The 72089-nt window shown below is 40.7% G+C and overlaps 1 non-coding gene and 1 pseudogene across 1 annotated transcript; one reads left to right on the top strand and one right to left on the bottom strand.

Moving 5' to 3' along the window:
• Positions 1-45870: 45870 nt before the first annotated feature.
• LOC150058736 (large ribosomal subunit protein uL23 pseudogene) lies at positions 45871-46372 on the bottom strand (annotated as a pseudogene).
• A 15032-nt stretch (positions 46373-61404) lies between these two features.
• LOC150058735 (U6 spliceosomal RNA) lies at positions 61405-61511 on the top strand. The gene has a single exon (XR_016536742.1). It is a non-coding gene; the product is annotated as a U6 spliceosomal RNA (small nuclear RNA).
• The last annotated feature ends 10578 nt before the right edge of the window (positions 61512-72089 follow it).

Below are 72089 nucleotides of genomic sequence, written 5' to 3'. Positions count from 1 at the left end.
AAATGGTGCTGAGGCTCAAGTGGTAGAGCTCTAGCCTTGAGAAAGTCCAAGGACAGTGCTCAGGCCCTGAGCTCAAGCCCAGGACTGGCAAAAAAAAATCCTTTACCCTGTCAGTCTATGAGGCCAATCTGAGGTTGACATTTCTCCATCCTCCATCAGTGTTTAAAACTGGTCTTCCAAGGCCATCACAGGTTCTGAGCTGATCTACCTCCAGTCTTTCCTGTACCCTCACAGGACCACCTCAGCCTGCTGCTGTCCCAGAACTTCTCTTCTAGAATGTCTACATCCAGTCAACTTCCTTCTGCTCCTTTCCCTACTGCAGCCACACCTTCTAACCACGTGGAAATCACTGGTGACCCCAGACACATCATATGTTTCCTAGCTGGCTTCCTGCAGCTTCCAGTCACTGACACCCTGGTATCAGTTCCCATGAGCCTATGTGTTGTCCTCTGCTCTTTCATTTAACAAGTCAGATGCTGCACTGAGGAATCAGAAAAGCAAAAGAATCAACTTGCTGTCACTAGAAAAAAATAAACCATAAGGTTATGGTTGAGTTATTGCTTCAAAAGAACCAACCAGTGAAAAAGCAAATTCATATAAGTCCTGGTATATCAACAAGCAAAGCCATCCTTAACCAAGTAGGGTTCTATACAAGCAAGGTTATTTTAGGCATGTTCTGAACAGCAAGAAAGCCCCAATTTCTTCAAGATTCCCTGGAATTTTTTTTTTTATGATCTTGTGTTTATGTATGTATTTATTTTGTCAATCTTGGGGCTTGAATTCAGTGTCTAGGTACTGTCCCCAAGCTCTTTTGTACCACTTTTATCCACAGTGCCACTTTCAGATTTTGAGTTGGTCAGCTGGAGAGAAAAATCTCATGGGAGTCATCTGCTCAGGCTGGTTTCCAATCACAATCGTTAGATCTCAGCTTCTTGAGTAGCAAGGATTACAAGCATGACCCAGGGCCTAGGTACTGTCTTTGAACACTTTTTGTGGCTCCATCACAAAGTGGTAGGCTAGTACTGCTCTACTACTTGAGCCACAGCTGCTCTGACTGAAAAGTAATGGCTCAAAATGCATCGATCCACTTTGGTAGTCAGATAATCCTAGGTTTGCCTCTCGACCTGTGCTGTGTGATCCTGTTACTTACTGAACCTTCCTAAGTTGGTTTTTCCAGTTCTTATATTAACAATCCAGTTTCTTATTTCTCAACTGTTTAAAAAAAAGTATTTCATGAGCATTTTCTTTCTATTAGTAAAAGCTTCTCATTCTAGCCTTTATCTCTGAAAATAGTCTTACCACGCATCCATTTGTTTATGCCACAAACCTCAGGCTATTTTTTTATTTTATTTCTTTTTCATTCACTCTCAAATCTAATCAGTCTTCTCAAGTATGCCTTGAATCTTTGCAAAAGCTATGACCATTCTGGACCCCATATCCCCTTGTCATTTTTTACTGCAGTGGCTTTCTTCTGTCTTTTCTGTTGATTCTTCACCACATAGTCAGAAGGATTGCTTTAAAAAGAAGAGGAGGCCAGGAGTTTGGCCTAGTGTTAGAGTGCTGGCCTAGCATGCATAAATCCCTGGGTTCGATTCCCAGTACCACATACATAGAAAAAGCCAGAAGTGGTGCTGTGGCTCAAGTGGCAGAGTGCTAGCCTTGAGCAAAATAAAGTCCAAGGACAGTGCCCAGGCCCTGAGTTCAAGTCCCAGGACTGGCAAAAAATAAAAAAGGTAAAAAGAAGAGGAATGGGTTGGAAATATATATTAGTAGTAGAGTGCTTACCTGGTATGCAAAAAGCCCTGGGTTCAAGTCCTTGGTACCACATATACAGAAAAGGCCAGAAGTGGTGCTGTGGCTCAAGCGGTAGAACACTAGCCTACCACTTTGTGGTAGAGACACAAAAAGTGTCCAAAGACAGTTCCCAGGCCCTGAGTTCAAGCCCAAGGTCTGGTAAGAAATAATTTGGGGGGGGGCAGTCATGGGGCTTGAACTCAGCCTTGGCGCTGTCCCTGAGCCTCTTCAGATCAAGGCTACCGCCCTACCCTTGAGCCAAGCCCCACTTCCCATTTTCTAGAGGTTAACTGGAAATAAGAGTCTCAGGTCCAGGCTGGCTTTGAACCTTGATCCTCAGATCTCAGCTTCCTGAGTAGCTAGGATTACAGGCATGAGCCACCATGCCTGGCTGAAGAAATAAAAAGGTTAAAAAGGAAAAGAAAAGGAATCATGTACATCTCTGGTTAAAAACTATATAGTGGCTTCAGACTAAATAATTTTAAACTTTACTTCATACCTATTAGGATGGATAATTTTAAAAACCCAAAGGGTGGAAAACTGAATGTTAGTAAAGGCCTCTGGAGCCCTTCCTGTCGCTGGAGGGAATACAAAGCCCACAGCCATTGCAGAAAACAGTCCAGCAGTTCCTCAGAAAATGGAACTAAAGTACCACATGATCCAGGAATTCCACCCCAAAGAATGTTATATAAATCAAAATATGGGAACAACACCAAAATCCACCAACTGAAGACTAGATAGCCCAAATATGCATGTGCATATATAGATATTATTCAGTTTCAAAACAATGAAATTTGTCTAGAGCTGGTAGCGCATGCTGGAAGCTGAGATCTAAGGATCAAACTAGCTGGGAGGAAAATCTGTGAGATCCTTCTTGCCCATTAACTGCCAAAAAGCCTGAAGCAGAGCTGTGGCTCAAGTGGTAGAGAGTAGCCTCAAGTGAAAAAGTCAACTGAGAGCATGAAGCCTTAAACTCAAACCCCAGTACTGGCATTACAAAGAGAGAGAGAGAGAGAGAGAGGGCCGGGAGTTTGGCCTAGTAGTTAAGGTGCTTGCCTAGCATGCATGAGGACCCGGGTTCGATTCCTCGGTACCACATACATAGAAAAAAACCGGAAGTGGTGCTGAGGCTCAAGTGGTAGAGCTCTAGCCTTGAGAAAGTCCAAGGACAGTGCTCAGGCCCTGAGCTCAAGCCCAGCACTGGCAAAAAAAAAAAAAAAAAAAAAAGAGAGAGAGAGAGAGAGAAGAAAAGAAAATTATAAATTTTTCCCCATGCTACAATGTGAGTGGAGCTGCAGGACATTGCACTGATCGAAATAAGTCAGTCACACACACACAAAAATCAGATGGTGCTTAGTGCCAGAGTCCTTGTTTCTGAGTTACCTGGAGAGGCTCTGCTTTCACGGGAACCAGGAAGAGAATTAGGTGGGTATTTAATGAGACTAGAAGTTGATCCAAGGAAGATGAAAGGTGCTGTCTGTTTATACTGTCTACCACTGTCTAGTGGTAATGGTACAATGATTTGAGTGTACGAAATATCACCCAACTCTACACTGAAAAAATGGTAAATAACGGGGGCTGGGAGTTGGCCGAGTGGTAGAGTGCTTACTTAGCATGCATGAAGCCCTGAGTTTGATTCCTTGGTACCACATACATAGAAAAAAAGCCAGAAGTGGTGCTGTGGCTCAAGTGGTAGAGCTCTAGTCTTGAGAAAGTCTAAGGACAGTGTTCAAACCCTGAGTACAAGCCCTAGGACTGGTGAAAAAAAAAAGTCAATAAGCAGGGAGCCAGTGGCTCATGCCTAGAATCTTAGCTACTAAGGAGGCTGAGATCTGAGGATTGTGGTTCAAAACCAAACTGGGCAGGAAAGTCCATGGGACTCTTATCTCATAAACTCCCTCAAAAGCTAAAAATGGAGTTGTGGCTCAAGTGGTAGAACACTAGCCTTGAGCAAAAGAAGCTCCAGAAGCAGCTGCGCAAAAAAAAAAAAAAGGTAAGTGTATATTTACTACCATCAGAATAAACATTTCAAACTCCTACCATGCTTACCAGATCCTATGTGATCTAGCTTCACCTTCCTCCCCAGCTTGCCTGGCTCATTCTCTCCCTTCCTACACCCCACTCGCCACACTCTGGCTGTCTGTCTTGTCCTTTTGATTTACAGTCTATTCTCCTTCTGACATAAGCTCCCCCTTTCACTCCACCTGCTGGATGCTTCTCCTCCATCAGCCTCAAAAAATGGGACTTCCATGAAAGATTTCCCACATAGATCAATCTAAATCCTCTTCCCTCTTCATCCTCTTCTCCTTCACAATTGTTCTGAAGAAAGTCCACATTATACTTAGTCACTAAGCTGCCTTGTTCTTAGGCATCAGCAAAAGCCATGTCATATTCCCCCTCCTCAAGGCCCACAGGACTTCCTCGAGTGATTGAAGTTAAGTTCCCTTGGAAATAACTCAGGATAGTTGTGTAGCTTTAACAAGAATTGTGGAGTCTGCATCATTTGTTTAACTTACCCATCCTGACAAAAAAAAGAGACTTCAAAATATTTTCCCTGACTGTCCTTAGTAGTTTCCACAAGAGGAAAAAAATAATAAGAAAAAACTGCGCAACTTTCAGGCTAAAAAATAAATATATTTCAAAAGGCTTCCTCCATCCCCTGCCTTCCATCGTGGGAGTTGGTTCTACAAGGGGGAATTCCTCTGAAATAAAATCGGGAATGGCGCCAACAAAATTCATGTTTCCAATATTAAGTCTTCTGACTTCTGAGGAGCTGGCCCCACCCACTCTTTAATCATATCTGAGGAAATTCCCCTGGCCTGGGTAAAAGATCATAATACTTAAGAAGGCTGATGAGCTCATGAAAGGCGATTCAATTTAGAAAGCCAAGACACTCCCAGAAACCTCCTTGAAGCTACAAAAATTTTCCTTGTCATTAACCCTCGAATTCTGTAGATCAGTACCATACCAACTTTTAAATTCCTTTCAAAATAGCTTTTATTAAATACATTGCAAAACAGAGCGCAGTCCTTGCTCTGTTTCGTTGAGACTCATTTAGTTGCACTGCTTCATGAATATTGAAGAGTTAGGGGTAGGTGGGAACAAGATTAAAAAAAAATTCCAGTGAGCTCTGTCTGATCTTTAACAGGTTTTGGCATTTAAAATCTTAATTTTCAGTGTGCGGATTATCCAATGTCTACCTGGTGATTTTATAGAGATAGAAAAGTCGCATAGCTAATCTCAGAGGATGAAAAGCAATAATGCCTTTTGTATTACTAAGATACTTCAGATGTGCAAAGTAATCCAGAAATGCTGGTACTAAAAGTGTTACTCACATAACAGTATTTTAATTCCTCCATCCTCCCACCTTCAAGGCAGGCTGTAACCAAGTGAAGGAAATGGCACATGCTGGGCATTCATGCTTGTAATTCTAGCCATTCAGGAGGTTGAGATTTGAGGATCACAACTAAGTCCTTAAGACTCTTATCTCCAATTAACTTAAAAATAAATAAATAAAAAGCTTGAAGTAGAGCTGTGGCTCAAATAGTACAATACCAGCCTTGAGCCCAAAACCTAATAGATAGCACCCAGACCCAGAATTTAAGCCACAGTACTGGAACAATTTTTTTTTAATATATAATTCACATGTGTAGGAAGCCTTTCCTCAAATCAGCTGCTGTAAACACATTGACTTCTATCTCTTCTTTCTAATGAATACTTATACAGGTGCCTTGTTTATTATTTGCCTTCTTAGCTTATAAAACAGATTAAACCTTCACGTGGAATTAGGAGTGGGAGAGAGAGAGAGATCCTGCTTTTATCTGAATCTTAAAGTGTGAATCTGGGAATAAACCAAACATTCGGTAAATGACAGTTGTTTGTAAATGTAGAAAGCAAAAGATTTCCAATTATGGACCACAACTGCATTCCAGTACAGTGTCAAGTTTTGTGCTGCGATAAGACCAGAGCAGGAAGCAGAGCGAGGCCAGGAAGGAAGTCCTATCAAGCTCAGGGCGGGCAGGGTCGGACTGAGATCTGGGCAGGCTCAGGGCTGCAGTTGTGCAGCTGCTGCCCTATTTTTACAAGATCATCCGTCTGGATTGCACAGAATGAGCACAGTGGCTGCTTCGGCTTCATCCAAAGCACACAGGAGTTCACTTCTCCATTTTGCCAGGATTTAAAGTCTCCCAAAGAAACCACAGAGGGCAGATTGCTTATGATCATTTGATTGTAGCCTGTTATCTAATATCCATGATCAGCTTTGAGGATCTCTTATTATCCTGGCAGACTTCTAGGTATACTCTTTCTAGTCTGCCCTCCATCCACTACTGGTTTCCTTTTCTAGGACAGAAATCCCCATAGCAGTTAAGAGTAGGAAGGTCTCACCTTATCATCGAGTCAATGAGTATTCAGCCCATTGAGCATGCTAGGCTATCTTGATGCTTTTCAGAGTTGGTGTCCAGATTACCAACTGTTATTGGGTGCCCATTGTACACTCAGCATCATATTGGGCTAAGGGGATCCATTGTCTGTCCTGGTCCTAATTCAGCACAATGTCAAGTGCTAAATGTCTACTTTCCTTTAAAATTAAAAACAAAAGTATCAATGCTACTGGGTGCTGGTGGCTCACACCTATGATCGTAGCTACTCAGGAGCTGAAAATCTAATGGTTTCAGTTCCTTTTTATGTTACTGTTGGGGTGATATTCAGAGGGGTTACAGTTACATCCATCAGGTAGTGGGTACATTACTTGAAAACTGTTACCCCGTCCCATGATTTTCTCCCACTTTCCCTCCCCCCACCACCCCCTTCCACTCATTTTACCCTTAACCTTACCGTTTGCAAATACACAAAGAAACGATTTTAGTTCTAAGCTAGCCCAGGGAGAATAAGCCATGAGACTCTTATCTCCAATGAACTTCCAAAGAATCCTTGGAAGTGGAGCTGTGAGCATAAAAGCTAAAAGCCCTGAGTTCAAGCCCCGGTACTGTCACACACACACACACACACAAAAAAAAGATAATAATACTTGTTATATGGACAACGATAAGTATAGAATGGGCCCAAAGGGAAGATTAGGGAGGTGCCCTAACCCAAGTTAAGGGGAATGGGAACCAACAGAGACTTGAGAATACGTGGGAATAGCCCAAAAGAAGTGGCCAGAAAAGCAAAAGAAAGTATACTTGTAGCCAGACTCAAAACATCCTCCATGGTGCTGAAGCTAGCAACAGAACTCAGTGAATCCCAATGCTGCAAAAATAAGAAGACAGAGGCCATTTCCCGATTGCTGTCGAGGGTCCACAACCCCACCCGACAAGAAGAATGGGGAATTACTGAAGGTGTGGGTTTAGGGGCCAGGCCTGCCCCGGAAGTCCACGTCTATGTTATGTCTACAAGACGATTGGTCCTTAAGCTCACACACAGTACCTGGGACTGACACAAAGATATGAAAGAGCAAAATACATGTGATCAATTAAGAAAATAAAGGACAATGTAAAAAATGGACAAAAGGCTCGTACAAGAACTTTACAAAGGGCAAATTCTAATAGCCGAAGAACAGGCACCTGTATCATTTGTAATTAAAGAAAGATAAATCATAACCAACATAGCAACTCAATTCTATGTTTAGCATATTTTTAAGAAAATATTTAGGTTCTCAGAAAAACTAGGTGGGAAGTACAGAGATTTCCCAGGTACCTCCTGCCCCATGTAGGTAAGAATCCTATTGTCAGCATCCTCTATCAGAGTGGTGCATTTGTTAATATGCTTATGCTGACACATAATTACCACTCAGATTTTCTGGCTTACAATAGAATTCACTATTGCTGTTATGCATTCTTTGGATTTGGACCAATGAATTCTATATCATAGTTATCTGATTTATTGAATGCTCATTCACATGAGATTGCAAATTCTGTCAGTACCACATCTTTTGTGTCCACCATTGATTCCTTGGTTCTTTTTTCTTACTGTTCATTTGGTTTCATTTTCATGCAAGTACTGGGGCTTGAACACGGAGCCTCACACTTTCACTCAAATTTGGCCAAGTCTGTAGCTCTGCAAATTGAGCCACACTCCCCCCACCATCCTTAGCTCTTGAGATCAGAATTTACTGAATTACAAAGAAATGCATGTGTTTGACACCTCTCTCTCTCTCCCTCTCTCCATCTCTTCCTTCCTTCCTTTTTCATTTCTCTTTCTCTTTTCCTCTCTCTGTTTCTCCCTTTTCCTTTCTTCCTTTCTCTTCCTTCCTTCCTTTTATTTTATTTTTTTATTTCAATGCACAAAGGGGTTACATTTATAATCACCAGATAAAGGGCACATTAGTTCTCACATATTGATATCCCTTCTTATGTTTTTGTCCCCATTTTCCTTCCTTTCTTCCTTCCTTCTTTTCTTCCTCTCTCTCTCTCCCCCTCTCCTCCCACCATTCTCTCTCTCATTATCTGTCTCTGTTTCTTATTCTTTCTTTCTTTCTCTGCCCAAAGCCTTTTGGGAGAGTCTGTACACAGATGCTAAGCAGTAAAGTGAAATCTTTCAGTCAGCTTGGTTCTGCTGTTCCTGGCCATGCTGTTTCTGAGTTGAGGATGAGCCAAGCTGGACAATTGTGAAGTGTTACCTCTGTCTTTATAAGTCTCTGAAGGTCATTATAGGAACTGTTTTTATATAAGGTATGGATACTAAATAAGACAGGTGGTTTTATTCATTTGGCAGATGAGAGACTAGCACCTTACAGTTTTAGTGGCAAACTTGAGAGACAATATGGGCATAAGAAACAATAGTATCTCCTCTAATCTCTCCAAAGTCTTTCAAATTATCCATCAAGTTTTACAGGAGCCAAGAAAGCTCAAAGTCAGGCACCTAAAGAAGAGACAAGGCAAAGGAGCACCACCAATCACATTCAGTCTGCTTTCCAAATCATGTCCCTAGCAATCCCTTTCCCAAGTCTCTCACAGCTGTTACCATTGCTTGCTTCAGGAAGGAGTATGACACATTTTGGTCAAGAAAACATCTTTTTTTTTTACAAATATTTTTATTGTCATGAATGAGAATACATAAATAGAAAACACTAGCCAGGTGCTGGTGGCTCATGCTTTTAACCCTAAGTACCCAGGAGGCAGAGATTCAGAGGATTAAAGTTTGAAACCAATCCAGCCCCCCCCCCAAAAAAAAAACAAACCTGTAAGACTCCTTCTCCAAAATAAGGAGCAAAAAGCTAAAATGAAGGCATGTTTCAAACCATAGAAAAAAGTAGAGAAAGGAAGCCGAACAAATGTGAGACCCTGAGTTTAGACTCTAGGACTGTCAATAAATAGACAGACAGACAGACAGACAGACAGATAGACAGACAGACAGGCAGGCAGACTAATTTAGGAGGAAAATAATACTATCTATTTATAAAGAAGTGGATGAGAAAACTATATTCTAAATCTGAATCAAAATATAGAAGGCCTTGAAGCAATATGACAACAGAAGAGCAAATTCTCTTCTGATACTGAACTGCACCCCTTTCCCCTGTCCCTTGTCTCCATTTGAAATTATATAATTTATCCAAATTGTATCAAACTTATGTCCTGGCCATCTCATCCTGAACCTGCTTCCAGCACCATACTGTAAATTAGAAATGCAAGGCATTTTCCAGAAATACATTTTGAGTAACTGTCTACTGGACTTACAATTGGAGACCTGCTTTCTCTCTGCCTTCCATAATCTTAATGCCTAGGTTTCAAAGCATAAGTCTGGCAAAATTCCACTCACGGATATGTTGGCACAGAAAATCAAAGTAGATTTCAGATTTCAAAGACCCAAGAGGAATACAGGTCATTGTGGAACACACCACTATTTATTGCTGGACCAACAACATTTAAACTGTCACGTTAGACTTTGATTTTAATATTCCTAGGAGAGGAAAGTACCTCTTTTCGGTAGCAGTATTTCTTTCATCATGTTTCCAGTGATTTGTCCACACCTCTTAATCACACGCCAACAGCAGCACACATTTTTTCATATATTTTTATTGTAATTAATAGAAGGGTTACATTATATTCACCAGATAGAAGGTGCATTACTTCACAAACACTGATACCCTTTCTCATGATATGGTCCCCATTTCCCTCCCCCCTCCCCCTGCTCATCCTGATTTTCCCCCTTCCCTACCCAATTTCAAATAGCCAATTAAGGACATATAAAATATATCAGATAACAAGGTGAAATATTGTAACAATATGAGATAACCACGGGATGGCAAAAGAGATGAGAGGTAACAGTACGTTAAGGACAAGTCACTCATGATATGGCTTTTGTTTCCTTATCCTGGAGGTCCTTACATTTAGTGTCATACTATTTGGCCTTATGTCTCTAGATTTTGTTCTATTGTAAATCTCTGCTAGGAGAGCCCAAGATTTCTACTGATTATGACAAATGAGGGAAACCATTGAGACTATGTTACCTTTGAGTCTGGCTTACTTCACTTAATATGATTTTTTCTAAGTCTTTCCATTTCCTTGCAAAAGGGGCAATGTCATTCTTTCTGACCACAGCATAGAATTCCATTGTGTATAAATACCACATCTTGTTGATCCACTCATCAACTGAGGGGCATCTGGGTTGGTTCCATATCTTTGCTATGGTAAATAGTGCTGCAATGAACACCGTTGTGCTAGTGGATTAAGTATGCCCTTGTTTCTGGATGATTGGGTAAATGCCAAGTAGTGGAATTGCTGGGTCATAGGGGAGCTCTACGTTTAGTCTTTTGAGGAACTGCCATACTGCTTTCCATAGTGGTTGAACAAGTTTACACTCCCACCAACAGTGTAATAGTGATCCCTGATGTCCACATCCCCTCCAGCATCTGTTGTTATTAGTTTTCTTGATCCGGGCCATTCTAATTGGAGTGAGGTAGAATCTTAGAGTTGTTTTGATTTGCATTTCTTTTACGGCCAGAGATATCGAGCATTTCTTCATGTGTCATAGGCCATTCTTATTTCTTCTTCAGAGAAGATTCTCTTTGGCCCATCTTTTAATAAGATGGTTGTTTCTTTGGCGATTAGTTTGGGAGTGATTCAATTTTTTTAGCTGTTGATATATTTTAGATGTGAGCCCTTTGTCTGTTGTATGGTTAATGAAGACCTTCTCCCACTCTGTAGGCTTTCTAGTTAGTTTACTAGCTATGTCCTTTGTCATGCAGAAGCTCTGAAGTTGAATGCAGTCCCACTTATCCAGACTTTCTCTGATTTGCTGTGTTTCTTGGTCCTTATTAAGAAAGTTTTGACCTGTGCCAAGGAGACCTAGTATATCTCCTATTTTTTCCTATAAATTTTTCAGTGTATCTGCTTTTACCTCGAGGTCTTTGATCCATTTGGAGTTAACCCCAGCAGCACACATTTTTAAAGCAAAAGCAATGAAGCATGTGAAGTCAATAATCTTAGTCTTTTTTTCATTTAGTAGCACATGTTTACATGTGCTAGAAAATATGTTTACATATTCACAATTTTCATTTTGCAGCACATTTTCAGTGATTTATGTAGTATTTGTATTGACGTTTCATTTGAAAATTAAAAGAACTAAGCCTGGTGCTCATGGCTCATGCCTATAATCCTAGCTACTCAGGAAACTGAGATCTGAGAATCACAATTGACGCCAGCCTGAGTGGTAAAGCCCCCATGACACTCTTTTCTCTAATTAACCACTCAGGAAACTGGAAGTGGTGCTGTGGCTCAAATGGTAGAGTGCTAGTCTTGAGGACAAGGAGACCTGGACCCACCCATCCCCCAAAATGCAACCTGATAGATTTCAGCTATTTTGTAACTACTCTTTCAAGATACACTACATATCCTCAACCCAAAAAGTTCCATATGTCCCACCTGCCTGTGTAGCTGTATTTTGCCATTTCTAGTATCTTATAGAAATTAAATCAAATACACAGTCTTTCTCTTTAAATTCACATATTTTTCAGATCTTTCCCACATGAAATAATATCAGCATTTCATTCTTATTTCTTGCTGAGTAATATTCAGGAATTTATTCATAGCACAATTTATTCACCTCTGAAAGGACATTTAGTTTTCCTATTCTGACTATAAATAATTCTTTCATCATTATTTGTACAAAAGGTTTTTTTTTCAGTCCTGCAGCTTGAATTCAGGGCCAGTGCACAGTCCCTGAGCTTCTTTTTGCTCAAGGCCAGCACTCTACTATTTGAGCCACAGCACCACTTTCAGCTTTTTCCATTTATGTGGTATGAGGGAATCATACATTCTAGGCAAGTACTCTACCACTTAGCAACATTCCCAGCCCTGTACAAAAGTCTTTCTGCTTTTATTTCCAAATGGAAAGTATATAGGACAGATATTGGTAGGTCATAAGATAAATCCATTAACAAATGTTAAAGGATCTACCATTACAACATTCTGCGAGTCTGTTTTCCTAAGTTACTGAACAATGCTTCTTTCTTTCACCTTAACAATATACAATATGTGTGTGTGTTTGTGTGTATTTATTAGTTCTAAATTTTCCCAACTCTTACCTGACATTGGGAATTGTTTATCATTAAAAAAATATAGGGGCCAGGAGTTTGGCCTAGTGGTAGAGTGGTTGCCTAGCACGCGTGAAGACCTGGGTTCGATTCCTTAGTACCACATACATAGAATAAAAGAAGCTGGAAGTGGTGCTGTGGTTCACGTGGTAGAGTTCTAGCCTTGAGAAAGCCCAAAGACAGTGCTCAGGCCCTGAGTTCAAGCCCCAGGACTGGCAAAAAAAATAGCACCAGGAGCATAGCTTAGTGGTACAGTACTTGCCCAGCATGCATGAAGGCCTGGGCTCAGTTACTCAGTACTACATACTGAGGACAAGCTGGAAGTGGTGCTATGGGTCAAGTGTCAGGGCACAAACCTTGAGCAAAAGGTGTTCAAGGACAGTGCCCAGGTCCTGAGTGCAAGCCCCAGGACGGGCAAAAAAAAAAATCTAGACAGATTCTTACAGCTTTTAACAAGTTTCATTATTCTATTTTCATAATGCACATAATGTACTTTAATTGTATTCAGTCACCTATTACCCTTTTTCACTCTCCCTTTTCCATTACTTCTCCCCAAAACACCATCTTCCATTTTTTAAATATAATTTTATTGTTATTAGGAAGGTGTCATTCAGAGGGGTTACCATTTCATAAGTCAGGTGATAAGTTCATTACTTTTTCTTTGGAGTGGGGAGTTGCCAGTCCTGGACTTGAGTTCAGGGTATGAGCACTGTCCTTGGGTTTTCTCAAGGCTAGAGCTCTACCACTTGAGCCACAGCACCACTTCTGGCTTTTTTCTGTGTATGTGGTACTGGGGATTTGAACCTGGGTCCTCATGTATGCTAGGCAAGCACTCTACCACTAGGCCAAACTCCCAGATGCTCATTACCATTTTTGACAACTCACCCTTCCTTTGCTTCCCCTCTTGTCCCTGTCCACAAGTCACATGGTTCATTTTCCACATAGTATATACTGAATAACATGATTGCATTTGTTCACTATCCTCCATCTCTCCCTTGCTATGCCCTGCCTGACCCCCCAAAAAGTGAAAATACACACCCGCAGCAACAATGTCAACAACAACAAAAATCTTTTTCACTTCCTGGAATTCATTTCAATAAATAGTATTTTAGGGAAGTTATATCTTTGCATTCCTCTCCCAGGGGTATCCTCTTTCAATCTGAATGTTTGTGCATGAATGCCTAGAGTCCTATATAGGTTATCATGCCCAAGTATATGTTACATCTAGATCCCACATATATGAGAGAAAACATGTGCCATTTGTCTTTCTGGGCATTGCTTACCTCATTTAGCATGATTTGTTCCAGGTCTATGTATTTCCTTGCAAATGAAATGATCTCACTCTTTCTGATGAATGAGTATAATGCCATTATAAATATGATTGTATTGATCCACTCATTTGATGCAGGGTATTTGGGCTTTTGTATAGCAATGAACTTAGGTATACAATGCCTTTACCACATCCTGACTTGAAACGATATGGCTAGATGCCCAAAAGTGGTATGGAGCCAGCTCCTCTTTACACTAACATTGTTTTGTATCTGGATTCCACATATGAGACAGAACATGTAATATTTGTCTTTCTTAACCTGACTTATTTTACTTAACAAGTTGATCCCCAATTCCATTCAGTTGCCTGTAAATGACATTTTATTCTCTTTTATAGCTAAAGAATACTTTGCTATATGTAATTCCATATTTTGTTTGTCCACTCACTGATGACTAGGTTTTAGGCTGATTTAATTGCTTGTGAATTTAATCTATTGTGAACCAGGCTACAACAAACATGGCTATACAAATATCTTTCATGTGTGTTTATTTATATTCTTTTGGATATATAGGTTTCAAGATGTTAGAGATAGAGATTATAGAAGTATAGATGACAGAGACAGATAGTAGAGACAGATGATGTAGGTGACGTAGATGATATAAATATGTATGAGAGTTTGAATCATGTCCTCAGTCAAAAATTGTCAGCTCTTCTCTTAGAGGTAACAGCCATCCTTGTATGTAATGAGGTGTATTCTTGTAAGGTACATCACTGGACATTTATATAGCATCTTTGGTGAAGTATATGTTAACCCCTTTTGGTCATTACTAGTTTTCTGGTGCCTAAAAAATTCAGGGATTGCTAGGCAATCCCTCTAGTACCTTGTTTATTTTTGCACTGATTATTTTGAAATAGATTTCCTTTTTTTTTTTTTTTTTTTTTTTTTTTTTTTTTGCCCTGAACCTGTGTCTGGACAGAGGTCTGCCCATTTCCTTTTTAAGTTTCTCATGAAAGCTTGCATGACAAGTAGAGAAAAGAGGAGGAAGGAGAGAAGAACTCAGGCAGGCAAAGGGGGGAGGAGAAGGAGGAGGAGGAGGAGGAGGAGGAGGAGGAGGAGGAGGAGGAGGAGGAGGAGGAGGAGGAGGAGGAGGAGGAAATGAAGAAAAGGAGAAGCAGAAAGAAGAGGAGAAGGAGATGGCTTGGCAAAGAAGGAGAAGAGGAGAAGAAAGGGAGGGGAAAGAGGAAGTACAAGGAGGAAGCCTGAACAATTTAAACGGCCCTCATGCACAAAGCCTGTGAGTCACTAATCAAATCTGGAGAGCTGTTGATTAGTGACTTCAACACATGGTTATATGTGGGCTGTGAGCTGTCCTTTGTGGGACTCAGGAATGAGAAGGAAAGTAGAGACAGTGAGAGAAAACTAATCACTGGCTGAAATCCTGCTAGAATTTCTGAAACTTCTTCAAGCATTTGACATCCCGTTTAATGACAGGAAAAAAAAATACTAATCTCTTTCCCAAGAATGGCACTTAAGACAACTTTTCACCATCTGTGAATGGCAAACTTCACTTTCAGTTCTGTTCCATGGCTACATGGGGAAAACAAGAGCTGAAACTGGGCAGAAATACCAATTGGTGTAAACTGCAAATTGATTAATCTGTGGTCACTATGGAACACAGCCAGGGCTAAGGACCTTAAGAAGGCCGTAGTTTTACCTGCTCTGCCTAGATGACAGGAAGAGCCCAGAGAACCACATTTTCTGCTACCGGAGGGAAAATGAGGGGAGCAGGATATTAGAAAGAATTCTGTATGTTAGCATTGGGTAAGTTCATCCACATTTGGACTTAGTGTTCTGGTACTGAGTCATTGTCCCCAGCCGGAGGGGATAGAAAGTAGAGAAAAGAGGAGTAAAGAGAGAGGAGCAAAGGCAGCCAAAGAGAGCTGAGAAATGTTTTTGGACAGGAGAGGCCAAGTATAGGAGGAGAAGGAAAAGAGGTGGAGAAGGAGGAGAGGAGGAAAAGCAGAGAAGAATAAGAAACAGGAGGAGAAGCAGAAAGAAGAGGAAGAGGAGGATATGGGTTGGAAAAAGGAGGAGGAGAAGAGAAAAAGAAAGGGAGAGGAGGCTGGGAGTTTGGCCTAGTGGTAGAGTGCTTGCCTAGCATGGACAAAGACCCCGGTTCGATTCCTCAGTACCACATACATAGAAAAAGCCAGAATTGGTGCTGTGGCTCAAGTGATAGAGCTCTAGCCTTGAGAAAGCCCGAGGACATTGCTCAGGACCGGCAAAAAATTTTTAAAAAGTAAAAACAAAAACAAAAGAAAGGGGGGGAAAGGGAAGTGCAAGGAGGAAGCCCAAACAATTAAGGATGGCCCCTGTGCACAAAGCCTGTGATGGAAAGTAAGCACACAGTAGCTAATCAATGGGAGCCACAGGTCCATGGGACCAAAAGTGAGAAAGAATTTTACTTGAATATTAAGAATTATTCAAGGGTCGGGGTTTTGGCCTAGTGGTAAAGTCCTTGCCTAGCATGCACGAAGACCTGGTTTCGATTCCTCAGTACCACATACATAGAAAAAAAGCTGGAAGTGGTGCTGAGGCTCAAGTGGTAGAGCTCTAGCCCTGAAAACGTCCAAGGACAGTGCTCAGGCCCTGAGCTCAAGCCCAGGACTGGTAAAAAAAAAAAAAAAAGAATTAGTTCAATAGGTTAACTTTACTTCATTCAGCTGCCAATTCATCTCTGCACTGATGACTCAAATGCATCCACTGTGGTGATTTTTATGTTTTCTCTTCCCGGTTAGATTTATATTCCACATGTGTACATGTGTGTATATGTAGCATCTATCTTAAGTATGTAAAACTATTGGAATGGTGTTACGTGTGCGTGTGTGTGTGTGTGTGTGTGTGTGTGTGTGTGTGTGTTCTTATTATTCATAGCAGCCTTGTTCTATGGAATTATGTTCAACACTGGTTTAGGGGTTAACAAAACATTGTTCCTAGGGGATGAGACAAGACTAGATTCCTCTAAGGATCTAGTCACAATTTTTGTTAACTGATCATGACACAGGTCAGAGTTACGTTTGTTTTTGTTGAAAGATTCCTTATTGAATGTGTCTTGTTGATTTGTTCACAGTGATCTCAGGGCCAACAGCACTTCAACTCTGCCTAAACACAGTGAACCTAGCATACACTCTCTCCCCAGGCCTAGCCAGCCTGCTTGGTGATGCTTCTGTATCACACTTCAAGGCCATTTTAAACAGAAAAATCACCAGCAAAAAAAAAAAAAAAAAAAATATGGAAGAAGGAAGAGGAGGAGAAGGAAGGGGGGGGAAGGGGAGGTGGAGGGGAAGAAGAGAGGGAGAAGAAAAGTCCTTTAGCATATTCAAGACCAGCCAGGGGAAAGTTAGTAAAAATCTACCTTGAAACATGCACAAAAAGGGCTGGGAGTTTGGCCTCGTGGTAGAGTGCTTGCCTAGCATGCACAAAGACCTGGGTTTGATTCCTTTGTATCACATACATGGAAAAAAGCCAGAAGTGGTGCTGTGGCTCAAGTGATAGAGGTCTAGCCTTGAGGAAACCCAAGGACTGAGCCCAAGCCCAGGACTGGCAAAAAAAAAAAATACACAAAAGATCTGGGGATATGACTCAAGTGCTTGAGTTCTGGCCAATCATATAAGGCCTGAGGTTCAATCCTAAGTACTGCAGAAATAAAAACAAAACCCCACATTTGGTGACACACAGTGTGAGAACTACTATAAGAATCAGAGAAATGCCTGATTCAATCTCAGGGTGATAGGCAACTCAAAATGTTCACTTCTTTTTTTTAACGTTCACTTCTTGTGAATTCCCACAAATAACTTCAAAAGCACAGTCTTGGGCTGTCCACATGTTTTAGAAAGTATGAGAATTTAAAATATAGATGTATAAGATGATATTACTGTATATGTGTATTTCTTTCAGCAAGCTTCTTATAGAGAACATTGCTATAAGTGTGTAAATTACATATTCACTTTCCTTGAAGACAGTTGCTATTTAATAGATTACAATGGTCTCCCTTTATCCATTCTTTTGTGTTCTACAGACCAGAATTTTAAATAATCTTCACTTACTCCAGAAACAAACAAACAAAAATAATGCTTTAACTTGCATGCTATCTGGTTTGCTGTCTTGAACTGCTTCATTCACCCAGAATATGACTCCACACTGTACATACTTGTCATTTAGTAGCTGTCTCAGTTATACCATCAACTGTTGTATACAATATTTATGTTCAGGTAACTCTTATTTTGCTTAATAATTAGTCCCAGGATAGGATTTTGTCAATAAAAACATGCTAAAGAATAGCTATAAAGTACTTCTTTTAAATGAGAAGGTAGTTGGGCACTGGAAGCTCATCTCTTATAATCCTAGCTACTCAGGAGTCTGAGTTCTGAGGATCACAGTTTAAAGCCAGAAGTAGAGCTGTGGTTCAAGTGGTAGAACACTAGCCATAGGCATGAAATCTTGATGTATAGAATTGAAACAGCTTTGCATAATAGTTTAAAGATAACCAAAAGAAGTGGGGCACCTGTGAGTAATACTGAAGAGGCTGAGATCTGCAGATCTCAGTTAAAGCCAGACTGAGCAGGAAAGTCCATGAGACTCTTATCATACATCTTACATATATTACATTCTTGTCCTACGTAGTGTAGTATGGATGTAGCAGGCAAAGGCAGTAGATGGGATACAGGATCCACTTCTGTTTCTGCTGAAACTCCAGTACAATGATAGAAACCAATTTTGCTAAGGCAGAAATACAGAAGATCCATGCTACTACACTGTTGGTGAGAATGCAAACTCATTCAACCACTATGAAAAGCAGTGTGGCAGTTCCTCAAAAGACTAAACATAGAACTCCCCTATGACCCAGCAATTCCACTACTTGGCATTTACCCAACCATCCAGAAATAAGGACATACTTAATCCAATAGCACAACGATGTTCATTGCAGCACTATTTACCACAGCAAATATATGGAACCAACCCAGATGCCCCTCAGTGGATGAGTGGATCAACAAGATGTGGTATTTATACACAATGGAATTCTATGCTGCCATCAGAAAGAATGACATTGCCCCATTTGCAAGGAAATGGAAAGACTTAGAAAAAAATCATATTAAGTGAAGTAAGCCAGACCCCAAACAACACAGGATCAATGGTTTCCCCGCACTGGTAATAATTAGTGCACATCTAGGACTCTCCTAGCAGAGGATTACAATAGCTCAATACCTAGATACATAAGGTCATATAGGATGAGGCTAAATGAAAGGATCTCTAGGATATGGAAACAAGAGCTTTATCTTGTGTGATTGTTCTTAATGTACTATGTTATTTCTCTTCTCCTTTGTTGCCCTTTGGTTAATCTCATATTGTTACAGTATCTGACTTTGGTACCTGGTATACTGTATATACATTTATTTGTTTATTTGAAATAGGAGAGGGAAGGGGGGAAAACAAGATGATTGGAAGAGGGTGGGGGGAGAGAAAAGGGGACAAAAACATAAGAAGGTGTATCAGTGTGTGAGAAGTAATGCACCTACCTATCTTGCGAATGTAACTGTAACCCCTCTATACATTACTTCGATAATAAAAATAATTTTTTTAAAAAAAAAGAAATGCAGAAGATCCAGTGGACAAGCAGGAAATAAGAACCAGAACTCTGCATGTTAAACAGCAAAAGTGGGAGTGGCCCTGATCCAGCAGACCAAGCCCACACAATCCTGGGGAAAGAGATGCTAATTTAATGCATGAATACAAATGCTTTACAACTCCTGGATACCACAGCTGGTGCCTCTGGAAATAAGGGCAAAGGGAAACCCCAACACTACGAATGACCAGTTATTTTCATAAACAACTATTAGTAGCTCATCAATTGCCCTCCCCCAACCAGAGCAAAAACTGAAGGCTTATTCTCAGAAGAGCCACCCCTGAAGTTCCCAGATCAGCCATCTCAGGACAAAATCAGAGGTTCACAGGCATACAACAAAAGACCTGGCTTTTATTCTACTCAGCTTCCAAACTCCTGGCCCAACAGGCTTTCCATTCCAGGTCGGAGATGAGAACAGTTTTTCTCTAGAAAATCTAGAAGGAAGAACTTACTTAGAAGACCCTTTTTTAGGTCAACTTTCCCCTCTCATCATCCCAGCATGTAGAAGAAAAATATTTAATCATTGCAAGATATCTCTGTTCTGTATGCAAGCTCCATTTATTTATATTCTAGAAAGCTGGCTTATCTCCACCACAATCGGCCATAACTCCTGTTAATTCTTAAAGGTTAAGATATACCTAAGGGAAATTATTTGCTTCAAGTGTTTTTTCTTTGAAGGGAAAGCACTGGAATTTAACTGTTTGCAAAGAAAAACTTCAAAGTCCTTCCATTTTATTCAGCTTGTGAGACTGTTCCACATTTGAAAGGTGAAAAGATGAAAGCAAGTTAATCCTTAATAAATTCTCCCTGCTGTTACAGCCAGAGTTTCCATACAATACCTCCTTGCTGAGTTGCTCTAACAGTAAAAGATAGGCAGGAGCCAATGATTACCCCAGCTGTAAACTGCTATTGTTTTAGGGGGTGGGAGAGGGCGATCCAGACACACCTTTAACCTCAGGATCCGTGTCTGGCTCAGTCTCCTCCTTATCTCTGGGAAATTTCTATCTATCCTTGAGAGGGCTCCAGAAGATGATGTAAAAATGCAAAGCTTAAATACAACCTCCAATACGAATCTCTCTACTCTGGGAAATTATTGCAAAGCAAAATCTGTTTTCCTTCTCTAAAGATTTAAGGCAATCCTTACAAACAACTCTAAGATTCCACCTCATTCCAGTTAGAATGGCCAGGATCAAGAAATCTAATAACAACAGATGCTAGAGGGGATGTGGACAGGAGGGATCACTACTACACTGTTGGTGGGAGTGCAAACTTGTTCAACCACTATGGAAAGCAGTATGGCAGTTCCTCAAAAGACTAAACATAGAGCTCCCCTATGACCCACCAATTCCACTACTTGGCATTTACCCAACCATCCAAAAACAAGGGCATACTAAATCCACTAGCACAACGATTGTTCATTGCAGCACTATTTACCATAGTAAAGATATGGAACCAACCCAGATGCCCCTCAGTCGATGAGTGGATCAACAAGATGTGGTATTTATACACAATGGAATTCTATGCTGCGGTCAGAAAGAACGACATCGCCCCATTTGTAAGGAAATGGAAAGACTTAGAAAAAATCATATTAAGTGAAGTAAGCCAGACTCAAAGGAACTTAGGCTCAATGGTTTTGCTATCACTTGATGATCTCATATTGTTACAGTACTTTACCTTGTTGTCTGATATATTGTATATATGCTTGATTGGTTATTTGAAGTTGGATAGGGAAGAGGAGAAAACAACATGAGGGGGAGGAGGGAAATGGGGACCAAGACATGAGAAAGGGTATCAATGTATGTGAAGTAATGCACTTCTATCTGGTGAATATAATGTAACCCTTCTATTAATTACAATAAAAATATATGTAGAAAAAGATTTAAGGCATTCCTTAAAAGTATTATGTCATCTATTTTGGCTAAGATTAACCTTATTGATAATTAAGAATGAATAATTCACTTACAAAACACAAAGAACCCCTTAATGTGTGTGTGTGTGTGTGTGCACGCGCGCGTGCGCTCGCTCCCACATGCGCACACATACATGCACACGCATGCACATGCTGGTCCTGGGAGCTCAAACTCAGAGCCTTGTCCTCAAACTCAGAGTGTTGTCTTTAAGGTTTCATGCTCAAGGCTAGTGCTCTACTTCTTGAGCCACAGTTTTACTTCTAGCTCTTTAGCAATTAGTTGAAGATAAGAGTCTCACAAATTTTTCTGCCCCGGCTGGCTTTCAACAAGCCTCAGACCTCAGCCTCCCGAGTAGCTTGGATTATAGTCATGAGCCACTGGTGCACAGCTCCTCTTCTAATCATACTTCAAGATTCCATTCCAAAATCTTAAACATGCTAGATTTATTATATGAAAAATACTTTCAATTGATTGTGGCACAAAAAAGGTTCTGAAGGGCCTCAAAAATCCACAGGTGTTTATCATAGCTCTCCAGTATTTTCTCAAAGCTTCATTTCTTGCTATAAGCACACCATGTTCACAGAAGTTGGCCTGATACAGACTCAGAAGTATTAGAGTCAAAAAAAAAAAAAAAGAAGTATTAGAGTCACTTGTGCCTGTTGCTGGACAATGCCCTGTCCATGGCATCCTAGCCTGTAATCCTAGCTACTCAAGATCTGAGGATCTAAGTTCCAAGCCAGCCCAGGCAGGAAAGCCCTTGAGAGTTTTCTCTCCAATTAACCACCAAAAAGGCAGAAGTAGAGCTGTAGCTCCAGTGGTAGTATGCCAGCCTCAAGCAAAACAGCTCAGGACAGTGCTCTGGCCTTGAGTTCAAGCCCTGGGACTGACTAAAGAAAGAGAGAAAAAAAGCAGTTACAATGGTAAATTTTGTTTTATATGTATTTAACCACCACAAATAATTTCATACACAAATGATACTTTCATGTTTAAAATAAATCAGTCTTAGGAAATAACACAAAAATGTACCTGTTTTTAATTTTATTATTATTTTTTAATTTTATTTTTGGGGTGATGTATAGCGGGAGTACCGCTATATTTGTACCTATTTTTTAAAGGGTAAATTTGCTGTAATAGATATCATATAACTCTAAATCAAAGTTTAGATGTCAGTAAATCTAAATCAATATTTTAGACTTCATAACCTAACATCTAACAGAGAAATTGGACTTCTGTCAATTTGTATGACAGACATAATTTGAAAATGAATACATGAAAAGCATAAATGTTGAAGATAATTTATAATAAAATTATTAGTAGAAGTACATTATTCAGAAAAGACTGAGAGGTCGTAAATTCTAACAATGTTAGGTTTAGTAAGTAAATACCTGTTCCGCCTGGCCACTCTTCCCTTCTAGTTTCTTTTCTGATTCAATGTTTACACTAAATTGGGGCATTTATTTTTTTCTAAATCTTTCTTTTACTTACTATCAGTTCATTCAATTGTTATTTATGGGGAGAGGGCAGTTGGTTATGGCTCATGCCTATGATTCTAGCTTCTTGCAGAAGCTGAGACAGAGAAGATCTAGTTCAAGTTCAGACCAAGTCAAAAAAAAAAAAAAAGTTTGCAAAACTCCCACCTAACCACTTGTTGGACATGATAACATGTGCCCATCATCCTAGCCCCATGGAAAGTACAAATGGGTCAATAGTAGTAGCCCAGATGTACATGCAGGCAGGAAATAGGATCCTATCTCAAAATTAACCAAGGCGGGAAAATGGCTGTAGATACAGTTCAGTGGTAGAATACCTGTCTAGCAAGTGCAAAGACCTACATTCAAATTCAAACTCAAATTCAATATTGGAAGAAAAGAACAAATGGAATATGGGGTGGGGAGTAAGTTTAGAAAATACAGAAAACAGAAAAAGGAAGGAAAGGAGGAAAGAAGGAAGAAAAGAAGGGAAGGAGGGAGAGAAGGAAGGAGAGAAAAATTATGAGGCTCAAAGTTCAAATCATAGGACCACAAAGAAAAAAAAAAAGAAGGAAAAGTAATTTTGGAAAGTCAAAAAAATTAAGCTGTACATAAAGAAGAATGGAATTACGTCATTTTCAGAAAAATGACTAGAAATGCATCAGCATGGTAAGCAAAATAATCTATACTCAGAGAGATGAATATCACACATTTTCTCTCACATATAGAATCTAAATCTAAAATTATATATATATATGTGATATGATATGAAGGTTAATGGAAGACTGTTTGGTGAAAGGACCCTGCAAGGTGATAGAAGATAAATACTACTGAGGTACATTATATACATGAATAGAAATATCACAATGAGAGGCTGGGAATGTGGCTTAGTGGTAGAGTGCTTACCTAGCGTGCATGAAGCCCTGTGTTTGATTCCTCAGTACCACATGAACAGAAAAGGCTGGAAGTGGTACTCTGACTCAAGTGGTAGAGGGCTGGCCTTGAGCAAAAGAAGGTCAGTGCTCAGGCTCTCAGTTCCAAACCCAGGATTAACAACAACAACAAAAAGAAACAAATATCACAATGAAACTTCTTTGCACCAATTAATATATGCTAATTTTTTCATTTGAGCTGCAAATAGCCAGCCCTATTGTTCTAGAATTCATCCATTTTGCCAAGGGTAGACTTCTTAATAAATGTGTAAAATCTATAACACAAAAGGAATTTTTCTTAATTCCTGATTTTTTAATTAGAGGAATGGAATTCTCAAGATTCTCTGTTGGATTTTATTCCTATTTCCCTAGAAACAAGCTTTGTTTCTCAATGATGATGTTATCTTCACTAAATTCTTCCTCTTTCCATTAAATCTGTATATTTTGGAAGAATGCTTTAAGTACTATCAAAAAACACTTCACCCTCAAGTTATTTTTCTTGCATTAATTAACCATTTCTCACAATATTCTGGACTGTAATAAAACAAGACCCAGCACTCTTTAGGTGGGACCTATTCAGGTCTATCAAGTTGTTATTCAGAATGAGACAATCACATATTTAGTCTACATCTGGCTTATCCAATGCCAAGATCTTAATGTCAAGAACAGCATGATTTTATCAACTGTGTGTGAAAACTACTTCACGGCACATAATTGATCTTTCTTTTTTTAAATCTTCTTAGAAATGTTTGCTTCTTGTTTTATCCCCCCACTCCCACTCTACTTGATGAGGAACTTTTTTGTGTATCTTGGGAATAGACCCAAAGGCAACTGGCTGGCAGGTTGATTGGGAAGGTTAAGTAAATACCCACTAGCATCATTAACAGCCCTCTTGCCAGTTTATTGTGCCATGTGAGTGAAAATAGCATTTGCAAAAATATAACTGAAAAGGGAGGAGATCTATGCTAAGGGTGAAAGATGAGTAAAGGGTGCTTGCTCAAGAGTAGGAAAATTCGGCCTGGGAAAGAAAAAAAGAATCCAGAAGGAAATTCTGGGAAATTTCACAAATTCCTTGAAGAGGGTGTTAGCAATCTGTTTCAGGGAGGCCAGAAAATAAGAGGCAAACCACATGGTAGATAGCAGTTGATACAGTCTCAGGGCTGAATGCTCTAATAGTAAAGAAAAAAGGAAGGAAGGGAGGAAGGAAGGAAGGAAGGAAGGAAGGAAGGAAGGAAGGAAGGAAGGAAGGAAGGAAGGAAGGAAGGAAGGAAGGAAGGAAGGAAGGAAGGAAGGAAGGGAGGGAGGGAGGGAGGAAGGGAGGGAGGGAGGGAGGGAGGGAGGGAGGGAGGGACGGAGGGACGGAGGGACGGAGGGACGGAGGGAGGGAGGGACGGACGGAGGGACGGACGGAGGGACCAAAACCTATGTCTGCTACTGGTGGTTTACACCTGTAATCCTAGCTACTTAAGAGACTGAAATCTAAGGAAGCCAGCCAGCCAAGGCAAGAAAGTCTGTGAAACTAATCTCCAATTAACCATTGAAAAGCTGAAAGTGGAGCTGTGGCTCAAGTGGCAGAGTACTAGCTTTGAGCATAATAGCTCAGGGTTAGTGCATAGTTGCACAGTCCCAGAGTTCAAGCCCCAAGACAAGAAGAAGAAAGGAGGAGAAGAGGAAGAAGACGAAGAAAAACCCTGAGAAAACCCCTAGATGCCTTTGTATCATTACAGTGTCAAGCCCATAACATTAGCCTTGGAAAATGGTCTATTCCCACATACATCTGACATCCAAAAGCTTCAGCCAAAAGGATATATGAAAGATTTCCGGGGCCGGGAATTTGGCCTAGTGGTTAAAGTGCTTGCCTAGCATGCATGACGACCCGTGTTCGATTCCTTGGTACCACATGCATAGAAAAAAGCCGGAAGTGGTGCTGAGGCTCAAGTGGTTGAGCTCTAGCCTTGAGAAAGTCCAAGGACAGTGCTCAGGCCCTGAGCTCAAGCCCAGGACTGGCAAAAAAAAAAAAAAAGAAAGAAAGATTTCCTCAGGGAATAAACTTTATGGGGGAGGTGGTCTTTCTATCCTAGCATCCCAAGTGTTCAACAAGGTCCTCCCAAAATCACACTTGTCCTCTGCTTCAGATGGACAGTGTCTTCCTTCAGTCTGGGAACTTACAGCCATCTTTATTCACATGGCTTCATGCCTTGCCCCACCGAAGTAAGCTGCTTCTTTTCTAAATTCCGAATGCAACTTCCTCCCAGCTCCTCTACTACCCAGCCTTGCAAGGCTCTCCTTGCGGGACCTCAGCCTCTGCTAACCCTTTGGTTATTCTCAGCCAAAAGCCTCTCTCACTGCCTTTAGCTGTTATCACCTCTCTCCTAGGAAGGCACAACCCTCCAAGCACTGTGGCACAAGTGGCACTGTTGCTCAATGGGTAGGGTAGTAGTCTTGAGCTGAAGAGCTCAGGGACAACGCCCAGGCCCAGAGTCCAAATTCCATGATCAACCAAAAATATATAAATATATATATACATATATATGTATATACATGTATAAACATACACATTTTAGCTGGGAGTTTGGCCTAGTGGTAGAATGCTCGCCTAGCATGCACAAAGACCTGCATTCAATTCCTCAGTACCATCTACATGGAAAAAAGCTGGAAGTGGTGCTGTGGCTCAAGTCATAGAGCTCTAGCCTGGAAAAAATCCTAAGGACAGTGCTTAGGCCCTGAGTTCTAGCCCCAGGACTGGCAAAAAATATATATACGTATCTATATTACAGTAAGTAGAGGTGTGGCTCAGTGGTAGAGTGCCAGCTTTGCATGGAAAAAGCAAAGCAGGAGTGATGGAGGCCCTGAGTTTAAGTCAAGTACCTGTACATACACACACGCACACACACATACACACACACACACTATATACATGTAACATATATATTATATAAAATTGCTCATTTAACTATTTATGAGTAGTTAAAGGCATTTATACGCATTTACAATGCTATGTGAACGTTATAGTTATTCATTTCCAGAATTTCTATCATTTCAGCTGAAATTCTATTCTAAACCATTGCTCATCTCTCTATCTCCCTTCTGTCTTTGACAATAGCCATTGTACTCTCTGTCTCTAAGATATGGACTCCCTTGGGCACTTTCTATAAGCAGAAATGTACATTTCTCTACTGTAACTGATTCCTTACACTTAACACAATGCCTCTAAGGTTCAGGCATGTCACAGCATCTGACAGAATTTTCTTCCTTTTTAAGACTGAGTAGTATTCCATTGTATAGGTCCATTCTACATTCTGCTTATCTATAGATCACTCAGTGGTAGCTACTGTGAATAATGCTGTTCTGAACAGAGGTATAAAACATTCCTGCTTCCAATGGGGGTGGATCACATACCCAGAAGTGGAATCTGATGGATTGTGTGGTGTCTTATTCTATTTGGGCTGCCATAGAGAGGACAGGAACACAGAATGAGGCAGGCAAGGCCCAATATCTGAAGACTCTCTGTTTACAGACTTCTGTCTTCTCACCATGGCCTCATAGGGACTGGCAGTAGAGGAGTCATCTCTTTTCACGTGAATGTATTCTTTTCAGGAAGGACCTAATTATCTCCCAAGGGCCATACCTACAACCTTCGGTGGCAATTGTCCCCTTTTGGGAGACCCCACACTGCTGTAACTAGAGGAGGCTGGATCCACAAACAACCTCCCCAGATTCTCTCACCAGCTTCCCTCCATTCAGAAGAGACCAAAAAAAATTTTAAAAGAAGGTAAAATGAGAATAGAAGGAAGGCCAGTTGCTGGTGGCGCATGCCTACCTACTCATGAGATTGAGATAGGATGATCACAGTTCAAAGCCAGACCAGTCAAGAAAGTCCTTGAGACTCTTATTTCCAATTAACCACCAGAAAACCAGAAGTGGAGCTGTGGCTCACAGTGGTAGAGCACTAGCCTTGAGCTGAAGGACTCAGGGACAGCTTCCAGGCCCACAGTTCAAGCCCCATGACTGACCGAAATCAAATAGGCAAATAGAGTAAAAGATTTCTTTCTATTTCTTATTCTTTTTTTAATGTCATGCAGCAGGAGAAAACCACCACTCTAATTCTCTTGGCATACCCAGTAGCAGTTTTTCTCTCCTTCTGAGGCACCTCTTTATTACCAAAACTGGCCCCAACAGTGCTGTGGAGACGAAGCCATGGAGATGCTGCAAAGTTCTAGCCCTCTTCTGTTTCCCAAGTCACAGGGTGAAAGGTGCTGGCCACAGCTTCCAACAGACAAGCAACTTATCACCGATGTGCTTTTCCAGCTTAGTTACTGCTGGTAACCAGACCCTTAAATTCAGTTCCTCAGATTGCAATACCTGGCAAGGCTATGTTTCTGTGGCTGGAGTCATCTAATATTTACTTCTTTTATTGTTTAGAAACATGCCCATTGTTTGAGCATGAACAGTCTACTTCAAAATAGTCACACAGCCTACAGAATAAGCCTATCATCTGTGAAGCCTCCCTTTTGCATTTCCAGTTTCCCAATTTAATCGAAGCACTGCCTTCTGTTTTAACTTAAAAGCAATTCATTTCCTCTGAGACTTTTATGTCACCCAGAATCTGTTTGCCTTCCACAGGAAAACAAAAATGTTGCCTTCTGAAAGCGTGTAGAGAAAAGGAAAAGAAAAAACGAAAGGAAATAACGTGTGTGCATGTGTATGTGTGTGTGTGTGTGTGTGTGTGTGTGTGTGTGTGAGAGAGAGAGAGAGAGAGAGAGAGAGAGAGAGAGAGAGAGAGAGAGAGAGAGAGAGAGAGAGAAACAGTTCTGTCTTCAGGGAAGAAGTGTAGAGGACATTACAGATACCAAAATACAGTAGTCACGCCCTTTCTAGAAAATACTGTGATTTTTTTTAACTATAATCATTACTGACAATATCTAATAGTTCAAATTTTATGTAAAAAAGCTGTCATATTCTATTGTTTAGGGCATAATAATGAGAAGGTCCATGTTTATGACATATGTAATTTATTTTTGTCAGTTGTGGGGCTTGAACTCTGGGCCTGGGCCTGAGCTCTTCAGCTCAAGGCTACAACCCTACCTCCTTGAGCCACAGCCCCACTTCCCGTTTTCTAATGATTAATTGGAGATAAGAGTCTCCTGTTCATAAGTGCCCAGACTGGCTTTGAACCTCGATCCTCAGATCTCAGCCTCCCGAGTAGCTAGGATTACAGGCATGAGCCACTGCGCCCGACTGACATATGTAATTTTGACCAGAGCTGGTTGAATACATGGGTGTGAGCCTGGGACAGAGTGGTGATGATAACCCCAAGCACCAACAACAGAGTATGGGTTCTGCCCTCCTCCAGGTTCTCACCTTGACAATCTCTACCCCTCTCTACCTCAGTGATCTCATCCTCCAAGAGCAGGAGTTGAAAAGATCTTTATTCCGAATATATACAGTTGCCATTTCATGCAGACAGAAGACTGTAAAATATCATCAAAATCTTACATGTGGAAACAGAAATCTTTTCTACTTCTCCAAATGTCAATTCCTATGATTTAGACACACAAAGTAATGAGAACACAGGGCACTGGAAAACACCTGTGCTTTTAGGGGGAGACGGTTGGGTGTTAGGAACTATGGGCCCGTAGAAGTCCCCTCAACACCCTACTAAGCACACCTCATCATTGAGAATTGATGAAAACTGATGCTAAACACTCACAAAGTAATTCAGACTCCCTAAAATGTTTGTTAATTTATCAACTAAAGCAGCCTTGGTTGCCAAGACCAATGGAATACATTTCAGAAATATTATTTTTATACACACACACATGCATATGCACTATATATATAAAATTTTTTGCCAGTCCTGAGGACTGAACTCAGGGCCTGAGCACTGTCCTTGGGCTTTTTCAAGACTAGAGCTCTACCACTTGAGCCACGGCACCACTTCCAGCTTTTTCTATGTACATGGTACCAAGGAATCAAACCCAGGTCTTCATGCATGGTAGGCAAGCACTCTACCACTAGGCCAAACTCCTGGCCCTATAATTTATTTTTAATATAAGGTATTACTATGCAGCCCAATCTTGCCTGAAGTTTATCATATAGCTCAGCTTGGCCTTGAACTTGTAACTCTCCTGCCTTAAGCTTGTTTCCATCTGTTTTAATAACAATTTTACTTCATGAAGACATGTGGCTGTGGGCCAGTCTCTTTCCTTTGTGTGTCAGTAATGGGACTTGAACTCAGGGCCTTGCATTCTTACTTCCTTTTCCCTCAAGACTGGTGTTAAAGCACTTGAGTCACATCTCCACTTCTGAACTTTTGGTGGTTAATTGAAGAATTTAATTGGCTTTCCTGCTTACATTGGCCTCAAGCTGTGATCCTCAGATCTCAGCCTCCTGAGTATCTAGAATTGCAAATGTGAATTGAAATGCCACCAGCATCTAGCCATCTCCAGTCTTCACAGAATCCTCCACACATATACCCAAGTGCCCATTCCCTCCATCACGGAACATCTGGAATTTAAGGCTAGTGAACACTTGTAACTGTTCAAGTCTGGTGGAAAAACACTAAGCTTTCTCAAATAACCATACAATTGTCTTGAGTCCAATCTGTAAAATGTTCCTTCTCCCTCTTCCTGTCTTTGCATCTGGCGAGGCTGTGGCATGGATCTCTGCTGATGCAGGCTTTTCCCCCTTGAGGGTGGGATGCTTCCTCATACATTCAGTAGGAGGAAGAGCTAGACAGAAAGTGGAGCCCGGCCCAGAGCAGACAAGGCCCCTCTGGGCTGGAGCTTGTGTGAGCTAAACCTAGAAGTCCCCTGAGGGTAGGCGCTCAGGGGGGAAAGAATGGCAAGGCCTGGGGTGAGGCCTGTGCAGATAAGAATCTTGCCTTCTCCCTCCTTTTCCTTCTTCCTCCTTGCTTGCCCTAGAGCTTGCCCACCCAGTGCCTTTTAACTGTCAGAGAGCCAATGCCAAGACCTAGGCCAAGTCATCGTTGATGACAAGTGACTTGTGTGTGTTCCAAATTGGCCTTCCTGCCTTTCTACAAGAAAAACAAACTTGAGCTGGACCCCAACAAACATGACAGGAAAAATAACAACCCTTGCAAGGCCTGATACTGCTACTGGCTAGTCTCCCCAACCTCCAAGCCAGCCCCTGCTAAGGACTGCAGCCAAAAAAATCTGGGGTCTCCATGACATACACTGTGTGAAGCCTGGGAGGCCAGTCCTTCAGAGGACTGTGGAGGCCATGTTGAATGGCTTTTTCCAGGCCCTACAATGTCACCAAGAAGCACCAAATTCATTCTACCAAAAGCTAGTTTCAAGGTGAGCTTCTCTTATCACAAATGCTTAGGACCAGAAGTGCAGGATTCTTTTTCAGATATTTGCACATACATAATGAGATGTCAGTTTACAGAACCCAGATCTAAACACAAAATTCATTCATGTTTCAGACTTACACACATTGCGTGACAATAATTTTATATCATGTTTTGTATAATTTTGTGCATGAAAGTTTTATGGTATAGAATCTTCTACTTCATATGTCCTATTAAAAAATGTAGATTTTTTTGAAGGACCAGATGAAGTGACCCGTACCTGTAATCTCCGCTATAAGGAGATAGAATCAGGAAGACTGAGGTTCAAGGTCAGCCTGAGCAAAATATTAACAAGACACTATTCAACCAATAAAAAATCTGGGTATAGTGATACACCTGCCATCTCAGCTACATGAAATGTCTTAGGTAGGAAGAGTGCTATTCAAGGTCCGCCTTATGCCTCATGCAAAAAAAGGATGAAGCCCTATTGAAAAGCTGGCTTAAGCACAGAGGCTAAGTTTTTGTTCAAGTGGTAGAAACCTTGCTCAGAAAGCACAAAGTCATGAGTTCAAGACCCAGCACTGCCAAAAGGAAAACAATATTTTAGAGCATTTCAGGTTCTGGGTTTTTCTATTCGCATGACCTCGGGTCATGATATGATTAGGCAATAGAGCCACATTCATTTTCATCATATCCAACATTAGAAAATGATAAAGCCAAGTACTGGTCTCTCATGTCTGCAATCCTAACTACTCGGGAGGATGAGATATGGAGGACTGAGGTATGAAGCTAGCTAGAGTAGAAAAGTCAGTGAGACTGTCTCTAGTATAACCAACTGGCAAAAAGCCAGACAGAAAGTGTGGCTCCAGTGGTAGAGTACAAGCTAAGCAAACAGACTGAGCATGTGGAAGGCTGGGAGTTCAAACCCCAGGACCAACAAACAAGAAAGAAAAACGATGAGAATTCAGAAGAGCATTGTTAACTAGATCCATTTCCAAGATAATCACTTCTGGAAACTTGTTTCCCCAGCTATTAAGACTCTATGAGACATTTTTTTGTGTGTGTGCCAATAAAGAGGCTTGAACTTAGAGCCTAGACGTTGTCCCAAAGCATTTTTGTTCAAGTCTGGCACTCTGGTCATCACAGAAATAGGTAAGAATTTCTTGAACTTTCTTGTCCAATCAAGCTAGTTTTAAACTGAGATCTTCATATCTCAGCCTCCTGAGTAGCGAGGATTACAGATATAATATATCAGTACCTGGCAAAAGATCAAATTTGTAAGCAAAGAACTGATAAACTCAGGATTCAGGTGGACTTCCTACAGTAAAAACAAAAGACACACAGGCTGGGAGACCCACTGTCAGATCTCAGCTGTTTTCAAGATCCTGCCTTTTCTGTCTAAGATGAAGAGTTGGTTTTTACTCACAAGTTCAAAGAAGCAATACTTGGAAAAATTCATAACTGTACCACAAATGCTGAGTATAGGTAGTCTAATCCTGAGTGCCTGAAGTCATTCATTAAAAGCCAAGCCAGGTCCTGTAGCTGGGGCCTATAACCCTAGCTACTCAGGAGGCTGAGATCTGAGGACTACAGTTCAAAGCCAGTCCAAACTGGAAAGTCCATGATACTCTTATTTCTAATTAACCACCAAAAAGTCTTAAATGAAGATGTGGCTCAAGGCTGACGGTAGAGTGACACTGTTTGGCAAAAAGAAACTAAGGACAGCACCCAGACTCTGAGTTCAATCTCTTGTACCAACACACGCACACACACACACACACACACACACACACACACACACACACACACACCAAGTACAATAAATGTAATAATTGTGTTTTTAAGCCCAATGAATTGGATACAAGGTAATATGAATATAAATAGGTATCAAGTTCAATTTAGAAGATCAAACTGGCAACTTAATTGAAAGAATAAAAGAAAGGGAATACTTATTTTTTCTTGCTAGTCCTGGGTTTGAGGTCAGGGCCTGAGCCCTGCCTGCCCTTGGACTTTCTCAAGGCTAGAGCTCTACCACTTGAGCCTCAGCACCACATCCAGCTTTTTTCTATGTATGTGGTACCAAGGAATCAAACCCAGGTCTTTGTGCATATTAGACAAAGCACTCTACCACTAGGCCAAACTCCCGGCCCGAGAAAACATTTTTTAAATAAGATATACTTGGGACTGGGAGTTTGGCCTAGTAATAAGAGTGCTAGCCTAGCATGCACGAAGACCCAGGTTTGATTCATTGGTAGCACATACATAGAAAACGCCCGAAGTGGTGCTTTGGTTCAAGTGGTAGAGCTCCAGCCTTGAGGATAATGCTCAGGCTCTGAGTTCAAGCCCCAGGACTGGCAAAAAAAAAAATTTGCTTTGTTAAGTAGAAACTCATTTGTATAATTTAACAACAATCACATTTTAAAAAAAGGAAACAAAATTATTTATATTCTAATTCTATATTAGTGTGTTGCAGCAACTATAACAATATAACAACAACAAAAAGATCTGAGTTCATGCTCTAGTACCACCCTCCCAAAAAAGAAAAAACTACAGCCTTTTTACTCAATGTCCAGATGTGCCCATATTGCTGAGACACTATTTGTCTCAGCCTTTTCTCCTGTCTGTTGAATGCCTGAGTAATACTAAAATGTCTGATCTCCACACTTCATTTGCTTTACTTAGGTCAACTGATTCATAAGAGTTATTTCCTGACTCATGGATCTTTTATCAAATCTTTCAATATTATTTTTGTTCACATTTTCATTTTAGGAAACTATGTTTAACTTGGACTTCAAACTACAGTCTGGTAGCCTTTTTTTTTTTTTTTTTTTTAGGATGACCTCTCAGCTGGGGTTGCATGAGGAAAAGTGGTAGAAATTGGCTATGGAGTGAAGATAGTCTTAGACCTTGTGACATGAATGAATGACAGAAACCCTGTTGGAGCAAACCCAGGACCTTGCACAAGCTGGGCAGGTACACTGCCCCTGAGCTACACTCACTCAGGCCAGGAGAGGAATTGTACTCGACTCCAGTCACCCTCAAGTCCTGATCAAATCTTGGTATACATTTCAACCAAAGGAACAGGGAACAGAAGTCCCTGAGCAACAACTGTGCCCCAGATGGGCTCAGATAAGTAAGTTTGGGTCTTTCTGGGAGGGGCATCTCCAAGTACAGCTGCTGTGAGCATTGCACTGACAAGGGCCCTTTGCCACATGTACCCCCAGCCGGTCAGGTAAAACTAAAATGTGGTAAATATGAAAAACAATGCAGTCTGTCTCTCACCTGCATAAAATTCCCCCTCTGCTTGAGATGATGGACTGCTACTCAGTCCTATGTAGAAGAGTTTGAATTCATCTTAGCCAGTGCGGGGGGGGGGGGGGGGGGAGGGGGGGTATGCACACATGTGCCAGTACTGAGACTTAAATTTAGAGGCTTTGTGCTTTTGCTTGGCTCTTCTACTCAAGACTAGAGCTTTACAACTTGGGCCAGACTTCCACTTCTGCCTCTTTTTTTACAGGTTGATTGGGAGATGAGAGTCTCATAGACTTTTCTGGCTGGGCTGGCTTTGAACCTTGATCTTCAAATCTCAGCCTCCTGAGTAGTTTCCAGCACCAGGAGTATTGCAAGCATAAAAGCCTCAAGTACTTGCTCTAAAATGTACAGAAGGGTTTCTTTGGTTGTTATTATTGTTTTTGTTTTTGGTGCCAGCACTGGGGCTTGAATTCAGGGCTTCCTGAGCACTGTCTCTCAGCTATTTTGCTCAAAGCTGTTTCTCTACCCCTTGAGCCACAGCCCCACTTCTGCTTTTTTTGGGGGGTGTGTGATTATTTCATAGGTGGCTTTGAACCAAGATCCTCAGATCTTAGCCTCCTGAGAAGCAACAGAGGCATGAGCTGCCTAACAGAAGGTTTTTTTAATAAGTTAATAGCAATGTGCATAACAATTATCAAGTACTTAATGATATAAAGCTTATTTATGAAAGGCTGCATCTAAAGTATGTTTTCCCAAAGTATGAGACAGAAAGGATTTTCCTGCATCATGAGTGCCCCAATTCTGTTCCATTACCACCAAATCTCTTGGTCTTGGTCAAGGTATGCAAGCCTAGAAAATAGCAAGTGTTGGCAAGGATGTGAAGAAACTAGAAGCTTGTGCAATTCTGACGGAATGCAAAATGCTGTGACTGTGCCAGAAAAAAGCAAGGTGATTCTTTTTTAAAAATAATAGCATAAATTTACTGTATGAGCCACAAATTCCACTTGTGAGAAAATTCTTTAAAGAACTGAACTCAAGGACTCTAATAGAATATTTGTTCACCAATGTTCAGAGCAGCCGAAAAGTACAAGCAATACAGGTGGCCAACTGACAAATAAATGGATAAATAAAACATGATAGTTTCATAAAATGGAAAACCATTCAGGCTTCTGAGTAAGCTATTAATACATTATGTAAATATTAGATTGAATGAAATAAGTCAGTCGCTGAAGCACAAAGACAGCTTGGTGCTGGTCATACCTGTAATCCTAGCTACTCAAGAGGCTGAGATCTCAGGATCATGGTTCAAAACCAACCAAGGCAAAAAAGTGTATGAGACTCTTATCTCCAACTAGCCAGCATAAAACTGAAAGTGGAGTTGTGGCTCAAGTGATAGAATACTGGTCTTTAGCCCAAAAAAACAAACAAACAACAACAACAAAAAAAAAACAGGAAGAGCATGAGGCCCTGAGTGCAAGCCCCAGTATGTGCACAAAACAAAACAGATGATTCTACTTTGAGAGGCATCAGGTTTCCTGGGGCTGGAAATAGAGGACTGGGAAGCCATGATGCAGTAGATATGAGTTTTCAGTTTGGTTCTTGATGCATATGGTTCTGGTGGTTGCACAGCAAAATTAATGTACTCAATGCCACTGACTTGTGGCCTGGAAAATAGCAAGTAGTACATTTTATGCTATGCACATTTTACCACAATATTTTTAAAAGGTTAAGTTTAAAAGAAAAAAAAAAGAACTCTCCTAACCAGATCCTAGTAGTTCATGTCTATGATCCTAGCTACTCAGAAGGCAGAGATCTGGAGATCATAGTTTGAACTGAGCCTGGCCAGAAAGGTCTGCAAGGCCAGAAAATAAACTGGACTGGCGGCATGGTTCAAGTGGCAGAGAACTAGTCATGAGAAAAAAAAAATGGATTGGTGTCAGGGTCCTTCTTCCCTGGTCCCTCTCGATCAGCAGGAGGGATAGGGAAAACACGCCCTGACCAGGACAAGCCAAGCGAGGAGAGGGCTCACTGTCCGCCTGCACCAGTCCTCCTTCCCCAGAGGACAAACAGATGCATCAGCCGGGTTTGTCAAGGCAGGAATCGCTCTCCCTCCCCAAAAAACCCCTCCTAAGGAAGTCCCTCCAGCTAACATACCCTCACTCTAGGTCTCAGCAGAGAGTGATAAAGCCATTAACACATCTATAACCAATGGTAATCAAGTCTTGCGCCCTGCCTCTTGTTTTGTCTCAGCAGAAAGTTATTAGACATGGCATTAGTCAGCTCCCAGCAGATTGGGAGTTCAAGACCCTGAACAGGCAGTGAGTTCAAGCCCCAGTACTGGTGCACACACACACCAATAAAATTAAAAAGAAAGGGCCGGGAGTTTGGCCTAGTGGTTAAAGTGCTTGCCTAGCATGCATGAAGACCCGGGTTCGATTCCTCGGTACCACATACATAGAAAAAAGTCAGAAGTGGTGCGGAGGCTCAAGTGGTAGAGCTCTAGCCTTGAGAAAGTCCAAGGACAGTGCTCAGGCCCTGAGCTCAAGCCCAGGACTGGCAAAAAAAAAAAAAAAAAAAAAGAAAAAGAAAGTACCAACTTAGATAGTCATGCTAGAGTCACCCTAATGCCCAAGAGTAAACAGTTCATGCAAAGGTGTTGAATAGTGACTGGGACTAAAATTAATAGCTAAAAGATTTGGTATCACTGGGCGCAATGGCTCACGCCTTTAATCCTAACTACTCAGGAGGCTGAGATCTGAGGATCAAAGTTCAAAGCCAGCCCGGGCATAAAAGGACCTGAGACTTATTTCCAATTAACCTCCAGAAAATGGGAAGTGGGGCTTGGCTTGAGCTGAAGAGCTCAGGGACAGTGCCCAGGCTGAGTTCAGGACCCATGACCCACAAAAAAAAAAAAAAAAGATTTGCTATCCCCTTTATAATTACCATAATCATTATTACTATTAGTTATTTTCACAAAGCAACATGTTTCATAAATTTTGCTATTTCTTGACTTTTGTTCTGCCTTGATTTTGTGTTATTGTTTGTTTTGAGAAGGGTCTCATGATGTAGCCCAGGCTGGCCTCGAACTTTTGCCTCTGCCTTCTGAAAGCTGAGATCCTCTGTCTCTGCTTTCTGAACTCCACTACAGTAGGCTACAGTTTCACTAATTTGCATATAAAAATTTCCTCATGCCAGGAAATGGAAAACGTGGGGGTTTTGTTGTTATTATTGTTTTGTGTGTGGTGGTGGCTTTATTTTTTTTGTGATTGGGGGACAAAGGAAGATATTAAAGGGGAGTTGGAAGGGTGATCAAATGCAGTCATGGTATTCAATATACACTATGTGGAAAATGAACTACACAGCTTGTGGCAGGGGCAGGAGGAAAAAATTGAGGGAAAACAAAGGAAGGGACTACATTTGTCTTAAAAAGAAATAAATGTTTTCCTGATTAATGAAATGATAATCCCTCTGTATAGCATCTTAATAGTAACACTAAAATTACAGTTTAAAATTTTCTGATGCCATGAAATGTAACCTGAAGGACTTGCTATCTCTCACACTTCCCCTTTTCTCCAGAGAAGCCCTATGGAAGTCTCAAAACAGGTTCTTCCCTGTCTGAAGGAGGAAGACTCCAAGGATTTTTTTTTTCAAAGCCTTATAAATGTTGAACCCGAGCCCCCAAACCAAAAGCAAGTTCTGTATCAACTTTCAGTTAGCTCCACATCTCTGGAGCCAAGCCAACTATTTCTTGGAATGAATTATAACAACACACTTCAAAAGATAACAGAAAAGGCAAGTCAAACCAATAAATGATCCTTAATCCCTAAAACATTTATTTAATATCTATAATTCAGCCCTGAGAATAATTCTATAAAAGGACTGTTAGCTTTATTTCTGGTGAGGAAACAAAATCTCACAGCAGAAAGCTCCTGATTTGGTAGAAGACAGTGGGTCCCAAGAGATGATAAATTATCTAGGACTCTAGGCATTCACACACAGAGAGACCAAAGGAGGGTATACTTAGGGGGAAAACTCCAAGGGGCAACGCCTGTGTGCCTCTGATCATACAAAACAGTAGTTATTGAATTCAACTCCATGAAATGGAAACAAGAGGTTTTTTTTCCTTGTTTTGTTGTCACTTCCTTTTGGGTTGCTTGTTTATCTGTCTTTGGTAGGCTAAGGAGGGGACAGAAATAGAGGAATAAAGGGTGAACAATTGCAGCAGTGGTATTCACTAGACAAGCTATGTAGTTTGTGGGTGAGGATGGAAGGGAGAAAGTGAGGGAAGGGGTAAAATTCTTCAAGAGAAATGTACTCATCAACTGATTTAGGAAACGATAACCCGTCTGCACATCACCTTTATAATAACAATAAGAAGTTAAAGTTAAAAAGAAAAAGCCAGGAGCTGGGAATGGTGGCTCACGCCTGTAATCCTAGCTACTCAGGAGGCTGAAATCTGGATCAAGGTTCAAAGCCAGCCCAGGCAAAAAAGGACCTGAGACTCTTATCTCCAATTAACTGGCATGAGGAAATTTTTATATGCAAATTAGTGAAACTGTAGCCTAATGTAGTGGAGTTCAGAAAGCAGAGACAGAGGATCTCAGCTTTCAGAAGGCAGAGGCAAAAGTTCGAGGCCAGCCTGGGCTACATCATGAGACCCTTCTCAAAACAAACAATAACACAAAATCAAGGCAGAACAAAAGTCAAGAAATAGCAAAATTTATGAAACATGTTGCTTTGTGAAAATAACTAATAGTAATAATGATTATGGTAATTATAAAGGGGATAGCAAATCTTTTTTTTTTTTTTTGTGGGGTCATGGGTCCTGAACTCAGCCTGGGCACTGTCCCTGAGCTCTTCAGCTCAAGCCAAGCCCCACTTCCCATTTTCTGGAGGTTAATTGGAAATAAGTCTCAGGTCCTTTTATGCCCGGGCTGGCTTTGAACTTTGATCCTCAGATCTCAGCCTCCTGAGTAGTTAGGGGAGGGTGGGGGGACAAGGATCAACCTTTTGTCTAAGAAAACTAGGGGAAACCTGGAGATTGGAAATCAATGCACTTCAAAAGAATTGTTTCCAAGATAACACTATCCAACTTCAAAGCAACATAAAAGCAACCTGATTTAGAATCCTAAATTGCAAATAAGAGAGAGAAAGAGAAACAGAGGGGTTGGTCACAAGGAACTTGTAGCCCTGGGAAAGGAGCCAACAGGTCAGCCCAAACCAGTAAAGCACTGGAATGAGGAAACCAGGCAGAGTGCCTGAACCACTTTCTTCTCCTTTACAGCCCAACTAAGAGTGCCTACTCACCTAATAATTGCAATACTAATATCAAGAGTCACTTTCTGCCACCCGTTTGTTAGGTTTCAGAGGATGAAACAAAGAGCACGTTGGGGCAGGGGACATCAAACCAAATTTTTATTTGCTTCCCAGAGCAGAAGTCACACACTAAAAAAGAAATTCACCAAGTGAATTTCACCAAGTGAATTCACCCAGTGAAAAGTCAAGGCTTGAAGATCTTGGCAAAGTCGATAGTACGGTCTTGAGAACAAATAAGAATTACTGGAGATAGGGCAGTGTCCTCGAATCTATTGTGCCAAGCTCCACTTGTGGCTCACATGTAGCCATTCAGGGGGGCTGAGATTTAAGGCTCTTATGTCCAGTTAAGTGCCAAAAAGCTGGAAATGGAGCTGTGGCTCAGAGTAGACTATTAGTCTTAGGCAAAAGAAGCTCAGGGACAGCACTCAGGCTCTATGTTCAAGCCTTAGGATCAGACTGCACGTGCACACGTATGTGTACACATGCACACACACACACACACATCCTATTACTCATTTCTAAAGAATAGTCTTCTGGTAGGTCCAGTTAGAGGCTGATGTAGTAAATTCTTTCAAATTCCTGCTGTGTTATTATTATTATCTAACACACTATTGTTGCTTTTTTTTTAACCAGTCATGGGGCTTGAACTCATGGCCTAAGCACTCCACTTCTGGTTTTCTGGTGGTTAATTGGAGATAAGGGTCTCATGGGCTGGGCTCCAATGGCCCACACCTGTAATCCCAGCTACACAGGAAACTGAGGCCTAAGGATTGCGGTTTGATGCCAACCTGGGCAGAAAAGTCCATGAGATTCTTATCTCCAATGAACTACCCAGAAAAAGCCAGAAGTGGAGCTGCAGTTCAAATGGTTGAGCTTGAACACAAAGACACTCAGGGATAGTGCCCAGGCCCCGAGTTCAGACCCCAAGACCAACAAAACACACGCACACACACACACACACAACACATACACATACACACACGGGGGGCAGGGGGAGAGACAGAGAGAGAGACAGAAATAGACAGAGACAGAAACACACAACCTTTCCTGCCCAGACTGGCTTTGAACTTCAATCCTTAGATCTCAGGTTCCTGTGTTGCTAGCATAACAGGAGTAAGCCACTGGCACCCAACTTTTTTTTTTTCCAATCTTTATTTAACAGGTTTGTGGTTACATAAGTCAGGCAGAAAATACATTTCCTTTTGGACATTGTCACCCCTTCCCTCACTTTCTTCCAGTTTTTCCCTCTCCCACCCACAGTTTGTATAGTTCCTGCTGTTTTACTAAGTCTGTTGGTTGGACTCCATTCTAATGAAACACAATAGTGGATTTTTGTATTTCCTAGGTTAACAATGATATATGGGAAATCCTTCCTTATACGTAGATTATAGCAACCAGATGCAATATATGACATCAAAAGCTAGTCATGAAAACATTTATGAACAGTTTGAATGTGGGTTAGGTAGTTCATTATAAGACTATACATTGAACAAAAAATGGTTGATTGACAAAATGGCGCATTCAGTAATGTCATATGGATGATAATATTAATGTACCTACATAAACATGCAGAAAAATATCTAAAAGAATATGCAAAAATGTTACAGGAGGGCTGGGAGTTTGGCCTAGTGGCAGAGTGCTTGCCTATCATGCATGAAGACCTGGGTTCAGTTCCTCAGTACCACATACATAGAAAAAAAGCCAGAATTGGTACTGTGGCTCAGTGGTAGAACGCTAGCCTTGAGGAAAAAGCCCAAGGACAGTGTTCAGGCCTTGAGTTCAAGACCCAGGACTGGCAAAAAGAAAAAAAAGTTATAGTAGTGACTTTAGAATAAAGGAGTATAATATTTTTGTTTTTAATTTGCTCTATTTCTTTAAAAAAAATGAAGAAGCCAGAAGTGGATCTGTGGTTCAAGTGGTAGAATGCTAGCCTTGAGCAAAAGAAGCTCAAGGACAGTGATCAGGCCCTGAGTTCAAGACTTAGAACTGGTAGGTGCCGTCACATGCACACGTGCATACGCGCGTGTGTGCACACACACACACACATTTGAGTTAGTATATATTTGTAATAGGTGGTGTTTTTACCTTAATATTTTCACACATGCACACAGTGAACTTTGAATAAATTCACCCACTGCATCTGGTTCATTTCTCCCCTCCCTCCTCCATTTTTGCTTGACTTTCTAATTCTCTGCAAGTGACCTCTTTGGTGAATAATAACAAGGTTATGTTATGGAAACTCCTTTGTCCCTCCCCTGAGAAGTTAAAGTTGAAAATGTTGTGAGATGGTTCAAAACTGTAAGTTACTGAAAGAAGTCACAACTTGAGCTCTTGTCACCTTAAATCCACAGCCTTTCCCTCACTGCATGACAGCCCAAAATGAATCACACCTCAAGATGGTTATAGAACACTAAGAAAACTTTGGCAATGTTTCCAGTTCTTCACGCCACCCACATGAATACCTGGAAGCTTAGTGTTGCTGTGGCAACCCCCAGGCCACTGCAAGCTGGCCACTGGAATGGAACAGATCTGGCCCTGGCATCCAACAGGAGAAATTAAAGGCCAAGAACAAAGCCATAGGTGACTATCGGGCTTCCTCACCCTTAGGGTCAAAAACTGGATTCCATGACAGAGAGACTCAACTCCCACTGATTTATCTTTCCCTTATCCTGTAACTGTGATTTCAAGAAGTCTATTTCGTGACTAAATATCAGTCCATTGTTGGGTGGAAGTTAAAAAAGAATGCACAGGAATGTCTTCTTGTCTAACCCGAAGTAGACCTGTAATTTACAAATCCCCAAAGAGATCAGCCATAATAGTAAGGGCAAATATTGAGTTTATCAAGAATAAAAAGTACAAAGTTCAGAGACTCAGAAAAGTCAAAATAGGCCACTACCGGATGGAATTAATTTAAATAAACCCCATGTAGAATTAAATAAGTCAGCTGATGTTAAAGGTTACACCATTACTCAATTTCAGTCTTCTAAGACAATGCAAAAATGTGAATAAAATCATCTACCATCATTAATCATTCTTACCCAACCCAGATCTTGGAGAAGATTGAAGAGTGACCTTCTTGTCATTCCCTGCATCCCTTGCTGTGGCAGCAAAGATTAACCTGACTTTGCCACTGAAATTCAGGTCAGAATAAAGGGCCGAACCCAGAAATATCTCACTGGAAGAAATTTCTGTTGAGAAAAAAAATTGGGTCTAAAAATATTTTTAAATCACATGGAAATATCAAGGACTAGAAGCCTCAGGGGTCCCCAGAGAAAATCAGTAAGGAGTAAGATAACCAGGTGCTGATGGGTAATGTTGCTCAGGAAGCTGAGATTCAAAGGATCATGATTGGAAGCCAGTATGAAAGCAGAAAAATCATCGAGACTCCATCTCCCAAATAACCAGCAAAAAGCCAGACTGGAAGTATGGCTCAAGTAGTGGAGTGTCAGCAGTACAAACAAGCCAAGCAAGGGTGAGGACTTGAGATTAAAAACTCAGGTACTAGCCAAAAGACAAAATTTTCTTTTTTACAAGTTTCTTTTGGTTTTTTTTTTCTTTATTTTTTTATTGTAATTAGTAAAAGGGTTACATGATATTTGTCAGATAGAAGGTGCATTAATTCACATACATTGATACCCTTTCACATGTCTTGGTACCCGTTTCCCTCCCCCCCCCACACCCCCCACCCGTCTTGGTTTTCCCCCCTTCCCTATCAAATTTCAAATATCCAAATACAAATAAATTCAATATATCAGATAACAAAGTGAGATACTATACCAATATGAGATAACCAAGGGACAGCAAAGGAGATGAGAGACAACATAGTACATTAAGGACAACAATCATTCATTATATGGCTTTTGTTTCACTATCCTGGAGGTCCTTTCAATTAGCTTCGCATTTTATGTCCTTATGTATCAAGATTTTGCTCTATTGCAAATCTCTGCTAGTAGAGCCCAAGGTTTCCACTGATTATGACGAATGAGGGAAACCATTGAGCCTAAGTTCCTTTGAGTCTGGCTTACTTCACTTAATATGATTTTTTCTAAGTCTTTCCATTTCCTAACAAATGGGGCGAAAGACAAAAAATTTTAAAGGGGAAAAAATAAGATGACATCAGTGTTGAATCCCACAAAAGTCTAGTAACAGACCATGGAGAAGGGTAAGTTTAGCAACAACGAGTTTGTTATGAAATCCTAGAAAAGTTCTAGAGAGAGATACTTTGAATGGGGCACTGATAAAGTAAGGAGAGATGTAACATATGGAGTTGAGTAGGCGGGGCAGGAAAAGATTCTTTGTAGCTGAGGAAGTCTCAATTGTGTTTACCTGCCATTCCATAGGGGGGCAATTAAGATCACAGCAAATGTATAAAACCAAAATCTTATTCTGAATATCAACTTTTCCTTATTATGAACTGAGGACAGAGAACTGTAACAGGGATCCAGAGCCTCTGGTGAGAAAATTGTTTGCATACAGGAAGATATAAAGTAGAGGAAACATTCCTGGGAAAGACATAACATAGAAAGACAGAAGACGCCAGAATTTCAGGACAACAGACTAAGGCAACAGTTCACGCACAGTGCTGAAGCTGTACATTTTTGTCTTCTCTTCCATCACTGTGAATCTGTAACGATACATTTTAAAGCCTATTAACTTCACTGTCGGTGGCTCTGATGACAAGAACATCCTCTACAGCTAACCATGGTGACATATTTTTGTAATCTCAGCACCTGGGGGGTTGAATCACGAGAATTTTGAGTTCAAAATCAGCCTGGACTTAAAAACAAAATGAAAAGCTTTCTGACAAACTGAATTTGGATTTTAAAGGAAAAAAAAACTCAGAAGCAAGAAAACTCTCCAAAAAAATAAATAAAATAAAATGAAGCAAATATGATAATAATGCATTCAAAAGCAAATTAGGTTAGGGACTGATAGCTTGTGTCTATAACCTTTATCTACTCAGGAGGCTGAGATCTGAGGATCCTTGTCAATCTAGGCAAGAAAGTCTATGAGACTTTTATTTCCAATTAAACACCAAAAAGCCAGACATGGAGATGTGGCACAAGTGGTAGAGCACCAGTCTTCAGTGAAAAAGCTAAGGTTCTGTTCCCAAGCCTTGAGTTCAAGCCCAGTAATACCCAAACTAGAATTCTCTTAACATTCACTGTCAGAATTTTTTTCCTATTTTTACTACCATTAAAAAACAAAACAAAACAGAAAGGGAGAGGGGAAAGAAAACAAGAATTATATACAGTGGTCCTGTAGACTATGGATTAAATTGTCATTGTTCAAGTAATCTGAAACAAAAGAACACAGGTTGAAGGCATCCTAATTGAAAAAAACAAGTTTTCTCTTGGGCTTTCTCTGTTTATTTGGAATCAAGACAAACACTATCCTCTTTGGCCAGCCTCTTCCAACCTCTTCCCCTCCCCTCAAACCCTAATCCCTTCATTGTCAAACTCCATTAGCAGGATTTAAAAGGTCTACCACCCTTAATAGGGAGGAGACTGACTTTGGCAATTACCATATATAAAATAAATGCTTCTGAAATATTTGCTCAGGAAAAGCCTGCCACTTGGTATCTCATTAAAGGACCTCTTACCAGGCCTTTATCTCAGCTTGTGGTTGTGAATGAGATATGCCTCCTCCTTGGGGGTTTGGGGGTTCTGTACATACCTCAGCATAGGTGACAGAAGATGCAATGCAAGAAACCCAAGTGTTTGAAATTTGCTCCTCACTTGGGCCCTCTGAGGAAGCACTTTCCCAGTTTGGATGATGGCTTTTGAAACTGGAGGGGAGAGGCTCAGAGCTCTGCCTAGTGAGACAACCTGAGATTAAGTGGCTTCCTTTTATTTTTGAATTTTGGCTTCTAAGTGAATAAGAATAAACTGAGGCAAGGAGAATTCACGAGGCTTCAATCAACAAGGCTCAAAAGTCATGGGCAGGATGGGGCCTCTCTACTTTTCGTACATAATCTCCAAATTGTGAAGTCAAAGGAAAGCTGAAAAGTACTAAGAAAAGAATCATCTCCAACAATGAAGAATTTTGTAAACATTCTAAGAGGTGGTGAAATAAAGTGTTCAGTCCTGGTCCTGGGGCTTGAACTGTCTGAGATGGCTTTGAACTACAATCCGCAAATCTCTTCTGAGAAACTAGTATTACAGGCATGAGGTACTGGTATCTAACATATTGTCACTCTTTATCATGATATTCTGTCTTGAAAATGAGAATTAATAGCTCCTACTCCATATGTTTAATGGAAAGTTAACTAATCTTTAATATTAATATATACTAAGCACTTAGAACCAAGATTGGCATTATACATAGAACAAATTGTTTCCAGAATACCCTATACATATAACATATTCTCAGCACATGATTTTTTTTAGTGGGAAAAACATGTATATTTATAATTAGCCAGCTGGATGCAGTTTAGATGATTCCAATTTTGTTGGCAACATCTAAAGCATCATAGTCAGGAGCCAGTGGAACATATGCCTTCTTCTCTCCATCAGGCCTGATCAGGGTATTGACCTTGGACACATCAATGTCATAGAGCTTCTTCACAGCCCGTTTGATTTGATGCTTGTTGGCTTTGACATCCACAATGAGCACAGCGTGTTGTTGTCTTCTATCTTCTCCATGGCTGACTCAGTGGTCAGGGGGAACTTGATAATCGCTAGTGGTCAAGCTTGTTTCTCCTCGGAGCACTCTTATGTGGATATTTGGGCTGTCTCCAGAGCCGCAGGGTCTTGGGCCGCCAGAAGGTGGGTGAAGTGCGTATCTTCTTTTTGTGGCTGTGGATGCCTTTCGGCACTGCTTTCTTGGCTTTCAAAGCCTTTTCCTTGGCTTCGGCTTTAGGAGGGGCAGGAGCTCCCTTCTTAGCTTTCGGCGCCATCTTGGTGAGAAGGAGCACATGATTTTTTTAACACAATTTTTTTTATTATCAGGGTGATGAATAGAGGGGTTACAGTTATATTTGTAAGGTACTGAGTACATTACTTCTTGAACATTGTTACCTCTTCTCATCTTTTTTGGTACACTTTCCTTCCCTCACCCCCTCCCAAGCTGTAAAGTTCATTTCCAACATATGTTCTTGTGAATATTGCTGTTATACTGATTTATCCTTTGTCCTTTGTTTCATCATCTTTTTACCCTTCCCTTCCCTGATTCAAATAAACAAATAAATATGTATGCGATATAGCAGGTACCAAAGTCACCAAACTCAGGTACAGCAGCAATAGCCATAAGGGGGCGGGGGGGAGTACAGAAGTAAATACATTGTGTGTTAAAAACAACAGACACAAGAATAAATCTCTTGTTTTCCTATCCTGGAGTTCATTTTGCTTAGTTAGCCTCATATGACTATATGCAGATAGCTTTTGAGCTGTTGTGCTCCTCTGCTAGGAAAATCTTAGATGTATACTAATTATCACAAATGAAGGAAACCATGGAGCCTATGTTCCTTTGGGTCTGGCTTACGTCATTTAATTTGATTTTTTTCCCAAGTCTTTCCATTTCTTTATAAATGGGGCAATGACATTGTTTCCGATGGCAGCACAGAATCCATTGTCAGTACATGGTTTCTGAGTGAGCCATCAGTCTAAACAGATACACAATCTCACACCTTGTTGCTCTAGTCTAAGCCAACACAAGATCCACACGAAGACATTTATGTAGCCAGAAATTTGTACCCAATGAATCAAAATAAAATGTATGTTCTTCTCAAGTTCTCCATCAGAAATACATATGGGAGCCAGGCAGCAGTGACTCACACCTGAAATCTCCAATTAGCCACCAATATTAAAAAAGGAAGTGGGGCTGTAGCTCAAATGATAGAACAGTAGCCTTGAGCCAAAGAAGCTCAGAGACAGTGTTTAGGTCCCCATTTCAAGCTCCAGGACCAGCATACAAAAAGAATACATATAGCTTATACATAATTCATAAGTAAAGCTTTATATTATGCTTTGGCCCTGATTCTTTTATTTAAAGTAAACGAAGCTGGGCACCAGTGACTCACACCTGTAATTCTAGCTACTCAAGAGACTGAGAACTACAGGCCCACAGTCTCAAAATAAGCTGAAGCAGAGAAGTCCTTATGACTCCGTTTCGGGGCCGGGAGTTTGGCCTAGTTGGTAGAGTGCTTGCCTATCATGCACAAAAACCCAGGTTCAATTCCTCAGTACTGCATATATACACAAAAAGCTGGAAATGGTGCTGAGGCTCTAGTGGTAGAGCTCTAGCCTTGAGAAAACCCAAGGACAGTGCTCAGGCCCTGAGCTCAAGCCCAGGACTGGAAAAAAAAAAAAAGACTCCATTTCTAAAATAACTACCAAGAAGCCTGATTCTGGTGGTAGAGTACCAGCTGAGCAAATACAAGGCCATAAATTCAAACACAAATGAGAAAAACTTTGTTTTTATTTAAACCTTAGCTTTCACATCTTAGTGGTGATAAAGGCAAGCCAGAAATTAGTTTTGAAAAAAAATTAACAATTACATTAAATTACAGAAGAAAAATACATTTATGAAAGTTTGGTTTTATAGTTTCAATTTTGACAGATATTGTGTAGGTATATGTTAAGTTTGGTCATTCTTGATAAAATCCTAGAAGCTTCAAATTTCTTGTGATATAGTTCTTCTTATATGAAGAATACACTGAATATTTAAAGATTTAGGATCTAGATCCAAATTCTTGTCTCAACTTTATCTCTAACTTAATATGGTAAGACAAAGGATTGGCCATTATATGTCTTAGACTCTACAACTTCTCAATAGGGATAAAATACATAGGCCCAATCAATTCTCAGAATTCAAATGCAGGTTTGAAAAAATCAAATGACACCAGGAGTGGTGGCTCATGCCTATAATCCTGGCCACTCAGGAGACTGAGATCTGAGGATCACAGTTCAAATCCAGCCCTGGCACTAAAGGCTGAGAGACTCTTATTTCCAATTAATCACCAGAAAACCAGGAGTGGTGCTGTGGCTTAAAGGGTAGGGTCGTAGCCTTGAACTGAAGAACTCAGTACCAGCATTCAGACCCAGAGTTCAAGCCGCACCAGCAACAACAACAAAAAAAATCGAATGACTATAAAAATGTGTTATTCTGCACTAACAAAAGAGATTCAGTAATTCTTAAAGCTAATTCCGAGATGGACATGGTGGTGGCACACTCCTAGGATACTAGCACTCAGGAAGTTGAGGCAGGAGGCCCAGGACTTCTAAGCCAGTCTGAGCAACAAAGAAACTGTATCAATAATAAAATAAAATAAAATAAAACATTGATGTCATAGAGAAATAATAGCACCGCTTTTGAAGTGAATTGTGACTGCCCTTCCCCTCCCCCTCTCAACAGCTCTATTAACCATTTCCCGCCATCCTGAAATCTTCCTATCAAATTCAGTACTTGGCTTCTAAAATTAAAACCTAACCCAACAATTAAAAAAAAAGAAGAAAAAAACTAAAGTATTACCCTCTCTGTCCATCATTACTGCCTGGGGGGGGGGGGGAAAGTGCTGTCATGTAACATTTCTTAAAGACTGTAATTATGTCAAGAGTAGGAGGCACCATTGGCTGAGACTGAATCTATGAATGGACCTGAGAACAGGGGTGTATTTGCACACTGGCTCCTGCCTCCCCTCCCCCTACTTCCCACCCCCCTCCCACAGGGGCAGACCCCTCAGGCTCAGAGCCACAGTACTAATGGCAGGTGACAGCTACCTCTTCTCCCAGCCTGCTCCCTAGCCTTTGCTGGAAGTCAGCTGACTCACTCTCCCAGCCTATGATGCGTCCTAGCCAACAGGCTGGCTTGAGTGTGACTTGTGTGGCACTGGGTGTGGGGGTGGGGATGGCATGGGACTGGGAGCCATGGAGACTTTTATCAGCACTGCTCGCTTAGGTCGCTATTGTGTGTGAAGTTTTTTATACCCTTTACTTAACTAACTTTACTGTAAGTTTATTACTTCATGAATTCTTTTCACTTTTGCAATAACACTTAGCTTAAAACATAAACACATTGTGTGGTTGTACCAAAGATGTTCTTTCTTTACATGGTTATTTATTTTTTTATTTTAGAATCTTTGGAGATTGCTTTATTGCAAATTAGGGAGGTATTTAATAAAGAGGGGGTGGATTTGATGAAGGTATATTGTATGTAATATACTTTATATGTGTATGGAAATATCACAATGAAACCCTTTATATACGAACATATCCTTTAAAAAAAATAGTTATTTTTTTTGCCAGTTGTGGGCTTGAGCTCAGGGCCTAGGCACTGTCCTTGGGCTTTCTCAAGGCTAGTGCTCTAACACTTGAGTCACAGCATCACTTCTGGCTTTTTCTGTGTCTGTAGTATGGAGGAATTGAACTCAGGACCTAGTGCATGCTAGGCAAGCACTCTACCACTAGGCCATGATCCCACCCACCCCCCCCAAGTTAATTTTTTAAAAAGAATAAAGAAGAGGGTAGTGGAGCCATGGCTCAAGTTGTAGAGTCCCATATGAGTGAAAGCCTGGAGGGATGGGGAGGACTAATACTCATTACCACAGGATTTACAGGGGCAAGCAACATCCAGATCCAGGTCCTGTGCCTGCAAGGTTTACCCACTGCAAGGTCTTTGGGAGCTCTGTCCCCTTCCACATCTCCTGAAACAACACTGCTTTCCTTCAGAAATCCTTCCTCAAGGCCCTGCCTGAGGCCATCTCCTAGCTTACTTCCCATAATACTAGTAGGAAGAGTACATTCTAAAATAGCAATAGAAAGTGTCACACTGTAAATTCATAAACCAGTAACTGCTGTTTCTCATCATCAAGTCTCATGTACTAGACATAACTACATGTGTTATATTGTTCTGACTCTCACAAGAGCAGATTTGTTTCTGCCAGCACCACCACACAAGCACACACAGTGATAATGCCTTTGGCTAGTGAGGGCTCTTGGTGGTAAGTGTTGTTTTAGCTCCATGATAATCCTACAGGACCACACTGCATAGGCTGGTCAACCATTGTATAGAGTATATTGCATCTTGCTCTCATTTATTTGCTGAATGGCAAGTGCACATCATAATATGCTCTCTGTGATTTTGTGTGTTGTGTGCCTTTTGACTGATGCCCTGTATTCATATTCCTCTGAGGGAGTCATTCAAATGTTCATATATGAGAAACAAGGAAGTACACATTTAGGAATCTATTCTTAGGATGAGCTATTACATTTTCTTACTTTTATTTTTCCAACAATTCTAGCAATCAATCTCAGAACCTTATACATGCTAGATAAGCACTCTGCCACTGAGTTATACTTCCAGCCCTATTATTTTTAGAACTTAAAAAGAATGCCAGAGATTTATCCAATCATCCAGAAACAAGGACATACTAAAGCCACTAGCACAACTATGTTCATTGCAGCACTATTTACCATAGCAAAGATATGGAACCAACCCAGATGCCCCTAAGTTGATGAATGGATCAGCAAGATGTGGTATTTATACACAATGGAATTCTATGCTGTGATCAGAGAGAATGGCATTGCCCCATTTGTAAGGAAATGGAAAGACTTAGAAGAAATCATATTAAGTGAAGTAAGCCAGACTCAAAGGAACCTAGGCTCAATGGTTTCCCTTATTTGTCATAATCAGTAGAAACCTTGGGCTCTCCTAGCAGAGATTTACAACAGAGCAAAACCTAGATACATAAGGCCATATAGTATGATGCTAAATGAAAGGATCTGTAGGATATAGAAACAAAAGCCATATAGTGAGTGATTGTTGTCCTTAATGTACTATAATATCTCTCATCTCTTTTGCCATCCCTTGGTTATCTCATATTGTTACAGTGTTTTACCTTGTTATCTGATATATTGTATATATGCTATTTGGTTATTTGAAATAGGATAGGGAAGGGGGAAAACAAGATGGAAAGGGAGGGAAATGGGGACCAAGACATGAGAAAGGGTATCAATGTTTGTGAAGTAATGTGCCTTCTACCTGGTGAATATAATGTAACCCTTCTAATAATTACAATAAAAATATATGAAAAAAAGAATGCCAGAAGAGTAAATTCACTGAGTTAACTCATGTAACCTGCATAAGGTAACCATGTGTCTAATCCTCAAAAATAATGCAGTACTTAAAAGGGAAAGACAAAATAGCAGAAACAATCAAAGAGAATTATACAGTTTGAATTCCATGTTTAAAACTAACCTCTTTCCTCTGATATTTTCTCTGAATTTGTAAGTAAAGATTAAAGAGGGCACAGGAAATATTGTCCTTGCTTCTAGAGAATACACACACTGGTTACACTGCAGGAAGCTCAGGGTAGAAAGACTTGTGTGAGCATGTAGACAAGTAGAGACTTGTACATACAACACATGGCTGCTGTCATACACAAAGGAGATCACACAGATATTTCCTTGTTTCTTTTCTTTCAATGATTCTTCATAGAAATCCTTTCTAGGTATCCAGTGTATCTCTAATTCTCTTCTTATTCATGGTGCATAATATTTTGTTATATACTCTAATGTAATTAAGCCATCTGTTACCATATTAATCAAAAACTAAGTAACCACAAAGAGGCCCTAATGATTTTTTTTATTTTATTGTTGGGGTAATGTGGAGAGAGAGGGATTACAGTTACATTCGTCAGGTAGTAGGTGCATTACCTCTCACACATTGATACCCCTTCCCATGTTTTTGTCCCCCTTTCCCTTCCCCTACCCCTTTTCAATCATCTTGTTTTCCCCTTTCCCTTCTTTATTTTAAATTAACAAATGAACAAAGTCAAATACAATAACCAGATGAGATTAACCATAAGGGGAAAAAGAGAGAAAAAAAATAACTGCACATAATACACTAAGAACAACAATCACAAAAATAAACCTCTTGTTTCCATATCCTAAAGTTCACTTTGTTTAGTCTCATCCTATATAGCCCTGATAACTTATAGTGAGTTTCTAGACTGAATGAATTATGCTTATATTTTAGTTTAATTAACTGGGTATTGAACATCATTTTTCTAAAAAGCTAATATCTATTATGTGGTGAGGGGAGGGCATTCCCCTAGTCTTCAGCAATAACAGGAAATATTGCTCATTTGATTTTGTTAACTTGGTATATGTACAATGATAACTCATTGTTATTTAATTCTAGTCCCCTAACTGCTCCTGAATTAGAACATGATTTCATATGGTTTAGTACCATCTAGATATGCTTTTCTGCAAATTATCAATTTATGTATCTTTGGAACATTTTCCTTTAGGTAACTTCAACTCTATAATCCAGCCCATAATATTTTTATTGTAATGTATAAAGGGGTTACAGTTATCTTCACCAGGTAGTAAGTACATTACTTCTCACACATTGATACCCCTTCTCATGTTTTTTTCCCCATTTCCCTCCCCCATCTCCCTCCCAATCATCTTGTTTCCCTTCTTCCATTTCCTATTTCAAATAAACAAATAAACGTATATACAATATATCAGATAACAAAGTCAGATATGTAACAATATGAGATTAACCAAAATCCTATAGTATTTTTAAAGTATTCATAGAACACTTCTATTACAAAATGAAGTATCTAAACTATAACTTAAGCTTTCTCTTCAAATTTGTAAGCCACATCAGCTTGCATGGTGCCCTCGAGGATATATGTGAATAGTTTACTGCATATATATTCTCTCTCTCTCTCTTTCTCTCTCTCTCTCTCTATATATATATATATATGCCAAATTTGCATATGGCAGACATATAAAACAAAAGCCCTGTAACTTCTATTCAGGTCAGGAAGGAGATCATTCTCGTACAAGCTCTTTATCCTCTTCATCCAAATCACTAGCTCCTCCTTCCCCAATAATAACCAGCATTTTGACATTGATGATAATAACTTCTAAGCTTTTTCTTTACACTTTTTTTTGTGTGTGGGGGTCATAGGGCTTGAACTCTGGGCCTGCACATTGTCCCTGAACACTTCAGCTCAAGGCTACCGCCCTTTCCCTTTGAGCCACAGCGTCACTTCTGGTTTTCTACTGGTTAATTGGAGATAAGAGTCTCACAGACTTTAGTGCCCAGGCTGGCTTTGAACCACAATCCTCAGATCTCAGCCTCCTGAGTAGCTAGGATTACAGGCATGAGCCACAGCACCCAGCTTTTCTTTATACTTTTACCAGCAAAATATTCAACCCCACATCATGGTGTAGTCACAATCATTGTGAACCTTTATAGAAATGAAGTCTTAGAAGGCGTATGGTTTCGCATGTGATATCTTTCCCTCAGCCTCATGTTTCTTCAAGCCATTGTTGTTCCTGTAGGTAACCCTTCTGTTATCATTACGAGAGTGTATTCCACACTAGGAATATCGCAAAATTTATTCATCCATCCTACTACTAAAGGACATTAAGGTTGTTTCTAGTGTAAGGGTATTATTAAAGTAGGGATACCTCATCTGGGAAATATGCTACTGAATTATTTTGGTTATACATTTAAGAGTAGAATTGCTGAGTCATGAGGAAGGAAGGCACACCCTTGCTTTTATTAATTCCTGCCAAAGAGTCTTCTGAAGTGGTCCTGCATGCCCAGATGCTGCCCAGAATTCTTCCCACAGCTTCTTCTTTTTAGTGTTATTCACCCCTCCTCCTCCTCCTCTTCAACCCCCTTCCACCTCCTCTTTCTTTTCCTCCTCTATCTCCTCCTCCTTCTCCTCCCCAATGTGTTGAATTGGAAATTTCATTTTAAAATGTCTTATGTAAAGTTATTTCTTTTCTCTTTCTTTTTTTCTTTCTCCTTATGGTTTATCTTATGTGTTACCATATATGACTTTGGTACCTGGTATACTGTGTATACATTTGTTTATTTGAAATAGGGAAGGGGAAGGAAAAAATAAGATGATTGGGAGGGGTGGGGAGAGGGAAATTGGGAGAAAAACATGGGAAGGGGTATCAATGTCGAAGAAGTAATGTACCCACTACCTGACCAATGTACTGTAACCCCTCTATACATTACCCTGACAGTAAAATACAATTATTATAAAAAAATAATAAAAAGCCAGTATGAGAAAAAATTAGCTTTTAGAGAAGGCAACATAGTTTGATTTTAATTAAAAATTAGATTTCCTTGGTGTGCGCACACCAAAATAAATGCCAAATGGATAAGAAATAAAAATGCAGAAAATAATACAAAACAAAGACTAGAAGAAATGCTAGTGAATTCCATTATAACTTGGTTGTTAGCTCTGACTCAAAAGTCAAAAGTCACTGGCCATAGGTGACTCATGCCTGTCATCTCAGTTACTCAGAAGGCTGAGATCTGAGAATCATGGTTCAAAGGCAGCCCTAGCAGTAAAGTTTGTGAGACTGTTATCTACAATTAAGCACCAAAAAGAAAGCTAGAAGTAGAGCTGGGCTCAAGGGGTAAAGCACTAACCTTGAGCAATAAAGCTCAGAGACAGCTCCCAAGCCCTGAGTTAAAGCTTACCATACACACACACACACACACATACAGAGTTAAAATTTAACCAGACTTTAATGACTCATATTTGTATTCCTATCTACTCAGAAGGCTAAGATCTAGATCAAGGTTCAAAGCCATGGCAGGAGATTACATCTCTGAGATAACCAACAAAGATAGAGGCCTGGCTCAAGAGATTTAGTACCACTCATGAGCAAGAAATCTGAGTAGGTACAAAGCCCTGAGATCAAACCCCAGTATTGACAAAATAAATAAATAAGTGTTAAAAAGTGTTTCTGTAATAATGATGACAAACCTCCATAAGGAAATCAAAAGACAAGTGAACACATTTTTAGCTTATATCTGCTGCTTTGTAAATCAGAAACTTTTCAACTTATAAGCCTTTAAATGTCAAGAGAACAATTGATACAAATGAAAACTTTATGAGAAAAGATAGAAATAGCACTTCAAAGGAAATGATGAACAAATCACGGTTGTGATTTGACCATATTGAAAGAAGAATAACCTGAAATGCCATATTTAAGCTATCAAATTCTTACAAATTCACTAGAAGTGGTGCTGTGGATCAAATGGCAGAGTGCTAGCCTTGAGCTGAAGAGCTCAGGGACAGTGCCTAGGCCCAGCGTTCAAGCCCCACGACCAACAAACAAAAAAAAAAAACAAGTTTCACATTGCACTTTTTGCAAGTCTGTCAGAAGACAGACATTAAGTTGAAGTAGAATACAAAATGTACAAACCTTAAAACGGGAATAGTTGCCTTTTCTAACAAAACTGTATAGTATCTAACCTACAAAGCCAATTCTACAAATAGATAATTTACCACGTCTGAAAGTGGCTCTGTATAGATAATGTACTCATTAAGGCAAGAGGAAATTGATCTTTACTCTGGATCCCTGGTTGTCTCTTCCACATAGAAAGCTCCAGAAACTTGCCACTGCAGGGCTTAAGATCCCCTCTCTGGTCAACACCACAAGTCGGGAAGAGAAGGAAAAGGCCCCGGGGTTACTGCCTAACCCAGGATTCTGTAGCCGGTATCCTTGCTGCTTGTGGTGTATTTACTTAATTAAACCAAATGATTCAAGCACCTGATGTTGGCTGTGAGCCTTTCTGTGGCATAAATGTACATGTGGAAGTGAATATGCCATACCACGTGGCTCAAGAGAAGGTATGGTAGAGCCTTGGAATCTGTGGGTACCTGGTTTCCAGGAGACCAGCAAGGAAGACAAAGCATGCATTGTCATGATGCATAGAATTCAGTACTGTACTGCAGGTGTTTGATCCATTTCTCCCATAATGCTATCTAACTGCCGTGAAAGACGCAATGCCATGCAATAAGTCTACTATTATTGCTTTATTCCTTCAGTTGAGCACATTCACTTTTACCTTGCTTTGGGTGCATCTTTTGCAGACATTCACAAAATTGGGGGTAAATCACATCATTTAAACACACACGACTGACCAAGAGCTTCTCTGAATCAACTGAGCTACATAATGTATATACAAGAATCCAAAATCTATTACCTATTATCTATCTATCTATCATCTAGCACTTACCTAGCATCTATCTAGCACATTTAGTCAAAATCATGTGTAGTAACTCCACAAATAACTGTACAGCCAATTGTACCCTGTGCTTATGTTTTGAACTGGGAAACTAAAACACCGTCTCACTTCAAAGGTATTGTGAAAACAAGTGGAGAATTTGAAATATGGCCCAAAGATTAGGCTGTTAAATGAATGCTTCTTTTCTTGGATGTAATGATGGCATTAGCAAAAATATCCCAATCCTAGAACATGAATACTTAATTTCTTAGCAGTGGGAGTGTGACAGAGAGGGGGAGGTCAGGAGAATGTTAGGCAGGGGAGAGCACAAATGTACAAGGATGTTCATTCATGAATGTAGGCTCAGAGTACATGAGTGTTCGTGGCATCATTCAGAAAGCTTTTGTGTCCCTTCACAGTTCTCCAAATTAGGGTTTGAAGCTGTTATCCCAATTTTTCATTTACTTCCTTTCACGACACCACCCACTGGCCATTTCTCCTGCTTCCTGTCCATAATGAAAACTGAAATTTTGATAAGGCAGCATTTATATAGTTCAGATTACTTTAAACAGCATTCTTATATAGACATGTATGGTATTAGTCTCTTATAAAGTATTTTTCAGAAATTTCCCATGGTGGGGGGGGGATGGTTTGTTTACTTGCTACAGTTAAGCTTTATTATTGTGAGGTTATTCTGTCTTTATTATGTCTACCACAGAAACTGCTTCATTTACATATTAGAAAAATCTTGAAGCCATTCACCATGTAAGACCACATTGCTTTTAATTAGCAAACATAGCAAAATGGTCACAGAAATGGTTAGTAGAGTACTTTCAGCTCCTTGGAACACAGTTACATCAACAGTAATTCCAATACATTAAAACTGTTTAAATTAGAGACAGAATCGTATGTAGAGATGTAGGATGCTAATAGACCTTGCTGCATGGTATCCCACTGTAAGAAAGCTCAGGAACCTTCAGGCAAACCCAGCCCAGAAGGCTACTGACTCCTAACAGGAGCCTTGATGGAATTGCAACACCAATAGTATTGGCTGGTTCCATTGTTCCAGCCCAGCACAGACCACAGAGAAGCAAACTGCAAGATCAGATAACCATGACAATGAATGCATTACACAATAGCCCTGGAGATGGGAAAAGTTCACTGGGACACATTCCAGAGGATATTTTTTTCTTTTGTTAGCTGTGGGGCTTGAACTTAGGGTCTAGGTGCTGTCCCTGAGCTTTTCTGCTCAAGAGTAGTGCTCTACAACTTTGAGCCACAGTGTCATTTCCAGTTTTCTGGTGGTTAATTGGAGATAAGTCTCATGGACTTTTCTGCCCAGACTGGCTTTGAACAGCAATCCTCATATCTCAGCCTCCTAAGTAGGTAAGATTACAGATGTGAGCCACAGGCGCCAAGCAGAAGATTCTCCTCCTCTCCCCACAAGGGGAAAGCTTTTTACATTCTCTTTTTTTCCCTCCATGTGTGTGCCTTTGCTAGGGCTTGAACTCAGGGCCAAGGCACTATTCCTTAGCTTTCCTAGCTCAAGGCTGGCACCATATCTCTACTTCCAGGTTTTTGCTGATTAATTGGAGATGAGTCTCACAGACTTTCCTGGCTAGGTTGGCTTCATATCACATTCTGAAGACCTCTACATCCTTAGTAGCTAGGATTACAGGCATGAGCCATGACACCCTTTTCACGTTATCTTTCAAATACAATTTTTTAAATGTATGAGTAATAGCTAATGCTTTTCATAGAACAAAACCTGAAAAGTAGAACAAGATGTGAAACGTCTGTCCCTTTCCTCTTGTCCTGCCCACCCTCACATTTCTTCTCAGACATCTTTTTTTGCAAATCTCTATAATAGAGTTTCAGTAGAGCTACGAATGCATGTAAGTCCTATTGAAGACCAAGGACCTTATCCTTAGAAATACTATACTTTTGCTGGGCCCCAGTGGCTCACGCCTGTAATACTAGCTACTCAGGAAGCTGAGGTCTGAGGATTGCAGTTTGAAGGCAGCCCTGGTAGAAACATCCCCATGAGACTCTTATCTCCAATTAACCACTCAAAAACTGGAAGTAGCACTGCGGCTCAAGTGGTAGAGAGCTAGCCTTGAGCTGAAGAGCGCCCAGGCCTTGAGTTCAAGCTTCATAAACGACCCCTCCCCCAAAAAAAGGATCAAGAAAAGAAATACCATAGCTACCCCCTCTCCCCACTACCTTGCCAGTGAATGAGTGAGTTAGCTGAAACATCCTCTGTGGTTTCTCTCCTGGACTTTTTTTTTCTTTTTAATAGCATCTGCAACTTTCAGTCTGAACTTTGTTTTCATGGGCTATCTGATTTGGGCATGAATTTTAAATCCCCTGAAGGGATTCATCATTTTGTGTGATGTCACATGAAGTGCATACTTCAGTCCTTTCTCCCTTTAACAAGGATAAGTCTAATATTTTTACTTTACTATTTCAAAAGCCAGATGTGGAGCTGTGACTCAAGTACTAGAGCACTAATCTTGAGAAAAAGAGTTCAGGGACAGCACCCACACTCTGAGTTCAAGCCCCAGAACTAGCATTAAAAAGGGAAAAGGGGGATTTGGGGAGACCTGATGGACTTGGGAATGTAGCCGGGTGGTAGGGTGTGGCATGCTCAAGGCCCTGAGTTGAATCTCTAATACCACCAAGAATATAAATGTGTAAAATTTACCGTAGCCACATAACACAGGCGATACAAGGAAGCAGGATATGCCAATTCCTCAACTACAGTAAACCATGAACCAGGTCAGGGATGCCAGCTCCACCTCCTCACCCAATGACAGCAGTTGGAAGGAATGCCACGACCCAAGCACAGCCTGCAATCTCCAGTAAACCTTTTATGGGAAAAGCAGGAAATGACTATCTAGGATAGATTGCAGGTCCCCCAACTGTAAGGAAGAACAATCTTGTCCATATTCTCCAGATATTAGCCAGTATACTATTCTACAATTGCCCTCTATACATGAGCTTTCTCACCAGACTGGGGCTTCTAGTGCAAGCCTGCAGAGAAGTATTTTCCCAGCATGTGGCACTGAACACTCATTATAAGTAATCCAGCTTTAGTGGATGGAGGCTGGCTGGGGAGGACACACTCGGCAAGCAGAAGAGCAGAGGACAAGTGTGTGTGCATGTAAGTACATACGTGTGTTGCGGGTGCATGCTGGGTAGAGACAGAGAAAGTTCAACTTTTGTTCATTGGATCTGACTGTGTCCAAAAGCTAGCGCAAGTTCACACTGACAGTGGTAAGAGGGCAGACAGAGGCATCCAGGCTACAGGAAAGGTGGATACTTCCTTAGCTTTAAAAATTATTTTTGGCCAGGTACCAGTGACTCCCACTATTCAGGATGCTGAGATCTGGGGATCGTGGTTTGAAGCCACCCCTGGCAGGAAAGTCTGTGAGATTCTTATCTCCAATTAACCACCAAAAGGCCAGAAGTGGAATTGTGATTCAAGTGGCAAAGAGCGAGCAATGAGCAAAATAAAAAAGAAAGCTCATGAACACACACACACACACACACACACACACACACACACACATTTTGATCTTTGCTAATGGAATTTTGGTTTGAGGACCAGCCACATGAGAATCACTCGGGAGCTGGACCCATCTCATCAGGTCTCTTGTAGTTGGAAATACTCCAAGTGGATGAAATGTATTTGATAAAATGTGAATGATGACCTTTTCCAAAGCTAGTGGTCAGAGTCCCAGACAAGTTGGCATCAAAGCTGAGATGAGAACAGTGGGTAGCATCTAGCCACTAACCATTCACAGGAGGGAAAGGAGAAGAGCACGTAAGGAGAAAGGTTCAGGGTTACTGACTGGGTTGCAATGTGGCCAGGATGAAGAACACACAAATGTTAACAATAATACCCTATCTCACTCCAGGCAGAATGACAGCCATGAAGAAAATGAAAAAAACACTGGCAAGGATGAGGATAACGGGAAGACCCTTATACACTGTTGGTCGGGACATAAATGAGTGCATCCATGGTGGAAATCAGCTTTACTTTTTTCAGAAAAGTAAAATTAAAGGGGCCAGGAGCATAGCCTAGTGGTAGAATGCTCTCCTAGCATGCACAGAGCCCTGGATTCGGCTCCTCTGTACCACATACACAGAAAAAGGCAGAAGTGGTGCTATGGCTCAGGTGGCAGAACACTGGCCTTGAGCAAAAAGTGTCCAAGAACAGTGCCTAGGCCCTGAGTTCAGTTTTCTTTAGAAAGGAGAACTAAAATTAGAACTTCCATGTGACTGTTCTACCTGGACATATATCTGAAGGAATATAAGTTAGCATACAATATAGACCCTTGCATACCTACGTTTATGGCAGCATTTCACAACAGTCAAGCTATGGAATCAGCCTAGATGTCTACCAACCAATAATAAAGAAACAGATAAACAAAACTTGGTATATTTTTATGGGTGAATACTATTCAGCAATAAAGAAGAATGAAATGATGTCATTTACAGGAAAATGGATGAAACTAGAGATCATCATAGTCAACAAAATAAGCCAGACCAGCCAGACACCTGTGGCTCATGCTATAATCCTAGCTACTCAGGAGTCTGAGATCTGATGATCCCAGTTCCAGGCAAGCCTGGGCACAAAAGTCCTGTGAGACTCTTATCTCCAATTAACCACCAGAAAACCAGAAGTGGCAATATGGTTCAAGTGGTAGAGTGCTAGCCTTGAGCTGAAGAGCTCAGGGACAGCACCCAGGCCTCGAGTTCAAACCCCATGACAAAAAAAAAAAAAAAAAAAACAGACCAAGAAAGACAAGTACCAGATGCTTTCAAGAGGACGATGACAAGTGGGTAGATACAATCAAAGTTCTTCATGTGAATATATAAAAGTAGAGTGAATATTCAAATATGTTGAAAATTGCTTAAAAAGTGGGAAGAGGTGCTCGCTTCAGCAGCACATATACTAAAATTGGAACCATACAGAGAAGATTAGCATGGCCCCTGCGCAAGGATGATATGCAAATTCATGAAGCGTTCCATATTTTTATCAAAACAACTCTAAGATTCCACCTCACTCCAGTTAGAATGGCCAGGATCAAGAAAACTAATAACAACAGATGCTGGAGGGGATGTGGCCAGGAGGGATCACTACTACACTGTTGGTGGGAGTGCAAACTCGTTCAACCACTATGGAAAGCAGTGTGGCAGTTCCTCAAAAGACTAAACATAGAGCTCCCCTATGACCCAGCAATTCCACTATTTGGCATTTACCCAACCATCCAGAAACAAGGGCATACTAAGTCCACCAGCACAACAGTGTTCATTGCAGCAGTATTTACCATAGCAAAGATATGGAACCAACCTAGATGTCCCTCAGTTGATGAGTGGATCAAGATGTGGTATTTGTACACAATGGAATTCTATGCTGCTGTCAGAAAGAATGGCATTGCCCCATTTGCAAGGAAATGGAAAGACTTAGGGCAGGGGGGAAATCAAGATGAGCAGGGGGAGGGGGGAGGGAAATAGGGACCATATCATGAGAAAGGGTATCAATGTATGTGAAGTAATGCACCTCCTATCTGGTGAATATAATGTAGCTCTTCTATTAATTACAATAAAAAAAACATAAAACACACAAAAAAGTGGGAAGAGGATTTAAAAAAGCAATACAAGAAGTGGAGATGTGGCTCAAATAGTGGAGTTGAGTAGAAAAGCTAAAGTATAGTGCCCAGCCCTTAGTTCAAGCCCCAGTACAGGCAGAGAGAGAGAGGGAAGGGGGAAGAAGGAAGGAAGGAAGGAAGAAAGGAAGGAAGGAAGGAAGGAAGGAAGGAAGGAAGGAAAGAAGGAAGGAAGGAAAGAAGGAAGGAAAGAAGGAAGGAAGGAAAGAAGGAAGGAAGGAATAGGAGGAGGGTGAATTTGATCCAAATATGGATGGAAATATTCCATTGAAGCATGTTTGCATAATTAACATACATTAATTTAAAAAGAGAAAAATAAAATAAAATAAAAATAAAGCAAAATGCCTGGCTACCTTCTCTACTTGTAGTAACCCTGCTGACCTGCTGAGTTCTTTTTCCAGGAAATCCTGTTTTTCCCCATGCTGAAATGTTGTCTCACTGGCAATCCCAGCTTATCTTTGTTGGTGAGGAGTAGCTGGTGAGCCAAAAAAGACTGTGAGCAACCAAGGGAGCAACTCTCTCCTGCTCTTTCTCCCCTTCTGCTTCCCTCAGCCAGATTAAGTCTGCACTAGGCTGCACTGGCAGAAGAACATTGAATAATCTCAGAACCCTACACCAGTTCTATAGCTCCTGACGTGCTTACATATATGTATATATTTAAGCTGGGTGCTCTTCTCTCTACAAAAACGCTGATGAGATGAAAACAGACATTTAAAAAAAAAGGCAGGGCCAGGAGTTTGGCCTAGTGGTGGAGTGCATGTTTAGCATGCAGTAAGACCCAGGTTGGATTCCTCGGTACCACATACATAGAAAAAAGCCAGAAGTGGTGCTGTAGCTCAAGTGGTGGGGCTCAAGCATTGAGAAAGTCCAAGGAGAGTGCTCAAGCCCTAAGTTCAAGGCCCAGGACTGGTATAAGAAAAAAAAAAAAGGCAGTGACTCATGCCTGTAATCCTAGCTACTCAGAAGGCTAAGATCTGAGGATCACCATTCAAAGCTAGCCCAAGCAGGAAAGGCTATGAGACTCTTCTCTCCAATTAATCACCAAAAAACTGGAAGTGGCACTGTGGCTCAAGTGGTAGAGCGCCAGCCTTGCGCTGAAGAGCTCAGGAACAGTGCCCAAGTCCAGAGTTCAAGCCCCATGACCAAATACACACACATACATACATATGCACACACACACACACACACACACACACACACACACACACACACACACACAAAGGTATTTACCCAAAATTATCAAAAGAAAGAGATAAAAATACATCCAAGTAATGACAGTAAATCATGAAAATACAAAGGGCAAAGAGGAATGGTCTTTCACTCATCCCAGCTAAAAATCAGTCCCCGGGAATTAAAAAGCCTGGATACCTTGAGATAAAGGAAGGCACCATTCACACCAGAGGACCATGGAAAACTGGAGCAGAAGACACACATCCTAGCCTGTCTCCATATCATCCCATATCAGTAACTACTCTTCCTCACTGTCCCCTTCAAGACCAGGTCAAGGGGCTGAGAAGACAAGTCTCCTAGAATGCTTGTGAACCTGCCAGAGGACAAAGGAGCCTGCTGACCCAGTAAACAAGGCAAATTCAGAGACTGGATCTGGATGACCTGGACTTTCCAATGGAGGTTCCATGGAGGTCACTCACCACCAAGGCTACAACAGAAGGAGATACAAAAGCAATGCACAGAATAGAAGAAACAGCTGGGCACCAGTGGCTCACACCTGTAATCCTAGCTATTCAGAGGGCTGAGATCTGAGGATGGCAGTTCAAAGCCAGGGCATGAAAGACTGAGACTCTTACCTCCAATTAACTACCAGAAAACCAGAAGTGGTGCTGTGGCTCAAATGGTAGAGCACTAGCCTTGAGCTGAAGAGCTCAGGGACAGCACCCAGAATTCATGTCCCAAGACAGGCCAAAAAGAAAAGAAGAAGAAGAAGAAGAAGACGAAGACGAAGACGAAGACGAAGAAGAAGAGGAAGAGGAAGAGGAAGAGGAAGAGGGGAAGGGGAGGAGGAGGAAGAGGAGAAGGAGAAGGAGGAAGGAGAAGGAGGAAGGAGGAGGAGGAGGTCTGACTCACACCTGTCATCCTAGCTACTCAGGAAGCTGAGACCTAAGGACTGAAGCTCAAAGGTAGCCCAGGTAGGAAAGTTCTTGAGACTCCAAACTCCAGAACAAAGCCAGAAGTGCAACTGAGCTCAAGTGATGGAGCACTAGTATTGAGCAAAAAAAATCCCAGGGACAGCACCCAGGGCCTAAGTTCAAGGCCCCAACTGGCACAAAGAAAGAAACAGAGGAAAGAAGGAAGGAGGAAAGGAGGAGAGGAGAGAGGGAAGGAAGAAGCAAGGAGGAAGGAGAGAGGGAGGAAAGGAGGGGGGAAGGAGGAGAGAGAATAGAATATATTTTCTACATATGAGGCTATGGACCTGGATCATGTGACTCTGAGCAAGCTCCCCAGGAGATTTATATCAGATAAACATTTGGAAAACTCTGAACTAGAGCAAATAACAGTTTTACCCAAAAGAATCCAGCTAAGAAAAGAATTGACATAATCATAAAGTAATTAACTCTTACCTTGTTTTTTAACATATAGTTGATGCTCATTTATATAGTAAGGTATTTTAATAAATGTAGCATAGTTTTGTTTTCCATTAGTCTGCTATAGCCCTAATCCTATATCAGTGTTTTAAAGCTTGCTTTTTTAAAAGCACAAAAGGGTTTGATTGTGATATTCCCATAGATAAATACAATGTACTTTGATCAAATTTATCTTTCCCTTAATTGAAGCTTACTTTTTAGGAAATACAATCATAAAATATTTTCAGTCATGTTACTTTCTCTTTAAGACTGAATATAATTCTCAATTCTATTTTATATCATGATTTGCACACTTGGGACATCCTTTCTACTCACTGTTAAAATCATTAAGCAAATGTCCTCGATTTAATCTTTAAGGCTGACCAGCCAACATTGAGTCACTGTGATCTTCTAGGTCAAACAGGAAAAGAATTGACGTCGTTACAAAATACCACTGCGTAAGTATCCTAGAGAAAATGACAGCCACGTGTACACAGTTGAGTAATGAGATGTGATGAGCAAAAAAGGGACCAGGTGAGCTGGAGGTCCCCACATTGCAATCCTAAGAATGCCCTGGTGTGAGCTACTGAGGAGGCTACGTTCTCTGCCATATCCCATCTCAGTGAGTTATCAAGATGTTTCCTCTCTCCAGAAAATCATCCACTTGGCACGTGTTATGCTCAAGGGACAAATGCAATAAGGGATGTTTCATCCGAGGGGCTCCCACCGTGAGCCTGCACTGCAGATTTGCAGCTAAAAACAGAGAGGCATAAAAATAAACCTTCACCTTCTCACCCCAAACAATGAAGATGTTTTCCAGAAAACTACACACAATCTAAACAGTCTTGGACTTAGCTGGCTCCTTTCTCCAGCTTTTACTTTTTAAGCCTGGAACAAATATTTTAAGAGTGGATCCTTTGGCCAACTTGCTTTTATCTCACTAAACTATAATATTACAACCCGAAAGAGAGCTATAATACAAGTCTATTATTGATGGTATGTTACTGCCTTTCAGAAACAGAGTTATTATTAGCTGTTAATTGAATAACCTAAATTAATATAAATAGTTCCATGTCAGAAGTAAATGTCAGTGTACAATTCATTTTTTTTTTAAACAGGATCTACTATTGTAGCCCAGCGTGGCCTTGAACTCACAAGTGTCCTACCTCAGCCTCTCAAGTTCTAGGGTCACCAGCCACCACACTGACCTTACAACTTGGCTTTAACAAATTATATCAAAAAAATTAAGGAAAGAAAAATGAGCTGATTAAGGACAAAGAACAGCAATATTATTCTAAAATGCCTAAGGTCTATGACCCTCCCTGGCTTTGCCCAGAACCAATAATATCCCTAAAATGATCAAGCATTGAACACAAGGGAAATTTCTGCATAATTCAACTCAAATTTTTTCTTTTACTTTTCTTTTTTCTTTTCCTTTTTTTTTTTTTTTTTTGGTGGTGGCGGTGAGACTTGAATTCAGGGCCTGGGTACTGTCCTTGAGGTTTTCAGCTCAAGGCTAGCACTCTACCACTTTAAGCCACAGTGCCACTTCCTATTATTTTTTTCTGTCAGTTAAGTGGAGATAAGAGGCTCACAGACTTTCGGGCCCGGGCTGGCTTTGAACTGTGATCCTCAGATCTCAGCCTCCTGAGTAGCTAGGATTATAGGCATGAGCCACCAGTGCCCAGATCTCAAAATTACTTTTCTTTTTTTTTAAATAATTTTTTATTGTAATTAATAGAAGGGTTACATTATATTCACCAGATAGAAGGTGCATTACTTCACAAACACTGATACCCTTTCTCATGATATGGTCCCCATTTCCCTCCCACCCTGCCCCCGCTTATCTTGATTTCCCCCCTTCCCTATCCAATTTCAAATAGCCAATTAAGGACATATAAAATATATCAGATAACAAGGTGAAATATTGTAACAATATGAGATAACCAAGGGATGGCAAAAGAGATGAGAGATAACACAGTACATTAAGGACAACAATCACTCATTATATGGTTTTTGTTTCCTTATCCTGGAGGTCCTTACATTTAGTGTCATACTATTTGGCCTAATGTCTCTAGATTTTGTAAATCTCTGCTAGGAGAGCCCAAGGTTTCTACTGATTATGACAAATGAGGAAAACCATTGAGCCTATGTCCCTTTGAGTCTGACTTACTTCACTTAATATGATTTTTCTAAGTCTATCCATTTCCTTACAAATGGGGCGATGTCATTCTCTCTGACAGCAGCATAGAATTCCATTGTGTACAAATACCACATCTTGTTGATCCACTCATCAACTGAGAGACATCTGGGTTGGTTCCATATCTTTGCTATGGTAAATAGTGCTGCAATGAACACCATTGTGCTAGTGGATTTAGTATGCCCTTGTTTCTGGATTGTTGGGTAAATGCCTAGTAGTGGAATTGCTGGGTCATAGGGGAGCTCTATGTTCAGTCTTTTGAGGAACTGCCATACTGCTTTCCATAGTGGTTGAACAAATTTGCACTCCCACCAACAGTGTAGTAGTGATCCCTCCTGGCCACATCCCCTCCAGCATCTGTTATTAGATTTCTTGATCCTGGCCATTCTAATTGGAGTGAGGTGGAATCTTAGAGTTGGTTTGATTTGCACTTCTTTTATGACCAGAGATGTGGAGCATTTCTTCATGTGTCTATAGGCCATTTTTATTTCTTCTCCAGAGAAGACTCTCTTTAAGTCTTTGGCCCATCTTTTAATGGGATGGTTGTTACTTTGGAGATTAGTTTTGGAGTAATTCAATTTTTTTGAGCTCTTGATATATTTTAGATATGAGGCCTTTGTCTGTTGTATGGTTAGTGAAGATCTTCTCCCATTCTGTAGGCTTCCTAATTAATTTACTAGCCATACAGAAGCTCTGCGGTTTAATGCAGTCCCACTTATCCAGCCTTTCTCTGATTTGTTGTGTTTCTTGGTCCTTATTGAGAAAGTTTTAACCTGTGCCAAGGAGACCCTGTGTATCTCCTATTCCTTCTTGTAAAATTTTCAGTGTGTCGGCTTTTACCTCAAGGTCTTTGATCCATTTGGAGTTAATTCTAGTGCAGGGTGACAAAGAAGGATCCAACTTTAGTTTTCTGCAGGTGCTTAACCAGTTCTGCCAGCACCACTTGTTGAAGAGGCTGTCTAAATTACTTTTCTAAAGTACTATGAAGTACACTGGACCCCTGAGTCCTCTATCTACCCTACCCCCATCCCCAGGGGCTCTTTGTGAGGCTGGCCTCTACAGTGACTCTCAAAGAGGAGTAACGCTGTGTCCCCTGGGGAATTGTCACTTAGGGGGACTCTGCTTCTCCTGCACACCCAAGGCTCCATAGAGGAAGACAAGGACAGCTCAGCCAGTACTAAATGCCCTGAGTGCTGAGCTCAGGCACCAACCATGCTTTTACAGACTATCCTTTGTCACTATCAGCCTCCTAACCTATCCTGTCCTCAAATAAACCCTGTTCTCATACATTTTCTTGGTCCCTGAGAAATTCTCACATCTTTAAGTAAAGGTCTTTAGTAAAAGCTTCATTCGACTTGAACATGAGTCTTCCTGTTTATCTTAACTCCAGGCAATCCAGGCTAATAATATTCAACATTGTAGCTTCTCCCTCCATGAAGTATGTAGCTGGCTGATCCAGTACTAGGCATATCTTAGCTTCCTCTGGTACCCTCTCTTCATAGGTTCAGATAGTGTCACCTTGGTGACTTTTTAAAAAATATTTATTTATTTATTTTCATGTTGAGGATTTTACCGAAGCCTCACACATGTTAGGAAAATGCTTTACCAATGAGCTAAATCTCCCAGGGTCCCTCTCTATGTAGTTAAGACCTCCCCCCACTTTGGCTACAGATTTCCTAGAGTGAAAGGAAAAAAAAATAAGTTCTATTAACCCTGTCAAGCATAAATTCACCTGTTCATCCACATCCAGGCACTCATACTTATATACACCTCTCTCCACTGCAGACCTCTGACTACATTTGGAGAAGGGACAGCAGGGGAGAAAGCAAGCCATACTATATTTCAACAGACCACAGTTCTGCTAATGGCTCACAGGTGTATCTGTGCAGAAAAAAACAGGGAAATCTCCCTATGTTGCTCATCTGAATGTAACGCCATCCAATCTGCACTAACAACTCTGATGAAAACTGGACATTGACCAGGTACCAAGCAAACTAAGGTGAAAAGCCCAGAGACTCTATAGGAAATTCAAGAAAAGAGGATTCTAAAACCTTCTAGGTCCTTGTCCAAGTACAAACAAGTGTTGACAAGTGTTGTCAGTATGGAGAGAACTGTTGAAAAATCACATTCCTCAAAGAGTTATTATGGCCTGGTGCTGGTGGTTCACGCCTGCAATCTCAGCTACTCAGGAGGCTAAGATCTGACAATCCCAACACAAAACCATCCTGGGCACAAAAGTTTGTGAAACTCTTATCTCCAATTAACCACCAGAAAATGGGAAGTGAAACTGTGGCCCAAAGTGGTAGAGCACTGGCCTTGAGCTAAAGGGCTCAGGGACAGCACCCAAGGCCCAGAGTTCAAGCTCCACTTCAGAAAAAAATAGTTATTATGTCCACTAAGAACCTATGAACATGGCATTCCTTTGAACATAAGTTATTTGCAGATATAATCAAGTTACAAAATGAGTTCATATGGGATTAAATTAGTCCTTAATCCATTGTGACTGGTGCCCTTCAAAAAAAGGAAAGAAATTTACACAAAGACAGTGGGGAAGGAGGGGGAGGGAAATGGGGGAAAGAGAGAGGTAGGGAGGAGGAGGTGATTGGTTCAGGGCCAGGAGTTTGGCCTAGTGGTAGAGTGCTTGCCTACCATGCACGAAGACCGGGGTTCGATTCCTTGGTACCACAGACACAGAAAAAAGCCAGAAGTGGTGCTGAGGCTCAAGTGGTAGAGTGCTAGCCTTGAGAAAGTCCAAGGACAGTGCTCAAGCCCTGAGCTCAAGCCCAGGACTGGCAAAAAAAAAAGAAGAAATGATTGGTTCACAATTCAAAAATCACTGAGCCAAGTGCAGTGGCTCATACCTGTAATCCTAGCTATTCAGGAGGCTGAGATCTGAGGATCACGGTTCAAAGTCAGTCCCAGCACTAAAGTCTTATCTCCAATTAACCACCAGAAAAACCAGAGATGACACTATGGCTCAAGGGGTAGGGGTGTAGTCTTGAGCTGAAGAGCTCAGGGACAACACCCAGGCCCAGAGTTCAAGTCCCAGCCCCCCCCACACCAAAAAAAATCACCAAAATTGCTGGTGAACACTGAAAGCTAGAGGAACACATTCTCCTGGAAGACCACCATGGGATAGTTCAATTTGGAAATGGCAGTCTTCAAACCATCACTCAGGATTTTAATTTATTCTATACTTACTCTCTATTTATATTCCCTTTCTCATTTCTTCAATTGTTTCTAGTACCTTCTCTCATTTGTCTCTTATTCAAAATAGCCACATCTTTCTTTTTAATTTTTTTGTCAACTCAAGGCTTCTCAAAAGCTAGATACATACTACTCTTTTAAACTTGTATTCATGTTCTTGCATGTTTTTCTCCCCGTTCAATAATTTCTACTTACAACTTTAACAATTCTTGCTGCTTGCTTTGCTTTTGTTCTTTCTCTGCATTATTTGTTTCTTATTTTAAAATATTTTTTCTGCCAGTTGAATGCTTTGACTTGATTCTGCTGTGCAAAGCATTTATTGTTCATTTGTGATTTTTTTTTTCTTTTTCCACTTCTAAGGTTTGAACCCAGAGCCTTGGCCTTGCTCAGCTGATAGGGTGCTGTTTGAACCAAACTAGCCCATTCTTGTTTGGCATGGAGCTTCACCAGCTTTTACCTGGGAAGGCTTTGAAATGTAACCCTCCTGATCTCAGATTCAGAGTAGCTAAGATCACCAATCCCCATATTGTGATTTTCTTTTTAAATTATAGGGGGTTTTTGGTTTTTTTTGTGGGTCATGGGCTTGAACTCTGGGCCTGGATTCTTCAGCTCAAGGCCACTGCCCTACCACTGAGCCACAGCCCCATTTGCTATTTTATAGTGATTAATTGGGCTGCCTTTGACTTTGAACCAGGATCCTCAGATCTCAGCCTCCAGAGTAGCTAGGATTACAGGCATGAGCCACCACACCCAGCTAAATTATAGTTTTTCTTTTTTTAAAAAAGTTTCTTTTTAACCATAATGCTTTAGGAGTATATTTGCAAATGGCCTGGTTCATAGTTTTCCCAATCCTTTTATATAACTTGCTTTTATTGTACTTTCTTAAGCTTATTGATCTTATTGATGTTCATAATTTCTGCTTCGGGGGCAAAAGAAAAACCTATTTTCCATACATGGCAGCCATGTTCAGTGTGTTTATTGTCCTCCAGTCTTTTTTTTTTTCTTTTTTGAGTTTGTTTTGTTTCTGTTTTTGTTTTCATCAGACTTAAAGCTTCAACTCAGGGCCTGGACACTGTCACTGAGCTCTTCAGCACAAGGCTGGCGCTCTACCACTTTGAGCCACAGTGCCACTTCTGGTTTTCTGGTAGTTCATTGGAGATAAGAGTTTCGTGGACTTTTGTGTCCAGGCTGGCTTTGAACTGAGATCCTCAGATCTCAGCCTCCTGAATAGCTAGGATTACAGGTGTAAGATACCAGCACCCGGCTTCCCTTTTTATTTTCTTACCCATATCATTCTATTTCATTATCTGTTCTTCTCTACTGCCACCAATGCCACTCTCTTAATTACTGAGCCTTTATGTAAATTTATTTGCTTTTTTCAAAACCATTTCAGTGCTATGATTTTTATATTTATTTTAGTAACATTTTCCCAATTTCTACAAAAAGAAAAATTTGATGGGCTTTTCTTCTTTTTTTCTTTTTTTTGTCAATCCTGGGATATAACTATGGAACGAGGCGTTGTCCCTGAGCTCTTCAGCTCAAGGCTTCCACCCTATCCCTTGAGCCACAATGGCACTTGTGGTTTTCTGGTTGTTAATTGGAGAAAAGAGTCTTGTGGACTTTTGTGCCCAGGCTGGCTTTGAACCATGATCCTCAGATCCCAGCCTCCTGAGTAGCTAGGTTTACAGGTGTGAGCTACCTCACCCAGCTAGTTTGGTGAATTTTTATTAGCATTGAAGTGAACTTATAAATCCATGTGGGGATGCTTGATATTTTAATATTGTTTTCCAGAACAAAATATGGGATAGCTCTCCAATCACTTATGCCTTTTTAATTTTCTCTCTGCCAACCCTCTTTTAGTTTTTAGTATAAAGAATAATTGTGTTGTTCTATTTTCATATATATTATCAAATGTTTCATATATCCCCACCCTAAAGAACCACTACCTTTCCAAACCTCT

This window comes from Megascapheus bottae, chromosome 9 (assembly GCF_031878675.1).
Source record: "Megascapheus bottae isolate mThoBot1 chromosome 9, mThoBot2.hap1, whole genome shotgun sequence".
NCBI classification, from domain to species: Eukaryota; Metazoa; Chordata; class Mammalia; order Rodentia; family Geomyidae; genus Megascapheus; species Megascapheus bottae.
Note: the sequence above shows the minus strand (reverse complement) of the source record. Positions and strands in the feature narration are given on the sequence as shown.